At 49.9% G+C, this 70,078-nt stretch overlaps 3 protein-coding genes across 4 annotated transcripts; 1 reads left to right on the forward strand and 2 right to left on the reverse strand.

The window, feature by feature from the left end:
* Positions 1–10,003: 10,003 nt before the first annotated feature.
* Positions 10,004–22,885, reverse strand: LOC121459530 (histone RNA hairpin-binding protein). Its single transcript, XM_041669417.1, has 8 exons — positions 22,512–22,885; positions 22,281–22,397; positions 19,118–19,222; positions 15,677–15,736; positions 15,346–15,483; positions 14,032–14,181; positions 12,739–12,820; positions 10,004–10,858 (listed from the first exon to the last, which is right to left on the reverse strand). The coding sequence occupies exons 1-8, from the start codon at positions 22,568–22,570 to the stop codon at positions 10,778–10,780; spliced, it is 792 nt and encodes a 263-aa protein (XP_041525351.1). The 5' UTR covers positions 22,571–22,885; the 3' UTR covers positions 10,004–10,777.
* A 695-nt stretch (positions 22,886–23,580) lies between these two features.
* Positions 23,581–28,900, reverse strand: LOC121459525 (E3 ubiquitin-protein ligase TM129). 2 transcript variants are annotated; one of them, XM_041669404.1, is made up of 5 exons: positions 28,874–28,900; positions 28,111–28,412; positions 25,667–26,141; positions 25,070–25,229; positions 23,581–24,957 (listed from the first exon to the last, which is right to left on the reverse strand). In XM_041669404.1, exons 2-5 carry the CDS (start codon positions 28,313–28,315, stop codon positions 24,709–24,711), a joined length of 1,089 nt encoding a protein of 362 aa, XP_041525338.1. In that variant the 5' UTR covers positions 28,316–28,412; positions 28,874–28,900; the 3' UTR covers positions 23,581–24,708. The 2 variants fall into 2 exon arrangements, with proteins under 2 accessions (XP_041525338.1, XP_041525339.1); XM_041669405.1 differs by lacking the exons at positions 28,111–28,412; positions 28,874–28,900 and adding an exon at positions 27,730–28,070.
* Positions 28,305–42,515, forward strand: LOC121459524 (transforming acidic coiled-coil-containing protein 3-like). Its single transcript, XM_041669403.1, has 15 exons — positions 28,305–29,207; positions 31,038–31,200; positions 31,321–31,463; positions 35,072–35,153; positions 35,698–36,214; positions 37,196–37,248; positions 37,522–37,625; positions 38,425–38,512; positions 38,594–38,695; positions 39,347–39,423; positions 39,504–39,547; positions 40,204–40,364; positions 41,566–41,672; positions 41,760–41,880; positions 42,153–42,515. The coding sequence occupies exons 2-15, from the start codon at positions 31,039–31,041 to the stop codon at positions 42,216–42,218; spliced, it is 1,827 nt and encodes a 608-aa protein (XP_041525337.1). The 5' UTR covers positions 28,305–29,207; position 31,038; the 3' UTR covers positions 42,219–42,515.
* The last annotated feature ends 27,563 nt before the right edge of the window (positions 42,516–70,078 follow it).

Raw genomic sequence — 70,078 nt, forward strand, 5'->3', positions numbered from 1 at the left:
TCTGGCACCCCCACCCCTATACACACACACACACACACACACACACACACACACACATCTGGCAGGCACCTGTGCTTAAGAGGAACTCTGCCCAGAACAGTCCTCATCCCGACTCTGGACCCAGGGTGGCCTTCTCAAATCACCACGGTCACCTTGTGTTTCCCAAGCCCTGTGGCTGATTAAATTACATATGCTGTGCCACACAGCTCAGCCGTATTTGATTAATTACTCACTGCCTTCAGGGATTGAAAGTCTGTGCCCTTTCAGAGTAATGTTCATTGAGTTGATGAATTCACATAAAACCAAAAAGTACTTCAAACCCTCCTACAGGTCAGATTGCAGGGGATGGCTCACAGGCCTGCACAAGGGGCCACATTAGTGATACTGAGGACAGATGCCAGCATCGTGGTGTTTATCAAGTCCCAAAGGTGACCAGCCAAGGGACGGCACTAAAATCATCCTTGGTTCATAGATAAGGAAGCTGCTACTCCACCAAGGGACTGTGTCCCCTCCCGGGACACCAAGTAGCAAGGTCGTCAGCCTGTTTTCCTCAGTGCCTAACTTCAGCTCCCTTTGAGAATATTGCATGCAACAATCTGGAAGAAGCCAGGACCACTTGGTCATACTACCTAGGTTGAAGCCCTGCTGAGGTGAAAGACAGTGCTGGCCTAACCTCACACTTCCCACTCTCAGGGAAACTTTTCTAGAACATTGGAACAGCCCAGGCCATTTCAGTACATAGGTTTGCTGACACAGCTTCAAGGCAGGATGGGTGCCAGAAGAACACACCTGGATCATCATAACCCACCTTAGCTCACACCAACAAAACCCAGCTCACCTCAGGACACCTCAGCATCCCTAACACATTAGACACCTTAACATGCACATCAAACACATCCTGACATCTCAAATCCAGGACGTCTCAAATCACCCCATCAGACTCTAGCACGCCCCAGCATACTTAGGCACAGCATGGGGTCTAGATGCCACAGCACTTGGGATAAGGAGGGCAGTCTGAAGAAAGGTCTCAGGCTGCTGAGGATTGCCATCACTGGCTCCTATGCTATGCAAAACTAGTCAGACCAGAGAGCGCATTAGTGAGCTGACAGGTACCCAAAATGCATGACATCTCTGAGCCCAGCTGGCCAATAGCCACTCTACATAATGGCTGTCACCTGCTCCATCACAGACATGTCTGGGCTAATATACAGAGACCCATGCAGATTCCTGTCCAAAGATGCTAAATATTCTACATGATAATAACTTTATTGATGTGGGATTCCCCTCTGTATGCTGTGAATACCATTAATGAATAAAGAAAGCTGGCTTGAGCCTATAGCAAGGCAGAATTTAGCTAGGTGGGGAAAACTAAACTAAATACTAGAAGAAAGGAGGCAGAGGCAGAGAGAAGCCATGTAGCCCCGCCGGAGACAGATACTGGTTGGAATCTTGCCAATAAGCCACAGCCACGCACGCGGTGATACACAGATTACTAGAAATGGGTTAAATTATGATCTAAGAGTTAGCCAGCCAATAAGAAGTCAGAGCTAATGGGCCAAGCAGTGATTTAAATAATATGGTTTCTGTGTAATTGTTTCAGGTCTGAGTTGCCGGGCAGCCGGGAAACAAACAAGCAGCTTTCCTCCAACCCTTTATTATTTTTATGTATTTGGCACATAATCTGCTACAAGCAGGCATCTCTCAACACAACAGAAACAATCACTAAATGTGATGGTGCATGGACTCACTACATTCCAGAGGCTGAGGAAAGGTGTAAATTCAAGGCCAGCCTTAGCTATGGAATAAGATCCCAATCTCAAAAAATTAAAAACAACAAAACTTCCAGACACCTATTCTCCTGTACTTCTGAGGCCAGGATCGTGAAATGTAGGAGTCCCAGGTCTGTACCCCCTCCGAAGGTTCTGGGGAAGGTCCTTCTGTCTCTCTACAAGTCTGTACCCCCTCCGAAGGTTCTGGGAGGGTCTTTCTGCCTCTCCACAGGTCTGTACCACCTCCGAAGGTTCTGGGAGGGTCCTTCTGCCTCTTCAAGCTTCCTGTCCATGTCACACTCCGGTCGCAGGCTCCTCTCCTCTGTGGCTCTGTTTCTCTGGTATTCATTTTCTACTTTTGGGGTATTTTTTAATTTTTTAAATTTATTATTTTATGTGTATGAGTGTTTTGCCTACATGTATGTCAGCAGACCACATGAATACAATGCACTTGCAGAGATCAGAAGAGGGTGTCAGACTCTTTGCACTGGAGTTACACATGGTTGTAAGCCACCATTTGGGTGCTGAAAAATCTTACCATCTGAGTCCTCTGAAAGAGCAACAAGTACTCTTAACTGTTGAGCCAACTCTCCAGCCCCTTTGGTATTTTTTAAGTATAGTGGTTACTGGATTTAAGGACCATTTGAGTAACTCAAGCTCCTTAACTACACCTGCTAATTCCCCCTCCCCAAACACAATATGAATTTAAAAAACGATCCCTACAGGATTGTGCTTAGCATGTGGTCCCCAGCTGGTCATGCTTTTGGAGGCTGTGGGAACTTTAGAACATGTGACCTAGCTGGCATACATAGACAATACTTGAAGGCTATACAGCCCAGTTCTGACCTAGTGTCTACTTCAGGATCTGCAGAGATGTGAACAAGCTATTGACAAGTGCCACCTGACAAGGACAGTGCTCATCCAGCCACCATTCCTACCCTGCCATGAAAGATTACCCTCTGAATTGTGAGCCAAGATAATCTTTTTTTAAAGATTTATTTATGTATTTCATGGGTAGTGATGACAGTTCTTGGTTGTCAACTTGACCACATCTGGAACTAACTAAAACCTGAGCATCTGGGTTGTGAGGGATTTTTGTCCTTAATTAAATCATTTGAAGTGGGAAGACCCACTTTTAATCAAGATCTTTGGAGGTGGGAAGATCCACCATTAATCTGGGCCACACCTTCTGCCGGCAGCCTAAAGGACATGGAGGAAGGAAGCTTGTTCTCTCTTTGCCTGCTTGCTCTCGATGAAGTTCATCCCTTCACTAGCATTAGAGCTTACTTCTTTGGAATTCTGGTGTATACTGAAGACCAGCTGAAACATCCAGCCTTGTAGACTCAACTATTACTGAACTATTACTGGACTCTTGGACCTTTCATTGATAAACAGCCATTTTGAGTCTAGCTAGACCATAGCCTGTAAGCCATTCTAATAAACCCCAGATAGATGACAGGTAGATACATTCATTCATTCTATTAGTTCTATTCCACCAGAGGACCCTGACTAATACAACAGTTATAAACAGCTATGAACCGCCATGGAAGTGCTGGGAATTGAACTCCAGTCCTCTGGCTGAGCAGCCAGTGCTCTTACCCGTTGAGCCATCTCTTCTCTTTTAAATAGTTTCTGTCTGATATTTTGTCACAGTAACCAGAGAAGTAACACACCAAATAAGGCCTCAGTTACAAGATCAAAAGACTTTTGAATATCTTTCTTTTTTTTTTAATTTAGGTTGGGAGCTTTATTTATTTATTTATTTTAAATATTTATTACATATACAATATTCTGTCTGTGTGTATATCTGCAGGCCAGAAAAGGGCACCAGACCTCAATACAGATGGTTGTGAGCCACGATGTGGTTGCCGGGAATTGAACTCAGGACCTTTGGAAGAGCAGGCAATGCTCTTAACCACTGAGCCATCTCTCCAGCCCCTTTTGAATATCTTTTAGCATTTCACTAAAATTCTGGATATCCAAGAAAACCCAGGAGAGATAGGTCAGGCGGGGGTTATAAAGGTAGGTTCAGGGGATACATAGAGCCTTCAAGTCAGGGCAGTCACACAGCATTCTCAACTGCAGAACCACAGGAGAGGCCCTGCCTCAGCTCCAAAGGGACTGGAGGCTACCAGGCCCTGGTGAGAGACACGACCTCCACAGGAGGGCTTCCTCTCCTCCCTCCTTTAATATTCATTCCAGGTGTCTAGACCACTCAGGGACCAGAGACCCCTGATGTCGTCCCCGGGTTCAATAGAGGATGGACAGGGTGTAGCACAGACTCAGAGTAGTACATGAGGGACTACCACCTAGTATGGAGAGGGCAATAGATTCCCTGGAACTAGAGTTAAGATGGTTGTGAGCCCTCATGTAGATGCTGGTTTTCTTCAAGAACCTGGAGGCTGAAGAGATGGCTCAGCAGTTAAGAGCAAGGCTGCTCTTCCAGAGGACCAGGTTCAATTCCCATGGCCATGGCAGCACAAAACTGTAACTCCAGTTCCAGGGCTTGTGATACCCTCACAGACATACATGCAGGCAAAACACCAATGTACAGAGAATAAAATAATAAAGTACCTGGAGATTCAGAAATGACCACGTAGTCCTGATCCCTAGTTTGGATGAGAACGGATGGTAGGGGGCAGTGCAAGGTTTGTTTACCCTAACACCTAAGGTGCTGTCTGCTGGCAACAGACCCAGGAAAAGCTTGCATAGTGTTTATGTGGAATTCTTGTCTCCAGACTGGTGAGAAGTCAAACTGTTCCAGGGAGTACTAGAGACGCTCGTCCTCTCTCTAGGATGTCGTCAGTGGCAGGAAAGCCAGCTGCCTTCTAGATGTGATGGGAGATTTCCAGAAAGCTTAGGAATCTGCCAACCAGCCCAAGGGGATCTGGTGCAGGCTGACGTCTAAAGCACCTAACATCCTACCTCCTAGGTAGGACTGGAAATGGTTTGCTACTAACTACAGAGATGACAGGACACATGGCACTGTACATCTTTGGGACACAATCTCCCCCCTGCCTCTGTGAGGATTGGAGGGGACCTCAGGCTCAAATCTGGAGTTCTCACTTCAGACAAGAGCCTGCACACAACCCAAGAAGCTACCAGAGACTCCTGACACATGCCAAGGGGACCAATATTCCTGCAGGCCATTATGTATTATAATTTGCTACCCAAAAGTAGGTAGCTTATACTCCGGAATTCACACAGGACCCCTGGAGGTTCCAGTCTAGGTGACCAGGTTCTCTCTGTGCAGACTGAGGCACTCCCCAGCCTTGGCAAAGCAACAGAGATGGCACTACAATCAATTTGCTCTTACTTGTTGGTTGTTTTACTCTTTTGGGGTACCTGCCACCCAGCTCCCAAATAAATCACACACAGAAGCTACTACTTACTACTTATGAATGCCAGCCTCAGTTTGGCTTGTTTCTTGCCAGCTTTTCTTAAATTGTCCCATCTAAGGTGATCTCTGTGAGTGTGAGGCCAGCCTGGTCTATAGAGCAAGTCCCAAGACAGGCTCCAAAGCTGCAGAGAAACTCTGTCTTGAAAAGCCAGAGAAGAAAAGGAGAGGGGAGGGGAGGGGAGGGGAGGAGAGGAAAGGAAAGGAGAGGAGAGAAAAATTATCCATCTACCTTTTGCCTCTAGGCTTTTTCCTTTTCTTACTTGTGTGTATCTTACTTTCACTGACTCCATGGCTGACCCCTGGTATCCTCCTCTCCTTATTCTCTTCCTCCTCTTCTTCCCAGATTTCTCCTATTTATTCTGTCTGCCTGCCAGCCCCACCTATCCTTTCTCCTGCCTTACTATCGGCCGCGGCTTTTTATTAGACCAGAAAGGTATTTTAGCAAGGCATAGTATCGCAGCTTCACAGAGTTAAACAAATGCAACATAAAAGAATACAACACATATGCCAGGCAGTGGTGGCACATGCCTTTAATCCCAGCACTCGGGAGGCAGAGGCAAGCGGATCTCTGTGAGTTCGAGGCCAGCCTGGTCTACAAGAGCTAGTTCCAGGACAGGCTCCAATGCTAGAGAAACCTTGTCTTGAAAAACCTAAAAAAAAAAAAAAAGCAACACATCCACATCTTTGCCTCATTATAACAAATATTCCATAGCACAAACAAATGTAACACAACACAATTTCCACAACACTTACTCTTTGCTGTCACCCCTGGAGACCACCCTTACCCAGGTCTGTATGGGTGCTGGCTACCAGGGCATCCTGGACAAGACAGCAATGACATGGGTTCATAAATGGCACAGAGATAAACCATACCAGAGACAGGTTCAGGGAACAGGAGTCTGCTTTATTGCACATGAACAACCATGTATAGAATGAGATAAACCATACCAGAGACGGGTTCAGGGAACAGGAGTCTGCTTTATTGCACACGAACAACCACGTATACAAACACGGAAGCCCACTGACTGTGATTGGCTAGCACATTACCTCAGACTGGACAGTGAGCGCTCATACCACCAGGGTCTCTATGAGGAAGAAGCACATTAAAGATGTGGAGAATGCAGACACTAATGAGGGCCAGTGTTGGGCCCTCAGCTATCAGGTCCTTAGAGACGCGTATTTGAAGCTTTTCTTCCTGCACTCACTCCTACCCAAAGAAAGGATTTTTTTCCCCTGAAAATATCAAGGTATCTTTGTTGTTTTATTGAGCTAGGGTCTCATGTATCTGAAACTAACCTAGACCTCCTGATCTCCAGGTTCTCCTGCTTCCACCTCCCAAGAGCTCTGCTCTGCCCTAATGCATCTGCAAAGTATGACTTTTATAAAGTGGCTTACATCTAAAGTCAGCAAGTTAAAAACCAAACAGCAGGGGCTGGAAAGATGGCTCAACAGTTAAGAGCAGTGGCTGCTCTTGCAGAGGACCCACATGGCAGCTCACAACCATCTCTAACTCTAGTTCCAGGGGATCTGATGCCCTCCTGTCCTCCACATGGTACACATGCATGCACGCAAATACCCATACACATGAAGTAATAAAAGTTTAAAACAAAGAAAAAAGCCTCAGTATTCTTAAATATATTGAGTTATGCAGATTATACCAGGGCAGATTTAAAATAGACAAGCCCACATGCCAATTAACAAGGGATATCATTTGCCCAGTTATAATGATGGTCCCATAGACCAGTTAGATCTGCCATGATGGGGAGAGGATCCTGGGCCCATGAGCTCGGAAACTCCTTAGGTACCAGCAGAGAGCGGGTGACTCACTGAGGAGTCTCAACAGACAGCTTCCCAAAGACACAAAGAGGTTAGCAATTCAGCAGCTGCTAAAAAGGCAGGATCCTGACAGCAGCCAGAAACAAGGACAGCTTCACAATAAAAAAAGCCAGCCTGAGGCTGTGGGATGACAACCCCGATAAGCTGACCCGTCTACCCCGAGACACAGAGAGACAAGATAGCAATCAGCCTGGAATTGTGAAGAATTAATCATGCTGGGACCAACTTAATTTAGTTCTGACACTTCTTGGCTCTATGTTGAAGAGCCAGGACAACTAGGGCCAGGGAGATGGCTCAGCCTGTAATAGCACATGTTGCTCAGGCCTGATGACCTCAGTTCTGTCCCCCAGAATCCAGAAAGGAAGGAGAGAACCAACTCCTGAAAGCTTTTCTCTGACCTCCACATACACACAATAACGCATATTTTCGGAATACACACACACAAATAAATTAAAACATAACTCAGTCCCTAGCTAACTGGTTATTCAAATAAAAATTCATATAGAAAATATTAGACTATATTACCAGCATTGAGGGCAAGACCTGAAGTCAGAAGATGGATTTTCTTGCTGTGTTAAGAGCATTTGAAAAATTTAGAGCCAGATGTAGAGCCTTTATGGAGGTGGGAGGTGGACTGCTGTGAGTTTGAGGTCAACCTGATCTGTACAGTAAGATCCAGGCCAGTCGGAGCTATCTAGGAAAATCGTGTCTCAAAAAACAAAAGACACAGTTGCCAGGTGGTGGTGGCACACACCTTTAATTCCAGCACTTAGGAGGCAGAGGCAGATCTCTGAGTTCAAGGCCAGCCTGGTCTACAAGAGCTAGTTCCAGGACAGGTACCAAAGCTACACAGAGAAACCCTGTCTCGAAAAAAACAAAAAAATAAAAAAGGGCATTTTTAGAACTTATGGCAAGGTCTAGTAGTTTCAGGCACTGCTAAACCTGAGTCTGAATCATTTCCTGGGCTCCAGGCTTTCCTGGCTGCCCATCCCATTCAGCAAATCACACTGCTGAGGCTTGCTGGTCACCAGGTGGGAATGCAGCAAGTCACAGGTATGGACTGCTGTGATCCTGGACCAGGTAAAAACCCAGTTACTCACTTCCATCATCCACTGCTTGCATACTAGAAGAGAACATGCTCTCTGGTGGCCAGTTCACAGCAATGCTGCAGTCTTGAAATCCCATCAGCACATGCCACGTAAGCAGTCCCAAGTATATCTCATCTCTATCCCCAGGACCAGACTCTAGGCTCCTGGCTTTGTCCTCTAGGTTGCTGGGTCCACCCTCAAAATTATCCTTCTAGCCCATGGAGAATAACCTCTGTACTTTTAGATTTTTTTTTTTTTTTTTTGGTTTTCTTCAAGACAGGGTTTCTCTGTGTAGTGTAGTCCTGGCTGTCCTGAAACTCGATCTGTAGATCAGACTGGCCATGAACTCAGAGATCCACCTGCACCACGCACACCTTTAATCTCAGCACTTGGGAGGCTGAGGTAGGTGGATCTCTGTGAATTCAAGGCTAGCCTGGTCTATAGAGTGGGTTCAGGACAGCCAGGGCTACACAGAGAACCCATCTCGAAAACACCAAAAAAGTGTGTACCATCGCCGGGAGGTGGTGGCGCCTTTAATCCCAGCACTGGGAGGCAGAAGCAGGCGGATCTCTAGGAGTTCGAGGCCAGCCTAGTATATAAGAGCTAGTTCCAGGACGGGCACCAAAAGCTACAGAGAAACCCTGTCTCGAAAAACCAAAAAAAAAAAGTGTGTACCATCAACATGCCACTGGATTCTTGAGCCTGTTTCCTGTTCGCAAGATCCCAAGGGCCCAAAAGGCTAAATTTATTTCCACTGCCTGTTCAGCCGATCATATGTTTCTGCCAAACTTTCAAGAGTTTAGCTTTTGAGTACATGTATGTCCTCTTGAAAAGATGCCATCTTTTTTTGGCTCCTGTTGGGGAACAAACAGGTTTGTAAGATCAGCAGTATTATGGTTTAGAGAGCTCTCAACTTTCCTAGTCTTAAAGCCACTATCTACCTTTAAGAGAAAATCTGTATTCTAGAATGCCTTTAATTTTAGCAGTTTGCCATCATGAGAGGAAGTTACTCAGATCCCACTCTGTTCAACAAGCCTGTCCTGAGCATTTCAGTAACTATTCTATCCAGAGCAGAAGGCAGGAGTACTGCCCCCGACCCCCAACAAGACAGATAGTTCCTTATCTGTTTCACCCAGCACAAGGGAACAAGTGCATGAGCAGCTTTCACTAATTGTTCCAAGTCCTCCTAGCCTCCACATTTTAGGCTGGTCTGACTCAAATGCCACCTATCAGGCCATCTGAAAAGTGGCGATTCCCACATTCCCTACCTCACCCTACTCACTTACCTCAACCTGATCACTAAACAGATGGTCTCACACCCACTATAAAAAGAATATAGCCTTCAGGTCATCTACTGTGGCTGTCATAGAATGCTGGGAGAAAGAAGCTGAGTCAGGCAGTCGCCATGATTCTCACTCCCGACACAGCCACAGGTTAAGATCTTCCCTGGTAAGCCAGCTCGTGGAGCTACACAGATTATTAGAAATGGGTTAGATAGATATGTAAGAGCTAGCCAATAAGAAACTAAAACTAATGGGCCAGGCAGTGTTTAAAAGAATACAGTTTCCGTGTAATTATTTCGGGTAAAGCTAGCTGTGCGGGTGGCTGGGTGGTGGGAAGCACCCCGCCGCTCCTATTACAACAATAGAATCTACAGGTAGTCAGATGTCAAGTAGCTACACTGACATATAACCAGGTCCCATGCCAGAGCATCATACGAAGTCCCCTCACAGATGAAATGTGTAGGTACTTAACAGGTCAAGTGTCTGTACTTGGCACTACCCAGCAGATCTGAGCATGGTTCTCTCACCAAAGGGAGATGTCATTCCCATATGCCATGCAAGTGCTTCAGGGACAAAAGAAAAGCTTGCCCTGACCACCCCACCACACAGTATAGGGCAATGTTACAAATCAGTTAAAACATCTTTATTTTTGCAATTATCATTCCATACAAAAGCAATAGAAATGCAAATATTGACAAGTTTACAACTGAATACATGAACAGAGTATCTGTACACATTATCATTTACAGCAATATTACATGGTAAATTTACTGATCATAAAAAAAAATTCTTCCTCAACTCTCAGAGCACATGCTAAGATTCTACATCACACTAGTGCTTTTTAAAGTTCCAGATTAACACTATATAACTTACATAAAGCCCACTAATATAACAGCTTAACATTTATGTTCAGAGCACTACGAGGGAAAACTACATTCACATTGATAAAAGACCAGAAAATAAGTTTTTACAAAGTCACTGGACTGAGAGAATACTTCATCACTTACCTATAAAGACAGCTGACTCGAGATTGGTCCCATAAACACAAGGTTAAAATTTACTGTCAACCCATCAAAAAGTGGCAACTGAAGTCTCAAGTTCTTGTGGAAAACAAGTATCCCGTTGTCTAACTTGGGGACGGGGGAGATAATAGGGTTCAGTCTTCACCAAATTTAGCTTAATTTACAATTTAAAACATGTGTAACACTCACCATACATAAAAATAAGGCAATAAAAACAATTTATCATGAGAAAATAAACTCTTTAACAGAGAAAACAAATACAAATGCACAGAGTTCATGCTTAGCCAGTCTTCCAGATGGCCAGGCAGAGCCAAGTATTTCCAAGAGTTGCCACCAGGTGGCAGGTAACTCATGGCAGAGAAGTCTTTCAAGGGTTCAGTTAAGCAAGCATCCAATCAAACTCATCCTCCACTTGGCAGTCTACATGTCTGACTTTGGTGGGTGTGCCAGCATACATATCCTAGAAAACAGAGGCCATCACACCTATCAACTCATCACAAAGGTTTCCTCTTAAGTTTCCAAGCCCACTTGCGGCTTGCCCAGCAGCAAGATAAAGCAAAGAAAACCGGCATCATTTTGCCCCTTCTAGTGTATTTTATTGTATGTATTACTCCCAGCTCGCCACAACCACATTGTACAGCGTAAAAAAGAACAATAAACCCGAGTACCTGGAGTGGCACAGCTGGGAGTCAGGATAATGCAATCATCCTTGTATAAATATATTCAAGTACAGCATAGGAACAGCTTATGCCTGAGTCTTTCATGTTTTGCCACTTCAGATCTTAGATATTTACATATGTAAACAGTGAAAGGTCTCCATAAAAATAAAGAGATCTTTTTATTATAAATTATATAAATATAGACATATCTGAATGAATGTACCAGGTCATTAACTACTGAATCAGAGATAAGGCAATTCTGTATAGCTCAGTTTATTAGAGGTAGAGCAGGGGAACCCTCACTGCATAATCCTGGCAGCCTGGCAATTACTACAAAGACCAGGCTGGCCTCGAACTTAGAGATCTGCATGCCTCTGCCTCCTAAATGCTAGGATTGAAATAGTCTAACCCTTCATCCCATCCCCAGTCATAACCAATGGGTTTTGTGGTTTTGTTTTGTTTTATTTTTTCAAGACAGGGTTTCTCTAACAAATCTTGCTGTCCTGGAACTCACTCTATACACCAGGCTGGCCTCGAACTCACATCTCAAAATCCTGGGATTAAAGATGTATGCCACCACCACCTGGCTAACTCATGGTTTTTGAAATAGTCAAAAGCCCAACTGAGGTCAAATGCTCAGAACCCAATGTGATCAATTTGGTATTTCTTAATGGGAAAAAGTCCCCTTTTCATAAACATTATAATCAAACTTCAGTTATAACCTCAGTATGTAAAGTTGTATGTATTCTCAAGTGACTTAAAACACCCAAGCTGAGGGCTGGAGAGATGGCTCAGTGGTTAAGAGCATTGCCTGCTCTTCCAAAGGTCCTGAGTTCAATTCCCAGCAACCACATGGTGGCTCACAACCATCTGTAATGAGGTCTGGCGCCCTCTTCTGGCCTTCAGGCATACAGACAGAATATTGTATACATAATAAATAAATTTAAAAAACAAAACACCCAAGCTGAATGCCGAGCAGTGGTAGAGCATGCCTTTAATCCCAGCACTCAAGAAGCAGAGGCAGACTGTGAGTTCAAGGCCAGTCACCTCTCTAGCTCTTTTCTGGTTTTTTTTTTTTTTTTTTTTTGGTTTTTCAAGACAGGGTTTCTCTGTGGTTTTGGAGCCTGTCCTGGGACTAGCTCTTGTAAACCAGGCTGGTCTCGAACTCACAGAGATCCACCTGCCTCTGCCTCCCAAGTGCTGAGATTAAAGGCGTGCGCCACCACCGCCCGGCTTCTAGCTCTTTTCTGAATCCTGGTATTTGAAGGATAATGTTTGCTAATGTCATAAGAACCCGTTTCTGCCGGGCAGTGGTGGCACACACCTTTAATCCCAGAACTCAGGAGGCAGAGGCGGGTGAATCTCTGAGTTCGAGGCCAGCCTGGACTACAAAAGTTAGTTCCAGGACAGGCTCAAAGCTATAGAAAAACCCTATCTCAAAAACAAAACCAAAAAACTAAAACCAAAAACCACCCAAGCTGAAAAAGCCAGGTGGTGGAGGCACACACCTTTAATACCAGCACTCGGGACTTTGAGGCCAGCCTGGTCTACAAGAGCTAGTTCCCAGCACAGGCTCCAAAGTTAGGGACCCCATCTAAAAACTAGGGGAAAAAACAAAGGAAAAAAAAAAAGCCACAAAAAACCACCCAAGATGAGACACAAAACTGAAGGAAGTACTTACAAAGTTATCCTGTGAACTTGTCTGGGACTCAGAGCTGCTTTCTGTGAATTCTGTCTCCATTTCCCCAAGATCTACAGGTTGTCTGAGAAATGAAATTTAACAAGCATGTCAGTTACCTGCTACCAACAGAAAATGAGAATTCAAAGTTTGCTCACTAAAACCAAACGCCACCCACATCACAGTTGTACCCAAGGTCAACTTTCAGTCACATTTGCCAAAATTTAATTCCAGACCAATCAACCCAACATAGAAAGCTGACAGCAACATATGAAAGACCTGCCTGGCTCTCAGAAGACCAGAATCTGACAATCTGTGCTGTTATTCATACACACCTATAAATATCCTGTTTTATTTTTGAGACAAAGTTTTCTGTGTAGCTCTGGTTGTGCTGGAACTCACTCCTGGCCCTGTAAACATTCTTTTGTTTTGTTTTTTGAGACAGGGTTTCTTTTGTAGACCAGGCTGGCCTCGAACTCACTGGATCTGTTTGTCTGCCTCCCGAGTGCTAGGATTAAAGGCACGTGCCACCACCGCCCGGCCCTGTAAACATTCTTGCAAAGTAGCAAGACCAATTTTCTGGGATGAGCAGAAAGGAATGCTGCTGAGAATGGTAGTACCATACCTCAACACCTCAACCTTTTCAAGTTGAACCTGTGATACAGAGTTAAGACCCTGATCAAACCACCAAAAATGGTAGTGGCTCAGTATATAAAGTGCTTGCCCAGCATGCATGAGGGCCCTGGACTACCCAAGAACCTTTCAGAGTCAAATGGGGGCAGGCCATGGTGGTGCTCACCTTTAATCTCAACATTCAGAAGAATGGGAGTTCAAGGCCCACATGGTCTAACCTCAAGCTCCAGGACAGACAGGACCATACAGAGACACTATCTCAAAAATCCAACCAAAACCCCTCAAATAGAGTTGGGGAGATGGCTCAGTGGAAAGTGTTTATGTGGCATAAGGTCCTAATTGTGGATTCCCAAAATCCATATCAAAGAAAGCTCACAGGCCACCTGGCCCACACAGTAACAAACATAACAGAAGACCCTGTCTCAAACACAGCAAAAAGGACTGAAATCCACGGTTGTCCTCTGACTTGCACACACACAGCTAGTGTCCTAAACTGTTTTCTGGCTCCAAAAGACTAAATCCAGCACAAAGAATGAGCTCTTCCCTGGCATCCACAACTCCGTGCAATATAATGAAACCTGGACGCTAGTTTGTCCATTTTCTTGACAACTTCCATGATAATCTGCCACTGTGATAGAGAAAAAGAAAGCAACAAAAACATACATTTCTTGCAAATCACATCCTTCTTCAGCAGGAGGATCCCAAAAATGCAGAGCCACCTTCCAGAGTTTGATCTGCTGATCCCATGACCGCCGACTATACTTCTTAAATTTGTTAGGAGTCCTAGGATGGATTCCAGGTTGTCGCAGGTGTCTGTAGGGCATAAGATTGCCTTAATACAAGTCATTCGTATCTCTACAGTAGCTAAGACTAATCACACTTTGAGGTTAAAATTTAACAACTTGGATTCCTTTTTATTTATTCATTTATTTTTTAAGGGACATGATCTCTCTCTATGCACTCACTACATACAAACTGGTCTCAAACTCAGAGATCCTTGAGTCTCTGAGTTCTGAGATTAAAGGCTTGCATTACCACACCCACTAGTCACTGAGATTCTATTAAATGAGCAAAAAGGAAAAAAAAAAAAGCACTAGAAGCAGTATCAACCAGGCATGAACTGGTATTCCCAGAACTTAGGAGGCTGGGGTAGGAGTATGGTAAACGAGGTCCCTTAGAAAGACCTCTTTGAATCTTACTATTACTTTGGAACTCACGTTTTAGAAAAAAAATCGCGTTTTAATCCTAATGTTGCCCAAAAACCCAAAACCCACTATATCCCTTTGTGTGTCTGTTCAAGAGAACAATAAAAGCAAGAATGTGCTGTTTAAACAGTAATGGCAATTTTTTCTGTAATTATACACTAAAAAAGATGGCTCAGTAGTTAAGAGCACCTGTTACTCTTGCAGACAATCTTCTCAGTACCCTCATGGTGGCTCAAAAACATCTAAATACAGTTTTAGGGAATCTGACACCCTAACCTGGCTTCTGCAGGCACCAGGCATGCACATAGTATACTGTGCATACACACAGACAAAACATTTATACACATTAACTCCCCCCCCCCCCCGGGACAGGTTTCCTCTGTGTAGCCCTGGCTATCCTGGAACGCACTCTGTAGACCAGGCTGGCCTGGAACTCAGAGATCAGTCTACCTCTGCCTCTCAAGGACTGGGATTAAAAGCATAAGCCACCACAACACAGTTCCAAAAACATGTTAATTAAAACAAAAACAAAAAAATAAAAGTATCATCAGGCCCAGCTGTCCAATTAAATAAATATATAACTTGAATTTATCTTCCTATTGTGTATTTTAATATCTATGTACCTTAAAATGCTAAAATGATCTCATAGTCAAAGCTATGAAAATGATTTCTTAAGTTCTTATGAGTCGCCATTAAATACTTCCTAGAAGGTATGTCTAACAGGTACAATGTTATTGGGTAGGAACAAGACAGGTCTATGTGACAACAGTACCTGGGGACCTCTTTAATATATCGATCATAGGCAATAGTGTTCTTCCCATAGTTGATCTGCTTTTGTCTTCTCATCAAGACACTTTCATCTGTCTCCACATCAGCTGGTACTGAAGACACAGACTCCTTTGAATCAGAACTGAAAAGAATGAAAGCCTTGGTAAGATCACTGTGCCACAACAGTGATTTCAAATGATACGGCTCCTACGAAAACCAATCTATACTATAGGAATTTCCAGTACACAACAGCAAAGAAAAAATTACCAGTAAATGTTACTGGGACAAGCCCCTTAAAATTTTCACGGGCAAATTCAAAATGTTTCAGCACGTACCTTCCTGATGACGACTTTCTCTCTCTTCCAAAATCATTTATGAGTAGTTTTCTCTTGTATCTGAGAACAAAATAAAACACTGTTGTTTTTAAAAGGATAAAACACATAAACAAAAATTAGTGCTCTAGGGGCTGGAGAGAGGGCTCAGTGGTTAAGAGCACTGGCTGCTCTTCCAGAGGACCTGGGTTCAATTCCCTGCAACCACATGGTAGTTCACAGCTGTCTGTAACTCAAGTTCCAGTGGATCTGATTCCCTCAAACACCAATGAACAGAAAAGTTAAAAAAAGATAAATAAAATAGTGCCTCTAAAACAAGAACGAAGCCTTTTTCTTGCATAGCATAGTTTGGGAATGGGAGACTGTTAAGTCTGAGGTTAGCCTGGGCTTATTATTATTAGCCCCTGACTAAAAACTTTAGGAGGCTGGGTTAGATGGAACAGGAGATGAACTACTTTTTTTCTTTTTATTTCTAAAAAATGTTTTTTTTGGGGGGGCTGGAGACAATGCATGTCTCAGCAGTTAGGATCACTTGGCTGCTCTTCCAGAGGACTCAGGTTCTATTCCAGCACCCACATGGTGGCTAACTCCAGCACAAGGGAGATGGGATGCCCTCCTCTGCTTCTATGGACACTAAGCACACACATAGGGCACAGAGACATACACACAGGCAAAACATCCATATACAACAGAATTCTGAGCTACCATGTGAGTGTTAGAAACCAAACCTGGGTCCTCTGCAATAGCAATTTAAATGCTCTTAATCACTAAGCCATCATCACTTTAGACCAATTTAAAAACAAATTGTAAAAAGACTATGCGTTTGTGCATGCATGCCACAGCACACATGCAGAAGTCGGAGAACAACTTGAAACAACTCCTTTCATTATCTGAGCTGAGAGTCAAATTCATATCATCAGACTTACACACAAATTCTATTTACTGAACCATCTCACTGGCCCAGCATTATTTCTTTGAGTCTATTCCTTTGTAATTTATGTTTCAGGAAAAAAAAAATCCAAAAAAATAAATAATTAATCAATTAAAAAAAAAACAACAAGCAAAACAAAACACCTCCAAAACTGTCTGTCCTTTTCTGTGTTACATACAGTGCATGCTCATGGAGGCCATAAAATCTCAAGAGCCGGACTGGAGAGTTGGTTCAGAGGTTAAGAGCACTGGCCGCTCTTCCAGAGGTCCTGAGTTTAATTCCTAGCAACCCACATGGTGGCTCACAACCATCTGTAATGAGATCTGGTGTCCTCTTCTGGCCTGCATATCTACCTGCAAGCAGAACACTGCGTACATACTAAATAAATAATTAAAAAAACAAAAAACTCAAGAGCCATCCCACCCACTTTGTTTTTGGTACTAGGTCTCTCATGGGCCTTGGGCTTGTTAAATCAGCTAGACTGAGTGGCCAGCAACTTCAGAGATCCTCCTACCTTTGCCTGCCCAGTACAGGGATTACAAGCATGTACCACTTCACATGGCTTCTTTACAAGGGTTCTGGGGACCTAACTCATGCCCTGTATGGAAGGCAAACACTTTACTAAGCTCTAGCTTAGCCCTACCTTTCTTCTTCTTCTTCTTTTTTTTTAAAAAGGTAAAGTTTAAGTTGCCTAGTCTGGCTTTGATGCCAGCTAGTCTATTTCCATTTATACCATTTCAGAAGATATAATGAAACTGTCTTCAATAACAAGAGTTTGAGGTCAAACCATTAAAAAAAAAAAAAAAAAAACTAAGAAACTGGGATTAAGGTTTAAGTGCTACAACCTTTAGTAAACTCTCATCTTCTAGCTACTTTCTGGGATTTATTTTCTTTCTTTCTTTATGGGTGTGCGTGTGTGTGTGTGTGAGACAGAGCTTCTTAAAGGTAACCCTGGCTATGCTGGAACTTACTATAGACCAGACTGGCCTGAACTCAAGCTATCCACCTGCTTCCCCAATGCTGGGTTAAAGGTGTGTGCAACTACACCCAGCTAATTTCTGTAAATCTTATAAACAAGACTAAGCCGTAGAGTCTACCAGCTATCTTTCAGGCACTTTCTATTTTACTGACACAAGGTCTCTCCATGAACCCAGAGCTCAAGGTTCAGCTAGCGTCTATCACATTTTACTTGTGTTTGTGTGTGGGTTCTAGTGTGCTATCAACATAAGGGAGTGAGAGGACCTGTAGAAGCTAGCTCCCAGGAAATAAACTTGGGTCATTGGGAGGTCATTTGCTGGGCCTCCTCTGTTGCCACTGGGAATTTCATTTTCTGCTTCTCAAGTGTCCTAGGATTATAGGCAAGCCACTATGCCCACCCAGCTTTTAAGCAGGTGCTAGAGATTCCAACTCTAGGCCTCATTCTTATGCAAACATTCCATCCATTGAACCATCTCCCCCACCTCCCATTTAGTTTTACACAATCAATTGAAATTCTGTCAGGTATACCTCAGGAAACCCCACCCCACCCCACGATCTTTTAAATTCTTTAGCAATCCTTTGAAAATAATCCTAGGTCACCAAAATCCTATATGACTACCATAAAGACAACAAAGCATGACTCTATTGAAAAGCCCATATTCAAACTCTGGGATATTTACTTTCTTTTCCAGCATCTTTCTAGTAACCCTTGTACTTAAAATCTGTATTAGAAATATCTCTTAAGAACCTCAGACTCGGGCTGGAGAGGTGGCTCAGTGGTTAAGAGCATTGCCTGCTCTTCCAAAGGTACTGAGTTCAATTCCCGGCAACCACATGGTGGCTCACAACCATCTGTAATGGGGTCTGGTGCCCTCTTCTGACCTGCAGGCATCATACACACAGACAATTGTATACATAATAAATAAATATTTAAATAAAATTTAAAAAAAAAAGAAACCTTCTAGAATAGGGGAGGTAAATCCATGAATAAAGAGTTTTCATCACATAAATGTGAGAAGTAGAATTTGGGTCCACACCACCCGCATAAAATCCTGGGTGGATGTGGTGGTACACCCCTAATTCCAGTGCTTGAAAGGCAGACACATGGGATCCCCAGGCTAAACTGGCTAGGTAAAATAACCAAATTATCAAGTTCTGAGTTCAGTAAGAGCAGCTCTGTTAGAGAGCAATTTGAGGAAGACACATGACAGCAACCTCTGACTCAACATACGCTCACGTGCACACACTTGCACTCACTCACACAGCCACATATGAACACGAAGAGAAAGCACCCATCACCGCAATCCACAGCACCTCCCGTTTCCATGAAGACAGCGGTGGATCTCAAACTAGGAAGCACTCATTTAGAAGGGCATCTCACACACACAAAACAAACAGACAACCCTGGGCCCTACCCATCAGTAGGTCAAGAGCTAGTTCCAGGACAGGCTCCAAAACCACAGAGAAACCCTGTCTCGAAAAACCAAAAAAAAAAAAAAAAAAAAAAAAAAAAAAAAAAATACTAAAATGTGTACCTTGCAATCTCTTTGTTAACTCTGGTCCTCATTTCATCTTCTTCAACTGCACTTGCCCAGTCAGAACATCTAGAACGGGGCTTAGGGCCTTCAGGAGTTGTAAAGCTACAATGAAGGGAAAATGCATTTAAATAAGTACTTTATCTCAGTTTCTGAGGAAAGAGTATGACACTACTTTGGCAAGGAAACAGTGAGTTTAGGCAATTTCTCAGTCTTCTGGACATCAGACAGCTACCCACCCACTGAGTCAGTGATGGATTATGGGCCCCGTCTACTGAGAAACAGGAGAGGTAAATGGTCAGTACCAAGAAGAGTACCTGCTACAGAACTTGACTTTTTGTTCTGAAAACAGTGTCATCATATAGTCTTGAAAGCGCTCCTGTCTCAGCTATCTCGTAAGTGTTGGAAAGACAGGTGTTAGTGACGATATCTGGCTCCACTGTGCTAGCTGTAAAGGAGGTATTATAGAATTTTTTTTTTCTTTTTTGAGACAGAGTTTCTCTGCACAACAGTCCTGGAACTCACTCTATAGACCAGGCTGGCCTTGAACTTGCAGAGATCCACCTGCCTCTGCCACCTGAGTGTCAGGATTAAAAGCATGTATACCAAGTTCTGCCTGCAGGCCAGAAGAGGGCACCAGATCTCATTACAGATGGTTGTGAGCCACCATGTGGTTGCTGGGAATTGAACTCAGGACCTCAGGAAAAATAGCCTGAGCTCTTAACCTCTGAGCCCATTATTATGTATTTTTAAGATTCCAAATAACAAAATGCATAATGCTAAACACTGTGACCAATCCAGTGAGACTCCAACAAAACAGATGAGGCTTACCTTACAGATACACAAGACTCACAACACTTATAGATACCACAATTACAATGTGGAAAAGGTGAGAATGAGTCTTGTGGATATAATTTTTTTTTTTTTTTTTGAGACAGGATCACCAGGCTGGTCTTGAACTCAGCCTACTGCCTCTGTTTCTCAAGTGCTGGAGTTAAAGTCATGTGCCATCATGCCTGACAGCTCTAACTTTTATTTTACTAAGAATTAGCCTACCATGACAGGCAGTGGTGGTGCACACAGAGTTCTAGGACAGTCAAGGCTACACAGAGAAACACTGTCTCAAAAACAAACAAAAAATAAACCAAGGAGCTGGAGTGATGGTTTAAGTGGTTTAGAGCACTGGCTGCTCGTCCAGAGGTTCTGAGTTCAGTTTCCAGCAACCACATGGTGGCTCACAACCATCTATAGTAGGATGACTCTTTCTTCTGGTGCTCATGAAGAGCATTCATACACATAAAATACATGAATAAACAAATCTCTTTAAAAAAAAATACAAAGGCCAATGAGCAGAAGCATTCCTGCCACTGGTACAATGAAGTGGACAAGTGGTGACCTATGAACCAGGGGACTGATACCATGACCTAGAGAATTTAGGATTCTAACTTTTGGGGCTGTAGATGGCTCAGCAACTAAGAATGCTTATTGTTCTTTTGGAGGACATGGTTCAGCACACACACGACAACTCACAATCACCCATAAATCCCATTTCAGGGGATCCAATGCCTGGAGAAACCACAGGCACCAGGCACACGTTATATACTTTATATGACAAAACACTCATATACATAAATAAATCTAGTCTGGGATAGCAGCACTTGCCTTTAATCCTAACACTTGAGAGGCAGGTGGACCCAAACTCAAGGCCAGTCTGATCTACCTACTGAGTTCCAGGACAGACTTTTCTTTAATAAATAACCTAACATTTTGTCTTCAGATAACTGAGACCATGACAGGGCTCAAATCATCTCAATAAGACAAGATAGCCCAGGCTAGTCTCAAATTCACTATTCAACAAAGACAGACCTTGAACTTTTGATCCTCTTGCTTCTACTCCCTGAGCACTACTGGGATTAAGATAAGATAAGATTAAGAGTGTCAACTCCCCCTTTACCTACCTTAGGGCTGTCCTCTGCTATACTCCCAGAACTAATCCACAATCTTCAAGCATGTGCTGGTAACTCACATTACACCTGACAGCCTCCCCAAACTTAAGCAGATTCCCTCCCAAGAGAGATCTGCCCACCCACGGCTGAAGCTACCCTGGAGATTGACTGGAATCAGAGATGGTCAAGTGCTTCAAACAGTCTGACTCTTTTTCAAATAAATTATTTTTATTTCATAAGTACTCATGTCTTGCCTGCATGTATGTCTATGTGAAGATGCCAGATCCCCTGAAAACTGGAGTTATAGGCAGTTATGAGCTGCCATGTGGGTGCTGGGAACTGAACCCAGTTTCTCTGGAAGTGCAGCCAGTGTTCGTACCTGCTGAGCCATCTCTCCAGCCCCGGATCTGCCTTCTCTGTCCTCGATCAGCACTGCCTGTGTATTCAGAAGTCTGAATTCCACACCACCCTCACGTCCCTTCACTGGGCTCAGCAGCCCTGTCCTCATCTTCCCTTCTAGTCAGCTGGCTAGAGGGCATCTATCCCTACAGAAAAGCATGGTCCAAACTCTGAGATCACTTTCCTCTTCAGTCATCACACAAAGGTTCCCCCAGACAGCACTTCCCTGAGCAGCCCACATAAGCAGCTTACTCTTCAGACACTCCTGGTGTCTCTAAATTACTATTTGACTTGTTGGCACACCTCTGTGAGGCTACCGAGAGACCTCGTTGATTTCAGCAGGGCCTCACTTTAAAGACAAACAAAACACCAAAACCCCATGGCAAAAGCTTATCAGATGGAAGGGACCTAGGTACATCGCAAAGAATGAATGATCCCGGAATTCAACTTTGGTTTGCAGCTGGCTTTCACTCAGGTATTAAAACCTAATTTTTTTTCTGTCTCTGTCGCCCGTGTGTGTGTGTGTGTGCGCACACACACACGGCGGGTGTCGAAACATTTTAACAAGGTGTTCAAATAGTAGTGCCTGACACTATGCGCGAAGACTATAAAGGCTCCCCGACTCCGGATAAAACCAGTTTTGCTGCCACCTATCAGTTACTGCTAAGATGCTTCGAGAACTGAGTAAAAATGAAAAGAACCCAGAGGCACCTAAATTATCCCAACGTCTAAAAAGCGAGTGCAATGGGATGAAGGTCCCTTGGCCCTCCTCCAGACCCACCGAGTGACCAACCAGTTTCCACCCGGCCAGGGCTCACCTTTCAGGTCGACGGTCCGCAATCTGGCGCTCGCTTTCCTCGGAGTCCTCGGGCTTCCGGTCCCCTCCGTCCGCTCTGCGCTTCCGTCCGAGGCTCCATCTCGCAGGGGACCGCGGGCTGAGGACACAGACTGCAGTCAGTGGGCGGGGCCCCACAAGTCCGGGTGGTTCAGGGACCCCAGCCTCACAGACAACCCGATACGGAGGATTTGTAGACCGCACGCCCGCTTACCTTGCACCGCCGTCGCGGCGGCTTCCATATCGGGGTGGGCTTCGAGGTCTGCAGGCCATGGCGGCAGAGGGCCGGAGAGCGGCTCAGGAGCACTGACCTCCCTCGGCGACGGCGCTGACGAGGTCTGAGCTAGCCCTGCCCAACCGCCCTTAAGAGCGCAGCGGCCCCGCCCCTCGGCAACTCCCGCGCGCGCGCGGGGTCGGACGAAACCATCGGGCGTCCCCCTGTAGGGGAGTCCTTCTCGGCTCTGAGCGCCCCGCTGGCGGACCCGGCTCCGACCTAAGCCTCGAAACTGCAGGCAGTCGCCAAACTCCAACGCCTGATGCAGTCGCCCAGAAGGGCGGGAAAAATGCGACAGCCCGACTAAAGTGGAAAGGAGCTGGCGGCCCCCGACGGCCTTCCAGGAGGCTGGCGCTGTGGCTGCTGCGTCTCTGATTGGTTGCGTCTTCGCGGGCCCAAGGAGTATTGGCGGGAGATTGGGCAGTGCGCGCCACTGCCAGTCAAAGTGGGCAGGCGTGGCCAAGTCGCTGGTGTGGGCCGGAAGGCGGAAGACGTAGACCTGGTCCGGGACCGGCACCTCCTACCCGCCTCCACAATACTCCCGGGGCGCCCGCTTGTAATTTAAACCCATAACTTTGAAGGCAAGGCTTGCGAAAGCTCCCTTAGTAGCCAGCACACTCAGTGGTCTCTTTTTCCCCTCCAAGGTTATCTGGACTCTGATGCCGCCTTCTCTGCTTGAGTCACCAGCGCGAGGGCCGAGCCCCTGCAGACCCCACTATCCTAGTCGCAGATGGTGTAGGCAGCCGCGACTCTACCTTAAGGGTGGACCTGGCCCAGAGCGGCAAACTAGTTCATTGAAGGGCAGCGTGCCCAACCATTGAGCACTGTGTCTGGAATGCCAGCCCTGTTTTCCTTTCCGAACGCACTATAAACACTGACACTAATTTCTAATAATGGCTTTCTGGTCTATATTCATACTCATCTCACTCTCCCAACATCCCCCAGCCACTACCCCAAATGCTGCAAAAGTTTGGCTTCACTACCAGGTAAATAAAATAAAGTACATCACTTGGAAAGTAACACTTTATTAAATACTGTGTCATTTTGTGACATTTACATTTATCATTATAAAATTAACTTCTCTGTGGTTAAAAAATAAAATAACCTCAAACCATTTGGCCCCTGATAGGTGGCCCTTGAAACTGAGTGACTCCTAGCCATGCTTCAGGACAGGCAGAACTGGGCTTCCTCTGCTAGCAAATCCCTCGAATTAGGTGCAGTGTTGACTGGGTAAGAGGCTAGTTTGGTCTGTCACTACTGCTTGAAGCAGGCAAATGTAGGAGCTTCAGGGCCACAAGCTGAAGGAAAGTACTCCCTCCAGCAGTTTCTTGTGTCAGAGGTGGAGAGTAAAGGGCAGCCTCTCCGCTGCCCACCTGCACTACAGATAAGTGAATGGTATGTCCATCAGAACCTTGACCACTGAGGTACCCTCTCCTGATCCAAGCAACCCACAAGGGCTCTAGCTAACCCTGTACTGCATCCCTGGTGGGTTTCTTTCTGGATACTGTTGTGGCTTTCCGGTTCTTTCCTAGGGCCAGGAGTATGAGATCTTGGCCTCCCCTGGACTAAAGAAGCAAGAGAAGACACCAAAAGCACTGTGGGCCCTCTAAAGCATATGCAACCCTCATGAGTAACTGGCCTGGCCCTAGGTTGTTGCTCATGCCTCCCTACCCAGAAGTGGCCCCTCGGCTGGCTGTAGAAAAGGACTTCGCACTGGAGTGGCACCACTGGTAACCCTCTCAACTGTCAACATCTACCCAACATCATAGGCTCTGGGACAGATGTAGGTCTGGCTTATAACTCTCAGGGTTCTGAGGGGCAGATATGATCTGTGATAGAATTAAGGCAAACCGGCCAAATGAAAACTCTAGGCCAAATTCCAACATTTTGGGACTTTGGAGCAATCTATGTGAAATATCAGCCCCACCTGGAGGTGAGTAGGGCGAGAAGATGCTGAAGGTATGGGATAGGACATTTCCATGAGAACTTCTAAATCAAAATCCTCAACCTACCACAGATTTAAGGCAGAGAGTGGCTGTAGATACGTGTGTGCTTTGACTAGAACCTTTGCCAAGGTCAAGGAGCTTTAGCTGCTCCTCATAAGTAGCTAGTGAAGACACAGAATAGGCTGTGATGGTCAGCGTATACAACACACATCCAGGATGCAGAAGCGGGCACGACAAGTAGGGCAGGGCACACGGCTGGCCAGCCAAGTGTCAGGGCGCTGGGGATCCTGGCGGCTGGCAAACCACTTGCCCATGCAAGTGAGACACCACATGGGACGGCAGTAACACTGCTGGCACTCGCCCACCGCTGGCTCCTGGCAAGTCTTCACCAGCTTCACACTGGCCCGTGTCTGCATGCAGCCTATGCAGGCCTCGAGCTCCTACAGAGAGGTAGTTGAACAAAACGGGTTACAAAAAGACCTACAAGATGGTTCTAGGAGAAGAGAGGGGAACCCCCCACACACACACTTTCCCACTTGGGCCAGCCCCCACCTGGTTGCTGGGCACTGAATAGGCTGGGTTGACCTCCACCAGCGACGCAAACGTTTCTAGGAAGAGGTCACCCAGGCTCTGGCGGATAACCACATTGGCTGCACTTCGGATTGGTGCATGGAGCTTCTCACATAGTTCACCATATTCTGCTGAGTTCAGCCTGGAAGAGGCATGGCTTGATGAGCTGAGCCAATCTGCCCATGGATCCACAACCTAAAACCACTCATAACCAAAAATAGGCAAGGCCAGGGAAAACAACCATCTCAGTGAAGTAGCCACTAAAGATGGCCCTGTAGGCAGAGTCTCCTCATCCCCAATAGAGGATAGGAAGACGCTGGAGCTGAGGTACCACCAATCTTCATTCCTAGGTGATCTCAAGAAGCTGGAGGGACAGCTCAATGAAAGGCAGAAGGAACAGCAAAGAGAACACTGAAGGCAAGAGGGGTCTTGCAGGAAGACGGCTCTAAAGGGGTCAACTGACTGAAGTCATATAGGCCCAGGAGTAGCTCAGTCCAGCTCCACTCTCAGCACCTCATAAGAGGTTCATGAAGAGCAGACAGTGAAAGTCTTGGCCATCCAGAACCACCACACACTTACCGAATATCAAAGGGCTGCATAGCGGGGCTGGTGCTGGCCACACGTATGGTAAGAAGCTGTACAGGTAGGTTTGAGTCTGGTGAGAGATCATGCTGCCGAGACTCTGTCACAGTCAAGTGAACATCCTGTTGCTGAGCCACACGCACACGGTATGTTGTCACCTTCATTACCCATGTGTCTGTCACAATCACTCTAGCACCGGGTGCCCCAGTAGCAAACTTGTCAATCCGCCGGAACTCCGTGTTGATGGAAGAGGCAACCGCTTGCCAACCTGACTGTGGAAGGGCATAGAGGGCCAGGGTTTGGGCCAGTGGGTGTCGAGTCCACTTGTCCCAGGACCAGTAGTAGATCAGGGTACAGGAGACAAGGGGAAGGGTCACGGCCAGGAGAAGGAAGAGCTGCCAGGCCTCTGAGGCCTGACCAGGGGAGTAGAGCTGCTTTTCTGAAGCTGCAAAGCACATGCCCATGTAGTAGCCTGCAGAAGAAAAGACATCTCAGGGCAAGCCCAGGCTGTGGGGTGCTACCTTCCTCCCATGGTGACCCATTTGAAGATCACAGTGTTAGCTCTGCGCTTGGGGGAAGGGAGAAACTACCTCTTTTTTATCGCCAGCCCTGAGTCTTGCCCTGGAACCTAGAGCATGGTTAGCTCCCAGAACATATCACCCTGACTCCTGCACCTCCACAGCTGGCCTGCCTCAGCCTTAGTGACAGCAGTGGTACCACATTCTAGAGGAACATGCTTGCAATCTACTACTACTATTTCACAGGAACTGCCAAGTAGGAAAAGAAAATCAAAGTTGCTAGGCAGTAGGGGCACATGCCTTTAATCCAAATACTTGGGAGGCATGACACGCGGATCTCTGTGAGTTTGAGGCCAGCCTGGTCTAAAGTGCTTGTTCTGGAACAGCCAGAGCTACACAAAGAAACCCTATCTCATAAAACAAAAACAAAAGTCCTAGAAAAAAGGACTGTGAGTTCGAGGTTAGTGTGGTCTACAAAGGGAGTTCCAGGACAGCCAGAGTTGTTACACAGAGAAACCCAGTCGGCAGAACCCCACCCCCCACACACACACAACAAAATAAATAAAAACCAAAGGAAACACATGACTGTGTAGAACTGACCACAGGCCTATCTAAGGCAGTTCTTTGGCCTACATCGTAGTCTCTTAATTTTGCATCCTCTGAGGAGGCAGATCCAACATAGCCCATTTCAGAGCTGGGACACTGTACAAGAAAGTAAGCAAGAAGAAAAAAGTAAGCAAGTACTCAATGATTGGGCATTTGTAAGAACAAAGGAACCAGTTTTAGGGCCCTGTTGGCCCAACAGGGAACAACTCAAACATGGAAAAGAATTATAAAGTAGATGGTAAGGTACTATATGGGCAGGCTCCAATCTGCCATAACCAACAGTAAATGTTGACTCTGAGCCACCTCACTACATGTCAAACTAACTTGTTATGGTTATACAGCAACAAAAGCCAGCTCCACTGTCTGCCTGTTCTCAATATAACTGCCATGGGTGACTTGTGCTTGCTAACATCCGGATCCTTGTTGGGACATGGGAGTGCCTACGAGATGAGCATAGCTAGGGCGCGTCCAAAAATCCACGAGACAGCCCTTGGTCAGGGGTCCTGCCTCAGAGCCCCACCTTCTGTATCTGCCTTACAGGGCACTAGGTTCTCAAGCTAAACAACTACCCGGCCATGCCAGCTCCATCTCCAGTTCTCCAATGGGGTAACCTAACGCACCTTCCTCTCAAAACAAGCCCAAGTGCTTCTATTACCACACCTGCCTCCACCTCCCCAGAGCCCAGGCTGCTGTATCCTCACACCAATCATTCCTGTGCCCAGAGCCACAAATATGTCAGGCCATCAGACATCAGTTCTCCCAGACCTGCCTTTCCGTGTCCCTGTATCCTCCAGAGGTCTCCTTCATCTGGTTCCTAGCCTCCAATCCCTGCTCTATCCCAGCAGTTCCCCTAACGCATCCTCCAAACAGCTGACGGATGGGCCTCTCAGAGTTCCCACTAGCCTGGCAAAGATGACTGCAACCAGTGTTCCCAACCTTGACGGTCTTCATCTCTGCCCGCTCTCGCCACGCCCACCTTTCCCTGGCGGCCCTCCGACTCCTGTTGTAAGGAGTCAACAGGAGCCCTTTCCTAGAAACCGCCCAACATGGCAAACACGCTGAACGATTCTGCACTCCATTCACAACGACGTAAAAGACCGGGGTCCGGCCCTGCCCGAGCATCCCTCGCAGACCAACCAGCGCCTGGGCCGTCGCCTCCCAACCAGGAAGAGCGCTCGGCTTACAGCCTGGGCTGCAGGGACCCCGATCGCTTGCACCTCCGTTGACGCGCATCTGTGCCGCTTCCGGCGGAGAACCTCCTCACTCTAAGAGTGCCCGGCTAAGCGCCATCCACTGGCCGACGCTCAGGAGGCTCACCCAGCGGCAGCAGTGAGTGACACAGAAGCGTGGCGGAAGTGCGACGAAGGTGATAGGGCACGAAAGCGGCGTCCTCGCTGCCCAGCCAGCCCGACAACAGGTTCTGCACGGTGAGCCCGGCCGAGTAGAACTCGTTGGGCGTGAACACGAAGCACACGGCGAAGACCAGGTAGGCCAGAGTGAAGGTCACCTCTGGGCTGTCCATCGCGACACCGCTCACCGAGCCGGTAAGAGACAGGGGCGTCCAGTTCCGGACAGTTGGTAGGTTGTCGCCACCACCGCAAAGCCGCCCGCGAGGCACTCTGGGAGACGGAGTTCGAGTCAGGCCGCCCGAGGGGCATTCTGGGAGACTGAGACACGCCTGTCAAGGGGCCCGCAAAGCATTCTAGGAGATGGAGTCCCGCCTGAGTCTGCCCGTGAGGTCCTGTGGGGGACAGGTGACAATCTCCCCATAGAGTGACGCGAAGACCACTCTGGAAGACAGTTTCGTTAGGCCGCCCCGGGCACTCTGGGGAGACCCTCGGAACCCCGCGCCGACCCACAAATCGTGAGCCACCCAGAGACCCCCCGCATGGGTGCATCCTCTCCCTTATAAGCAGCTCGGAGAAGACACTGCAGCTGGTTCTATTTAATGGCTGAGAAAAGCCAAGCCAGGGCGAACTGCTGTCTGACCGCCTTCGCGGCCGACCCTGAGACTGTCGGGGCGATGATGGACACCACAATGTCCGGCTACCGACTAGCCGAATTGGCCTGCTGTGCTAACCTGTGGTTCCCACGCGCCCCGACGCTCCCACTGTGCCCTCAATCCCGGAAGCGGAACTGCCTGCGCGTGAAGGGCGGGACCAGGACGGCCTGATATTGGCCGCCCGCCTCTGTGGCGTTCTGGTCCTGCCGCGCGCTGATTGGCCGCGGAACGTCAACTCTCGGTATTTGAATCTGGGGCGGGCTCACTCAGCGGCCGTCGGTCACGGACTGCGAGAGTAGAGCCGGTTGGAATTCTTTCATCTCGGTTTCTCCAGCTCGGATTCCTAGCGTGGAGCAGGGACGCCGCTCCTCCCTTGCTGTGGGCGTCGGCGCGGGCCCTCAGCAGTACGCAGGTAAAGGGCGACTTCCCACGTCCCGCGGGCGAGGGGTGGGGATCAGCCCCGCGGATCTGGATTCCTACTGCCTGGGTTGTAGCTTTCTTCCGCAGCTTCGCACTCTCCTCTCTCTCTCTCTCTCTCGCTCTCTCTCTCTCTCTCTCGCTCTCTGTTGTTGTTGAGGGCCCACCCCGGCTCACCCCCAGCCCTCTTTTCTGGGCTAACGGATCCCTCAAGCTTCCTAGGCAGGACTGATGCCTGCGGGCTGCATTCCGGATTGGGTCTGCCAGTGATCTCGGTCTGACCCAGCTGACGTCCTCCAAAGAGGGCGCGCGTAACTATTTATCTCCTTAGGTTCCTGTTCTTGTCGAGTGTGTCGTGTATGAGACTTGCGTTTCGGAGCCAGGACATCGGCCCAGGTCTCTTTCTTCCACCTTTTCTGCAAAACTGTTCTATTGTCTGTCGTTCTGAACCCCCTGTCCCAGGGACAGTTTCTTGTTCCTCGGCCAGTGCCTTCGAGTCGGTCTGCTCCCTCTCCCACCCCACAATTACACCTGCACCAAGAAGACAGCAGAACCCAATTCTGACTTGTCAAGCTTTGTACCAAGAGCTCCCTCCAGGGGCTGGGGATATGACTCAGCCAGTAACACGCTTGTCAAACCTGAGTTGAGGTCCTCAGCACCCACCTAAAAATTGTGTGGCATGGCTGTACCTGCCTGTAATCCTAGCACTGGGCAGGCCGACTGGAGAATCTCTGAAGCTTACTGGCTAGACAGATAATCTTGCTGAATCAGTGAACTCCAGGTTCAGTTAGAGAATCCAATATGGTAGAGAGCAATTGAAGAAAACTCACGTCAACCTTTGGCCTCCTCTTTACACAACACTCCCCCCCAAAAAAAACAAATCCACAAAAATCCCATTCTAAGCAAAAACTGTACTTCCCACTTTCTCTTCTATAAGGTTCAGTGTGGCTGGCTTTATGTTGACCCATGTTTTCTAATAACCAGTTTTTCAGGCCAAAAATCCTGAACATTGCTCTTGATTTCGTTTCTCCTTACCCCATGTCCTATGCACCTTGCTGAGCAACCTAGACTACCTCTCTTTGACTCCAGGGACCTCTGGTTCTGTCCTTTTCCCTCCCATCTTTTCTCATGGGCTCCTAAAGCAGAGTCAGCAGCAACTTATCTTGGTGATGACCTCCCTCCCCAGGACCCCTCCTCACACTTCAACCAGAGAGCTCCCAGGGTTTCACCCCCAAGACCCTATACTCCTCTGCCTCTCCCTCCGCTTCCCAAGTGTTGGGATTAAACGCATGCACCACTACTGCTCGGCTTCTCTGGTTTTCTTAGAGCCAGGATTATATCCCCTAGTTCTTGCCCTACAGTGTAATACGTTAATGGAAGTCATTTTGAACACCTGGATCTCTTTCTTTCTCAACCTGAACTCTATTAGTAATTGACTCAGGAGATGCAGTATACCTGATACAAGGGACTCAGGCTTTCTCTGGCAGGTGACACCTACTTGAAGTACTAACTGTACCTGTGAAGGGTCTAGCTCTACCTGTTCAGGAAGGGGTACCTCCCTGATGTATTTATGGGGCATTTCTGTACATGTACTGCAGCATTATTGATTTCCTAAGGACTAAAATACATTCTGTTTAGCCAGGCCATGGTGGTGCACACCTTTATTCCCAGCTCTTGGGGGGCAGAAGCAGGCTGATCTCAGTGAGTTCGAGGCCAGTTTGGTCTACAAGAGCTAGTTGCAAGGACAGCCAGGACTGTTACACAGAGTAACTCTGTCTCAAAAAAACCAAAAATAAATAAATAAACTTTTTTTTTTCTTTTTCAGAATGAGTCTGCATATCTTAAATGACGAAAATGTCCCCAGTGAAAAAAGTTCAGAAAGCTGTGACTTCCTGTTTTCACAACCAGAACTTACCGGAAGATCCTCTGTTCTTTGTCTGTCACAGAAAGAAAATGTGCCACCCAAAAACCAGGCTAAAGCTGCCAAGGTAAATGGGGACTGTAAAGTAAGTACTTCAGGTGCTCTGGGGTTGGCTTTCTGAGCACCTTGGCTTGCATGGGAGGGCTTGTATCATGGAACATGTACACTCTCCTCAACCTTTCACTAGGTGACTTTTCAGACACCTCTTCGGGATCCACAGACGCGCAGGATCTTAAGTCCTAATGTGACCAACAAACTCGAGACTTGTTTTGCTCTGGATGGCGCTGTTGAATTAGAAAAGAATCAGTGTGTCTGCTTACAGGAAGAGAAGTAAGTGTTGACGCCATTAATGTCCTGTGAGTCTGTCCTCTCTGGGGTTCTTGCAGAAGCCTTCAGTCCTGTCGTAGCTAGACTTTTTCTCTGATCATGGCCCTAAGTGCAGAATCTGGCATAGTTAGTGGAGAACCAATGATCAGATGGTTGGACTGTTTTCATTCCATGCTGGAATCTCTATTTCTAGAACTAGATGGAATGACTAAATCTCATTTCCAGAAAAGTTTATAGTTTCCTTCCTATGGCGTTCTGCTCATCTCTCCCTTCTACTTGAAATCAGCACTTCCCTCCCACACTCAACAAACACTTGGAGAGAGCAGATAGAGCTCATAGACAGAGAAATTACTGTATGATCAACTAATTGAAGCTTGTGAGATGACTCCCTTGGTACTGTTTGCTACACAAGCATGAGGGCCCGAGTTCAGTCCTCAGTACCTACATTTTTAAAAGCCAGAACATGGGCTGGAAAGATGGCTCATTGGTTAAGAGCACTAGCTACTCTTCTAGAGGTCTTAGAGTTTAATTCCCAGCAACCACATAGTAGCTCGCAACCATCTGTAACGAGATCTGATGCCCTCTTCTGTTGTATGTGAAGACAGGATTCATGTATATAAAATACATAGATAAATAGATAAGTCTTTAAAAAAAAGCCCAGAACTATACACCTTTAACTCTAGCCCTAGTGAGGTGGACATAGGAGAATCTTTGGGGCTCTCTGGCCAAATCAGTGACCTCCAAGATATAAAGTGGAGAATGGTTGAGAAAGATACATCAAGTGTTGACTTCTGGCTGCTTAGGCACACGTACATACATATGTATAAATGTACATACACCACGCATGCACAATGTGCACACACATCAGCACGTAAACATTCACAAAAGAGGAACTAGTAAGAACAGATGTGGCTGAAAGGATGGGGAGAAGTTTTATCCATAGGTGCATTAGGCATTTTCCTGGCAGGAATCCTACTAAAATGACAAGCAGCTACTAAGGCTTTGCCTAGAAAGAAGGGTCTTGGAATTAGCACTTCGCCAATCTGGTACCAAGGACACGTTTTATCCAGGACAGGAGAGGTCTCTGGTATGATTTTGTTCTGTTTTTCTGATTCCCCTGTTTAAAATTTGTGTGTGTGTGTGTAAGCATGAGGAATAAAATGTCACTCCTGTGCTCTTTAGTGTCACGACCTTTCTCTGGGGTTGTATACATTTCAGTCCTATTAAATCACCCCTTATTCTGTTGTTTAAGTGTCTTTGTTAATTTACAGTTTCATTTTGTATTTTTCTGAAGTTCAGTCAGATGAGGTTGGTGTTTAAGTCAAACACTGTTGGTCTATAACAGCCTGAGAAACACAGAGCCGGCAGTTGGCACTTGGCTGCTATGAATGTAGCCTACTTTGAGGCCAAGGAAGTTTTTGTCTCTACCTATACTGCTGGGAGGGTAGCTCTGAGTAGCACCAGTTATGAGTGTCACTTATGAGCTTATTCTTGGTAGCCTAGGCATGCATGAATCATGTTGCCATTCATTAATTTTAAGATACTCTGGGGGAGGCCTGGCAGTGGTGGCGCACGCCTTTAATCCCAGCACTTGGGAGGCAGAGGCAGGTGGATCTCTGTGAGTTCGAGACCAGCCTGGTCTACAAGAGCTAGTTCCAGGACAGGCTCCAAAACCACAGAGAAACCCTGTCTCGAAAAACCAAAAAAAAAAAAAAAAAAAAAAAAGTTACTCTGGGGGGCTAGAGAGATGGCTTAGAGGTTAAGAGCACTGACTGTTCTTCCAGAGGTCCTGAGTTCAATTCCCAGCAACCACATGGTGGCTCACAACCATCTGTAATGAGATCTGGTGCCCTCTTCTGGCCTGCAGGGATACATGCAGGCAGGTGCTGTATACATAATTAATAAATAAATCTTTAAAAAAAATAAAAGAGGGCCGGGCGGTGGTGGCGCACGCCTTTAATCCCAGCACTTGGGAGGCAGAGGCAGGCGGATCTCTGTGAGTTCGAGACCAGCCTGGTCTACAGAGCTAGTTCCAGGACAGGCTCCAAAACCACAGAGAAACCCTGTCTCGAAAAACCAAAAAAAAAATAAAAATAAAAATAAAAGAGGGACAGAGGCAGTTTAAGTAGGAGTTTATTTAGCACAGAACAGTTCAGTTAGTAAAGCTAAGCAGGACACTCCAGACCTGATTTATACGGCCTCAGCCTGCCCCAGGAGTGTAGACAGCCGTGAGCCAGCAGCACGCACCCAGACCCTTTCCATTTGTGTTCATCTAGTTCTAAGAACTCAGTCCCACTGGCCCTCTTAGGCAGATGGGGCCACAGACCCAAGTCCTCAAGAAGAACCCACTGGCCAAATGTCATCCATTCAAGTCATGACTCCATAAGGCTAGAATTTGACTTCTCTGATGATACCACCAACACAAAGGTGTCTTCACCAAGGAGACTGGCAGAGAGACCTGGCCTCCAGCCTCTCCTGAAGAAATCAGAGTCCAGCCAGGAGCAGGCCCCCAAAGAAGCAGAAGAAAGAGATGGTGGGACTAGAGAGAGAGAGATGAATGTCCCCAGCCTGCTTTCTGGGGCTCTTACCACCTTAACTGGGAAAAATTGGATGACTCCAAGTATAATGACAAAAAGGCTAAGCTCCCAGAAAGTCCCAAGAACAGGTTGGCCTTGCCTGTGGCTGAGCAGCTGAGTGCTGGGCCTACAAACGTGGAGAACTCTCCAGGCCAGTATATCTGTGTGAGGGGTGTCAGAAGCCCTGGAACTGGAGTTACAGTCAGGTGTGAGCTGCCATGTGGGTGCAGGAATTGAACCTATGTCCTCTGGAAGAGCAGCCAGTGCTCTTAACCACTGAACCGTCTCTCTATCCCTGATGCTACTTCTTTATGTAGCCACCATACTACTTCCTTCATAGTCTCAAGACAAACAGGTTTCAGGTTTATCCAAAGCTGAAGCGGAACAGCTTCTTCCTTTCGCAAGACCATGGGAGAGGTGCTCCACAGTTGTCTTCCTGGAAGCACAACACATATTACAGCGTAACAAGCAGTGCAGGTAGTTCACCTCTAATCCTAGCACTGTAGCTGAGGAAGTCAGGTCGAGTTTGAACCAGACTCTTGTCTATGTGGTAAAACCATCTCGCCACAAAAAAAAAAAAAAGAAAGAAAAAGGGGGCTGGAGAGATGGCTCAGAGGTTAAGAGCACTGACTACTCTTCTGGAGGTCCTGAGTTCAATTCCCAGCAACCATGTGGTGCTCACAACCATCTGTAATGAGATCTGGTGCCCTCTTCTGGTCTGCAGCATATATGTAGGGAAAGCGCTGTATACATAATTAATAAATAAATCTTTAAAAAGAAAAAAGAAAAAGCATGGGCTACCACTCAGATGGAAGCTGATTGGTACCACAGCAAGCCGCTGGCCTTAGGTACTCCAGGAGGTAGCTATGACACCAGCAGCCAATGTTACTTCCAGAGAAACCTCATAACTTTTATGTATCTTTTAGCATAAGCAGCTTTTTAAGTGAACCAGCATAAGAGGGAAGTAAATAATAATTTAATACCAGAATAAGGAACATGAAGAAGACCAAGCTCTGATAACTCTTGTCTCTCCAGTCAGCTGCCGTTAGCCCCAGTGGATGATACACCTGTGGTTCAGTTGGCAGCCGAGATCCTAAAAGCAGAAGGTGAGGTCCAGGTATGTATGTGTGCACAGATAGATACTATCACCATTGTTACATACTGTGTAGAAAAAAATAACAGGGCATCAAGGTGTAGTGGCACATACTTTTAATCCCCGCACTTGGGAGGCAGAGGCAGGCAGAACTCTTGAGTTCTAGGCCAGCCTTGTCTACACAGTCTCTAGGACAGCCAGGTATACAGAGTGAGACCTTGTCTCAAAGAAAAAGGGGCTGGAGAGATGGCTCAGAGGTCCTGAGTTCAATTCCTAGCAACTACATGGTAGCTCACAATCATCTGTAATAAGATCCGGTGCCCTCTTCTAGTCTGTAGGCACACATACAGACAGAACACTGTATACATAATAAATCTTTAAAACAAAAACAAAATATCATGGCAGAGAAACCACTAGCAATCTTCTGGTGACAGGATGGGATACAACACTACTATTTCCCTTCCACTAGAGCTGCCTCCCCATCTGGGTTTATTATAAGGAGATTGGGTAAGGCAGAGCCTCCCACTCAGGACCTCACTGTACAAGGTGATGCTGACTTTCCCTCTAGGTGGGAATCTTGAATTCTTCAAGTACTTCAGCTTCCACAAGTTTTCTGGACAGTGAATTGGTAGCGCCTCCTGCTGAGCCAGTTCTGGAGCCTTCTCATCAGGGACCAGAGCCTACCATGGATGGCAAACTGTTGGCGCCTCCTGCTGAGCCAGTTCCGGAGCCTTCTCATCAGGGACCAGAGCCTATCTTGGACAGTGAGCTGGTGGCGCCTCCTGCTGAGCCAGTTCTGGAGCCTTCTCATCAGGGACCAGAGCCTACCATGGATGGCAAATTGATGGCGCCTCCTGCTGAGCCAGTTCCGGAGCCTTCTCATCAGGGACCAGAGCCTATCTTGGATGGCAAACTGTTGGCGCCTCCTGCTGAGCCAGTCCCGGAGCCTTCTCATCAGGGACCAGAGCCTATCTTGGACAGTGAGCTGGTGGCGCCTCCTGCTGAGCCAGTTCTGGAGCCTTCTCATCAGGGACCAGAACCTATCTTGGACCTAAAGGAAGAGAGCTTCAGAGACCCAGCAGAAGGTATGCAACCCTAAGGTGTCACCCAGTTTCCCATAAATCCTGTGGATATTTAACATTCCTGTAGTTTGCAGGTAGTTATTCCACAGGCTGTTTCTCTGACTAGTTCACATGCAAAGTTTTGTTCCTTCAAAAGATGAGATGTTGCTTTAGGGTTACTATTGCTGTGATGATACACTATGACCAGCCAGGCAGTGGTCAGTCATAATAACTTTAGTCCTAACACTTAGGAGGCAGAAGCAGGCAGAGTTCTGTGAGTTCAAGGCCAGCCTAGTCTACAGAGAAAGTTCCAAGACAGCCAGGGCTACGCAGAAGCCCTGCCTCATAAAAACAAAAACAAAACAAAACAAAAGAACACTTACTACTTTTCTTATAGAAGATCTGGGTTTGGTTCCCAGCACCCACGTGGTAGCTCACAACCACCTGAAACTCTAGTTCCAGGGAATCCAGTGTCCTCTTCTGACCTCCACAGGATCCTTTTTGTTTGTTTTGTTTTGATTTTTCCAGACAAAGTTCTCTGTAGCTTTGGATGTCCTGGAACTCACTCTGTAGACCAGGCTGGCCTCGAACTCTCAGAGTGCTGGGATTAAAGGCATACATCACCACTGCCTGGCATTTTTACTGAATTGTTTTGTTTTGTTTTTCTTTTGGTTTTCTCCATAGGCTTCTTTATGCATGATATTTACATAGCTCACGCAAGCAAACACATACACATAAAGTTAATCTAAAAAAAAAAAATTCACCAGGTGGTAGTGGCACATGCCTCTAATTCCAGCATTCAGGAGGCAGAGGCAGGCCAGTCTGCTTTACAAAGCAAGTTCCAGGATAGCCAGAGCTGTTATACAGAGAAACCTGTCTTGGAACCTGCCCCATCCCACCCCGCCAAAAAAAGAAGAGTGATCACACTCTGTTGAGTACTCGGGTGCACAGCCCTCGGTACCTGCAGTACTTGAGGGAAATGTCTACCATTATTTACCATTTCAGTTCTAGGTACTGGCGCTGAAGTAGATTACCTGGAGCAGTTTGGGACATCTTCGGTAGGTGCTTAGCACTTGATGGCAGCCCCAACTGAAACCTGTGACCCAGTCAGCTGAGGCCATTTATGCTTGGTGCCTGGAGCATCCTGCAGTTCCTTTATAGTGTCTGGTCATAGAGTCCTAACCCATGTGTCTCCCTCACTCCCAAATAATCCTAGACCCATGAGTGTGTGTTGTGGTTTCCTAGCCCCCTTTGCTGGCTCCTGGGGTTGTGTCTGTTAAAGCAATGGTGAATCTTGATGATTGTTCGTGTTCTTTCTCTCCTCCTCTCAGTTTAAGGAGTCAGCCTGGAGGAAGCAGTCTTTGTACTTGAAATTTGATCCCCTCCTGAAAGAAAGCCCTCAGCGGCCAATGCCAGTGGTCCCAGTGACAAATAGGTATGTCCCTCCTTTGAAGATGTTCATACAAGCTAGGCAGACTAGTGGCTGTTACTAAGTATATAACTGATTCAAAAATTCTAGAAAAGGGTTAACTGAACTAGAATAAGTAATGGGGGTGGACAAAGAGGACATAGATCAGATAATCCATGTTTTTTAATAAGGAGGGAGCTCTCCCATGCTCTCTTCACACAGGCCACCCAGAAGACACAAGCAAAACACAGTAGGGTACCAGAATGGGCCAGGTCCGATAGTATTTGTTTTTATGAGTGGAATTCTTGTTCCACAGTCATGCCTGTTCTTTGATGAATCCCCCATGACAGCTTGTACTATAAAAGCAGGTCTGAATGGTTGTGACAGAAGCCATAGGGCCTCTAAGTCTGACATTTATGGGAAAAATCCAGGCTAGTGTCTGCTACTTTGGAAAAAAATATAGTCAAAGTCATATTGAGAATTACCTGCTAAATCTAACACAAGACCCTTGAAACCAGAGAAGAAAAGATTTGCCACTTCTAACTAGGTATTCGCCCTGTGTGCTCTGAAGACATCCCAGTAAGGTATCTACCATGGCTGTGCAGCTTGCTATGAGAAATGAATCATGGCTCATAGGAAGAGTGAGGAGACAAGCAGGGGAAGGGGACATGAGCCAGTAACTCCAGGCCCGGTGCTACCTTCTAGCCTGTGTGTGCTTGTTTTTAGAGTAAGACCCAAACACAAAGCATGTTAAGACAGCACAACTGACTTTTATGCCCTATTCAATACTCATCATGAGGTGATCTTGCTGCCTGTTTGGTTTCAGTGAACAGGATGCAGATGAGCCTGGCTTGGGAAATCCAATAGAAGGCAAGCTTGTGGACTTAGATTTCTCAGGAGCTCCGGATGTTCCAGTAAGCACTTTATCATCATTGCAAATTTTGTGGTCTCAAAAGATGAATGAGATCTTGAGAGCCTATGTTTTACCCACACAGGTGCCAGGCCCACCCTTGTGTGTCCTTGAGCCTAAAGGCCTCCTTCTGACTGAGCCTTTTGAAGATGTGCTACAATACAGCCAGAAAGACCTAGACGCACTGGTAAGAAAAAGCTGATTACCGGGTAGTGGTGGTGCACGTCTTTAATCCCAGCACTTGGGAAGCAGAGGCAGATGGATCTCTGAGTTCGAGGCCAGCCTGGTCTACAAAGTGAGTTCCAGGGCAGCCAGAGCTAAACAGTGAAACCCTCTCTCTTAACTTAAGAAGAACAAGAAGAAGAAGAAAAAAAATTGGAGGCTGTTTTGGAGGAGTAGCTGAGAGCTAGGTACAGGTTATTCTAAGTGCAGTTTGTACTCTGACCAGATGCAGCTGCTTACAGGGATCTCCTACATCTTCTGTGTCTCAGAAATCAATGAATAGCCCCAGGACAGGCCTGAGGGTTCCACACTGAATTTAAGGTCTTTGATACCTGCTGAATACAGCCTAGTGGAATGTGGTTTTGGCGCCCTCTTGTGGCTATTTGGCTAACACACTAAGAGATACTCCCTGGGTACCTGTTGGGTTCCACCGCAGCAGGTTGCCTTCATTAACATGGCCAGCAGCCCTACTTCTTGGCTTTATGAATGGAGTTCCCATAGCTCAGTGGCATGACTCCAGAGACCTTGGATGTGAAGGAAACAATCCCTAGTAAGAAAGACACCCCACAGACTTGTGATTGTGGTCCACCTGCCAACCCAGGTATGTGGCTTCTAGGTGAATGCAACACAACAGGAGAACTTGGAGCTGAGGAGCAAGTATGAGGACCTCAACAGGAAGTACTTGGAGATGGGGTAAGACTGCGGCACCAGTGCTATGACTTAGTTCCACTTGCGTGATGAGCCACAGATACTCATCTTCTCTCCTTCTATAGGAAGATCATGGATGGGTTTGAGAAGATTGTGTACAAATCAATGGGTGAGTGCTAGCTGCATCCCTCCCTTTGTGTTCTGAGATAACAATATACCGCCCATTTCTTCTCCTAACCTGTGCTCTGGAGCCACTGAGGGTGAGGTTCAGTGAAGAGAGGACCCCATGTGAATGACGTTCACTGAACAGCTGGCAGCCAGAGCTCTAGTGAGGTGAGGAACAGACACAGTGCAGCTTGTCACACCATGCCCTGTCCTGCCTTCCCCTCCCCAGAGATGACTGCAAGTATCAGAGTGGAGATGGAGGTGTCCTGGTAGGGGTCTACGAAGCCGACAGTGGCCAGGACAGGTCTTCCTGTTCTCCTTCCCCTGAGACCCATAAAGCACATGAACCCTAAGTCTACCACACTGGCACCTGCTTCTTCCAGTCTTGCTAAACATCTTACCTTAAGCATCTCATTGCTAGGTCCTGGGCCAAGCTCCTCATGAGGCTGACATGGAAGAAGCAGACATGTTCTAGACCTGTCACATCCCAGAGAACATGAAAGGGGAAGGGGGACTGTTGTGTTATGGGACACGTAGTAGTGCTGCACCCTGCTCCTGGCTCCCCATCTCTCCTGCTGTTCTCTCACCCCTTGTTTTGGGGCTGTTTCTGGCATCCAGTATAGTAGCTGCTTCCTAATCCCAAATACTTAACTTTTTAAGAGGAGGCTGAGAAACAGAAGGAACTCGCAGAAGACAAAATCAAAAAGGTTCAAAAAGAGAGAGACCAACTTATTGCAGACCTGAACTCCATGGAAAAGTCTTTCTCTGACCTTTTCAAGAGGTTTGAGAAGCAGAAAGAAGTGATTGAAGGCTACCAGAAGGTGCGTTGTATCCCCTTTGATCCTTGTTTTACAGGGCATAGCCCATAAGAGTGGGGCCACGCCTTTAATCCCAGCACTAGAAAGACAGAGACAGGTGGATCTCTGTGAGTTCGAGTGCAAGGCACACTACACACGGCAGCAGCACAATCAGGTGGGATGTATGCAGCCTTGCTCCCCACTCACTCTCTGGGCTTCTCATACTCACAGTGAAAGCTGACTACTGAGGATCATGTAGCAAGTTCCAGGACAGCCAGAACTGCTACACAGAGAAACCCTGTCTTGAAAAACCAAAAACAAAAGGAGTGGGGCCATGAGCTGTGCTATTGTCCCTGATCCTGGCACCAGGCCAACGAAAAGTAGTTGATGTTCTATCAACAAGACAAACTGTATCCAGTAGGTTCTGGTGGAGAAGCACAGCCAGATCTGTGAAACACAGGTTTTGGCTGTTATGGAGCCTCAGAGGAGACTGAGGGTATCCCCCATTCAGTGGTAGTATGCCTGGAATACATGAGGCCCTTGGCTCAATCTCCAGCAGCACCACATGCATGCATGCTCACAACACACACACAACCTTGCAAGAAAAGGCAAACTGGGCCAGGGCAGTGGTGACACATGGCCTTTAATCCTAGCACTCAGGAAGCAAAGGCAGGCAGATCTCTTGAGTTCAAGACTTGCGTGGTCTACAGAGTGAGTTCTAAGACAGCCAAGACTACACAGAGAAACCCTGTCTCAAAAAACAAACAAAAATGTCAGGTGGTGGGCAAACTGGACTTTCCCCGTGGTGTCTATGGAGGAAACAAGTCATTTTGGGAGCCAGCTAACTCCTGCTACATGATCCTCAGTAGTCAGCTTTCACTGTGAGTATAAGAAGCCCGGAGAGTGAGTGGGGAGCAAGGCTGCATACATCCCACCTGATTGTGCTGCTGCCGTGTGTAGTGTGCCTTGCACTCCTAAGTAGAAACTGATGCCAGGTACTACTCTAGGGGTCAGACCCAGATGTTTGCACCTTGAAGATGGGATAGACGTAAACATACATCAAGAGGGTTTTTCTAAAGGGAAAATGCCAAGTTCTGTATCACTAATGTCCCCAAAAGCCTTAAGTCTGCCCCTTCCCCTGGGACTCCCTATATGCCCAGACTGGATAGGCCTGGCTCTTGATGGGACAGTGTACCATTAATGCTCTTGTCTGCTCATTCTCAAGAATGAAGACTCTCTGAAGAAATGTGTTGAGGAATACATAGCAAAGATTGAAAAGGAGGGCCAGAGGTACCAAGCACTGAAGGCCCATGCAGAAGAGAAGCTCAACCTGTGAGTACCAGATGCCCGTCTTGGGAGGGAGGCCTAGCTAACTTGTTACAGGGTCAGGCCTAACCTGTGTGTCTGTTTCTGCCCAAGGGCTAATGAGGAGATTGCCCAAGTGCATAGCAAGGCCCAAGCAGAGGCACTGGCCTTCCAGGCAAGCCTAAGAAAGGCACAGATGCAAATCCACTCACTGGAGAAGACTGTGGAACAGAAGGTAGGGCACAAACTCCAGGCCCTGCTCCGGAGTTGACTTTGATACAAGGATTGCCTGGCCATATCTTTTGTTTTGTTTTTTGTTTTTTTTATTTGTTTGTTTTTTGTTGTTGTTGTTTAATTATATCCCTACTAGCCATTTCTTTCAGTAAGTCCAGAGCCAGCCTTTTCCTTTCTAGTCTCTTTTCCTACTTGAGATGGGTGGGACCTTCCTAGCCAGGTGCCACTCCCTCTGAGACCCTACAGAAATCAGCCTTATCTTTTCTCCTTCAGACTAAAGAAAATGATGAACTGACCAGGATCTGTGATGACCTCATCTCTAAGATGGAGAAGATCTGACTGCAACCAGCCATCACCAACCCTCTGTCTGCCCATTTCTTTGTCTATCTGATTTGTCTTTTGTGTGTGGTCTTTAACCCCTATTCATTCCTAAGTTATATTACCTTGAAGAATAAAGTTTCTTAATTTCAAACTCAAAATCAACCCAGGTCCTGTTGTTTATAACAAGCTCACTTGCCTCTGTTTTTCCAGGTAGTTCAGCTTGGCTGAAAGTTTCTTTCTTTTCTTTTTTTTTTTTAATTATTTATTTATTTATTTATTATGTATACAATATTCTGTCTGTATGCCTGAAGGCCAGAAGGGGGCACCAGACCTCCCTGAAAGTATCTTTCTGCAGTCCTTATATAACATTGGTTCTCAACTTTGCTAATGCTGCAACCCTTTAATACAGTTCCTCATATTGTGGTGATCCCAAACTATAAAATTATTTTCATTGCTGCTACTTCTTTTTTTTTTATAAATAAATGTAAACTTTTTTTTTTTTGGTTTTTCAAGACAGGGTTTCTCTGTGGCTTTGGAGCCTGTCCTGGAACTAACTCGTGTAGACCAGGCTGGTCTCGAACTCACAGACATCCACCTGCCTCTGCCTCCCGAGTGCTGGGATTAAAGGCGTGCGCCACCACCGCCTGGCATAATGTAAACATTTTTTAAGGATTTATTTATTATGATTACAGTATATGTCTGTGTGCCAGAAGAGGGCACCAGATCTCATTACAGATGGTTGTGAGCCACCATGTGGTTGCTGGGAATTGCACTCAGAACCTCTGAGCCATCTCTCCAGCCCTCATTGCTACTTCATAACTGTAATTTTTGCTACTATTATGAATTGTATTGTAAATACTGTGTTTTCCGAGGGTCTTAGGTGGCCCCTGGGAAAGGGTCATCTGACCCCCAGGTTGAGAACCTCTGTTATGGAATCCTGGGGAGGGAGGTGGGGTTTAGTGAATCTGGTTAGTTCAGAGACTTCCTAAAGCTGTTGAGTTACTACCTGGAGATTCCCTGAAGAATAGAATGTTTTGCCTCCCTTTAGAACATTCTGTATCTTAAGAAGTTTCCCTCCAAGATGGAAAGTTACCTCTTGGGATAACTGGCTACACAAAGCCCAGTTCTGGCCTTAGACTAAAGAAAGCCATTACCTTACCTGTCAGCTATCCTGTTTCCCTGGCTGTGAGAAAACACCTCTTGAGCATGCTTATCAAGCATGGTGAGAAGCATGGCAGCATGCAGGCAGCCTTGGTGCTGGAGAAGGAGCATCCTGATCCTCAGATGGCAGGAGACTGTGCACCACACTGAGCGTAGCTTGAACATATGAGATCTCAAGCCCTCCATAGTGACACACTTCCTCCAAGTCCACACCTCCTAATAAAGTGCCACTGGGCCTTTCCTATTCAAACCTAAACCTCACACACCCTATCCTTGAGACCTTGGGAACAAAAGCCAAATAGACCTAAGTTTCTATATAAAACCAAAAGCTAAGCAGCCAGGGCTTGATGAGTTCACTGCTGAAGTGGCACAAGCGTATAGAAACACCAACATCTACATCTGTGCTGCTAAGGCAAACAGTCAAGACTCCATGGAGCAAGGAGCTCAAGCAGATGTCTCTGAAAAAGAATTGCTGTCTCAAGAGGGCAGTAGTAGCTCCCACTGGTTTCTAGCTTTCCACTACCCTGCAGATGAAGGAAGCTGTGGATCGTGCTACATCCGGACAGACACTTAAAAGCGCAGTGTCTAGAGCAGGGCAGTGGTGGTGGCACACACCTTTAATCCCAGCACTTGGGAGGTAGAGGCAGGTGGGTCTCTGAGTTCTAGGACAGGCTCCAAAGTGGACCATTTCAAATCAAGCAGCAACCAGGGTTAGCGCCTCAGACCCCTGTGTAGTGCAGGAGTGGGGCTGGGCACACAGCATGTGTTCAGCTTTAGAAAGCACAGGAATTCTGAACAGGCATTGGCCCAGCCTCTGGTCCTAAACACAGCTGTGACCTAGTCAGCCCCCAGAACCATCAAGTAGGCTGAGGGGATCTGGGTCCGACTGAGACTCAGTACTGTTCATGCTGTAGGGGCTAGTATACAGTATACTGGGATATGCCCACGCCTGTGGCTCATGCTGTAGGGGCTAGTATACAGTATACTGGGATATGCCCACGCCTGTGGCTCATGCTGTAGGGGCTAGTATACAGTATACTGGGATATGCCATGGCTCATGCTGTAGGGGCTAGTATACAGTATACTGGGATATGCCCACGCCTGTGGCTAAGCCTGAGGCAAAATGTTTCCTCTCAAAATGGAATGTGGGTCCCACCCAAAGAGAGACCCAGACCGAAGTGTCAGTCACTCCGGAAGTACACACCCCTCAACCAGGACCTGCTGTGGGGACTGCCTGCTAATCTGCAACTGGAGGCTGGAAGTCCTCAGGTAGCTACCACCAGGAGTTAAAGCCATCTGGGTGTGTTACCATAGAGATAAGTGGGGGCCTTTATGGAAAACAGACTCAAAAGCTCAGTAGCCTAGGCCTCCCAGAAAACCTAAGCTGAACCTATTTGGAGGCTAGTGTCTTGCTAAGGCAAAAGGTCAATAGAGCTAGATAGGCATTCCTGGGACAGACACCTGGCCAGCGTTGTGGGGCAGATATCCCTGGATCTTAGGCCTCTATGCTCAGCCCAATCTCTGAAATTCACTACCATGTTCTCCCAGATCCGTGACCTTCTGACGTCTCCTAGGACCATGCCACTACTCCTTGCCAAAGACCCATCCCATAGCAGCCCTACACAGATGGGACAAATACACTTTCACCTAGGGGTTCTTTATTTTTGTTGGTTTTCTGAGATGGGTTCTCCATAGCCCTGGCTGTCCTGGAACTAGCTCTTATAGACCAGGCTGGCCTCGAACTCACAGAAGTCTGCCTGCCTCTGCCACCCAAGTGCTGGGATTAAAGGCATGTGCCATCACTGCCCGGCCTTTTATTATCATTATTATTGTTATTATTAACATTTTTTCCCATTTATTTTACATACCAACTAGTTTCCCTTCCCTCCTCTCCTCCCCCGCCACACACACACCTAGGGGGTTCTTAATTGCTGAGCATGGCAGAACCTGCTCACTTCACAGACAAGGATGCTGAGGCCCAGAGAAACGGCACTTGCCAGCTGAAAAAGGCTAGCCAGATGCAGGACATGGCAGCACCTCTCTCACTTGACCAGCTACCCACAAGGAGGGCAGCAATATGGTGGCAAAGTTTTCCTGCTGCTTGGGGTACTGTTAAACGCCTCGAGAGGTAGAAGGCTGTAGCCAGGCCTTCTCACTGGCTCTGTCTGCCTGGCCTCTCCAGTCCTACTGAAAACTGCCCTATCTCCTGCTGGGGCCTCTTCCAGCCAAGCCAGAGTCTGTCCAGAGAAAGTCCTGTAGGGCAGCTGGAAGCATCAGGGTAGCCAGCCTGGCCTGGGGCCATGCTGAGGACACCGGCAGCCCAGCAGCAGCCTGGGCCGAGCCACTTTAGGACAAAGAAGCCTTGTATGGCTGAATGGGCATTTATCCTGGGGGTTGAAGGGAGCCCTGGCACTGGTCCTCCATGAGTAAACATGACCCTAGCTGGGCATACAGCAGCAAGGCCAGACTTCCGTAGCCCTGAGTCCCTTGACATTACACAGTGGGTGTTTGTGGGCCTCCTGCCAGGGCAGAACATGGGAACAGGGAATGCCCTAGAGGCAACTGGAAGGCAGCAGTGCACAGAAGTAAAACATCACAGAAACCCTTCCCACAGTGCCACAGCTCCCCCAGCGAGAAGTCCAACTCCACTGCTGAAGATGACATGTGAGTCTCCCTACACATGTATGTGCTGAAGCCCAAGTCCCTGACAGGATGGTATGGAACCCTAGTGATCTGTGAGGTCAGATCATGAGAGGAGAAAAGCCTGACAAGAGGAGTGTTAGCCTACCTGTGGCAGTGGCACATCTTTAATCCCAGCACTCGGGAGGCAGAGGCAGGCGGGTCTCTGTGAATTCGAGACCAGTCTGATCTACCGAGTAAATTTCCAGACAGCCAGAGCTAAAAAACGAGAACTTTTCTCAAACCACCTCCACTCTGCCTCCCCCCCACCAAAATAGTTGAGCTCTGCCATATGACCGTGGATAGCACAGGCCCAGGCAATTGCTTCCCCAGACGGTGAATGGGCTGTACCTAGCCTCTAGCCTGAGGGATCACTGTCCTATTTAAGTCCCCAACCCAACCCACGATGACTTTACTTTCACAGGCCTGGCAAAATAAGCCCATTCCTTTAATCGGTGGTCACAGGACAGGGTGGTGCTCTTGGAAGACTGAACCTCACCAGAAGAAGCCTAGTCACCTCTGGATTCCAAGACCACACAGTGAGTGGGCCCAAAATGCCTCCCTGGGTCAGACAAGATAGTTTAGAGAGGGTTAAGTGACCTCTGCAAGTGGATCTCCAAGCTGAGGATCATACCCACAGGATGGTGCCCTGCTCATCCACAACCCCAGCTCCCTTCAGCCTAGGATGAACCCCAAACACTCTGGACCCCTCACTAGTAAAGTCTCAGCTTCTAGAAGGCCCTTGGTCGTGTTTGTGCGCGACACCTACACCTAAATCCTGAACTCTCTCTTCTGAATCCATCTCTGCCTGAAGTGGGATAAATCTATGTCTCTTGTCTCTCTGGAGAAGGCCTCATAGAGGCAGAGCTTATAAGGTGGCCTCCCAGGAAATAGAAACACACTGGAATGGGTAGACTCACCTGTACATCTAAAATGGGCCCCGCCTTTCTGGGGTGTGCTCAAGGATAGATCACAAAATTGAGGTATGTCAACCCCCACGGTGGCCCTATGTATGTAGGGACAGGCACATCTGTGCTGATACTACTTAGTGGCCTCGTTCCCTGACCCCAGGGATCCCAAGCCTTGCTTGCATTTATCAGCCATCAAGCCAGGCAGCCTGCAGGGGGCACCATTGGACAGGCCTGAGTCCCTTATGTGGCCCATGGGTGCTTTCTCCACCAAGCCAGCCCCATACTTCCAGGCTCCTGCACCTGGGCCTCTAGCTGCATACCTTGAGGTGCTGAGGACCCTTCTGGCCCTCTCATCATACCTTGACCAGCCAGCTATAGCTCTGATCATGAATGCCCTCGCCAACTCACTCCTCTCCTCTATCGGGAGGAACCCCCTGCGAAGCCACAGCCAAGAGGTTCCAGGCCCTCAAGGGTAGGAACTAGTCATTGCATGCTGCAGGACAAGAGTCCACAGCAAAATGAAACTTTGCCCAGGACTCAGTGGTGAGCAGATGTGACTACTGCATGCCAAGCTCCCACTCACCATCATCCATGCAGGGTCTCCTACCCTGTACCCCTTTACATCCCAAAGGAGGAGGCCAGAACCCCCAGAAAACCCGGCATCAGAACCCCCCAGAAAATCTGGCACCAAGCTTCAAACTGAAAGGTCCCAAGTATATGTGCAATGAATGGATTAATTACATGCACTAGGGCACTCACACACACTCGTCTCTTCTACTCGGGCCAGCAAGGAGTAGATGAGAGCCTCATGCCCCAGCAAGGCCGGAGTCCTGAAGGCAGTCCCTTGAAGGCCATTATCACTTACGGGCCCTCTGTGTTGGCAGCATGGAGGTCCTGGCATTCACAGACACCCAAGGAAACCAGAAATATTAATCATGCAAGGGTTCCTCAGTAGGGGAGATACATACAATACCTATGTTCCATGCGGAAAGCTGAGAGTGGATATGGCTAACTACCAGGTGAGCTTTTTGCTATCTGTGCGGGAAGACCTTACCACCTTTTGCTGTAGAGACAAACCTCGCTCAAATTCCCCAGAATGTGTTTATTCCAGACTCTTCCTCCCTAGCTCCCAGTTAACAGAATCCACCCTTAGGGGAGACGTCACGTGTACTGCTGATCTTCTGCTATCTGTCAGAGACCACACTAGACTTTTAGTCATAGAACCCATCCTCATGGTCGTGTGTCCTCACACCGTAAGCTTCACTGTGCACCTGGGATGGGAACGATTGCTGCCTGGAAACTTTCCCCCAAACTGTACTGTGTTTTAAATATACCTACAGTCGACTACCTGGCATTAGACTCCTGAAATCTGATCCAGGCTGACGAACTCAATCTGAACCTGGTTTTCATTCTCATCTCTTTGAAAGCCACTTCCTTGCTGTGACCACCTGCAGGGTGCCCCACACCTTCTGCCCACCCCTTAAACCCCCTTGGTGCCAACAGCACAGCCCCAATCTGGGCTAGGCTTACAGGGGCCATGGAACTGCCTTCACAAGAAGAGGTGGCGGGGGTGCAGCCAAAACCGTGGGAGAAAGGATAAATTCATGGGGCAAGGGTGAGTCCATAGCAAGTTAACAAGAGCAAGAAGAGCTGTCTGAGAGTCACCAGGGCCTTCCAGAGAGGAAAGGACCCCCAGATGGTAGACAAGCCACCTGCGGGCGGCCTCTGCTGATGTGGTGCGGAAGCCAGGCCCCTCATCAGGCTCCTAGTTCTCCAAGGCATGTCACTCCTGGAGGACTGGGGGAATGTGCAGGAAATCACAGAGGGTTACACCTGAAGGGCTATTGTGGAAAGAACTGCAGGGCAGGTAGAACCCCAGGCCTTCTACTCAGTGCTTCCTAAGGCATCCTGGAATCCTCTGGGTTGAGCAGGAAGAACTGGGGCAGAGCTGGGCCACAGATTAGCTAGAGAAAGCTCTTTGGGCATTGTCTGGTACTGATACACCCTCTACCAGGGCAATTCCAGAGCTGAGCCCATGAGGCCAGCACGTCATATTCTCCAGGTGGGGACCCAAGGCCTGGTCAACGGGCTCTGAAGCCTGGCACAGCGGGCCCTCCTGCCTGGGGTATCTGTCTGATGACCTTGGAACTGCCCTCCCACAGAAGGCCAGCAGTGTCTCCCACCCAGCCCTTAAATAACTTACCCACAGTCACATAAAGGTGGGGTCCAATGAGTCTCCCGGTGCCTGTCCATCAGGGACACAGTAGCCCATCGACCATTTAGCTAGTCTTACTAGCTGCCCTGGCCTAGAGGACTTGAACCTGGAGTCTTCAAGAAGTCTTCCCACCCTCCCTAAGCTCCATAGTGAAGGTCCAGACAGCAGGGGTGACTTGGTATCAGAGAGTGGCACTCCATGTCCAGGGCTGGAGTCAGGCACAGATCCCCACTGGAAACTCAATGTCCCCATCAAATAATGAGGGCTTGGAGCCCAAGACTCTAAGAGTTCTGGCACCTTTGACTTTTCATTCCCATGACCTGTGTGAGCCCCTCCTCTGGTCTGGGACAGCACAGTGTGAAAGGGGAAGAAGAGGAAAGCGGACACATCCAGGACATGTTAACAGGACACATCACAAGGACCAGGGTAGGAAGAGAAGGCTGGGTGGCCACTAGTGCCCCCAGTGTTCTCATTGTGACCTCTGACCCCACACTCCCCTTTGGAGGCTCATCACTTTTCCACTCTTGAGCTCTGTTAATGGCTCCCCACCTAGGCCAGCCAGCACAGGCCCCAAAGTCCCTGTGTATTCAAGCCAGAACAACCCCAGGCATAGGAGAGACCTTTCCCCAACCAGCGAGAGGCTAGCTGGGGAGCTTAACAAGACCCAGCTTCCCACAGCATTCAAGGAGATACCAGCTCCAACTAGCTCATGGCTCAACCAGTAAACGGGTAGACATGGTGGCTATTGTCCATCTGGGAGGTCAGCTGGATAGAATCTGTCCACTTCATACTCAACCCTGGGCCCTGTGACACCTAGGTCCCCCCTACTCCCCATCCCAGGTAGGTAGAGGCCTCTGGGTGCTTCTCATCTTGTACCAGAGCAGGCAGCCAAAAGCAACCCAGCACTGGATAGGCACAAGACAGAGTACCACTTACTCATGGGCTTCACTGAGGAGGCACCAGAAATCAGAAACAGATGGCCAGCCGTGTCTCCCACCCAGCCCTTGGGCAACTTACCCACAGTCACATAAGGGTGGGACCCCATGTGACAGGGACTGCCGGTCCCTGTCTGCCAGGGATATAACAGCCATTTAGCAGTCTTACTAGCTGCCCAGGCCTAGAGGACCCGTGCTTGGAGTCTTCAAGAAGTCTTCCCACCCCTCTAAGTTAAGGGACCCTTGCTGCTCTATGCTAGAGATGAGGCACCAACAGCAGAGACCAGGCCTGTTCCCTGTCCCCCTCCACAGGGGGCACTATGAGCCAGACTAGTGTGTGTAGGGCTGGGGTTGTGCCCTTTTACCACCTCGGGGCTTCCCAGAGCAGCGGGAATGAGGCCTGCAAGACTAGGGTCTTTCTTCTAGAAAAGGCTTCAAATGCTGGTTAAGGCGTCATTTGTCCAACCTCCGAGTCTCCAAGAGATCTACTGGGAGGCCCTGCCTGGCCCCACGACTGCCCAAGGCAGGAGGGCTGGGCCAGATCTGTGCTGCCCCAACGTGCCTGCTTGCTCCCTCAGGAGGCCTGATGCGCCAGGTGCCGCTCCTCTGCCAGGAACATGAGCTCACGTCGACCCTGGGGCAGGATGGGAGAGGCGTCCCCACCCCACAGGCAACGTGACTTGCCCGAGGTCACAAAGCCATCTCTTTGGTTCCCCACCCTGTCCTAACTGCCCACCCTCACCACTTCCTGGAACACTCCAGGGGGCACCCCCACCCCCGTGAGTTTCTCATAGAAGTCCAGCCCCCACATGTGGTGATATTGCCAGTCGGCTCTGATAGGGAGCCAGGGAGCAGAGGGAGGGTCCTACAGGCTAACTAGATGGGTTCTGTGTTCAGTAAACCAAGCCCTAGCAACTGGCTCAAGACACCAAAAGACGTGAAAGCAGGATGTCCCATCGGAGGCAGGGAATGCCAGCGCTCTTTGGACCAGGCTTCAGGATGTCAGAGCCCCTTGGATCAAGGGGGGCCCAGGCCCCAGCAGAACCACTCCAGGCCGAGGGCAGAGGGTCTCTGGACAAGCAGAAGCTGGCTGGCAGTTACGGTTGTTGTTGTTGTTGACATGTTTTGCCTCTGCTCCTGCTAGCCAAGCAGGAAGTGCCAGGGGCTCTCCCTGCGGGCTGACAGCCAGGCCTCCTTAGTGTTTCTGGGAACCCCCCTCCCCACACACCCAGAAAACAGGAATGTACCCTTGCCCTGAGCCTAGGCTTGTCTGGCTCCCAGTGCCCCACCAGGCCCCGCTGCAGTGTCCCCCTCCTTCATCTGGGGGTAACTGGGTGAGGCCATGGCAGCCAGCAGAAAAGCTTTCCTGTAGTTGGAAGAATCTTGGGCCTCAAAAGGACTAGGACTCAGGCCAAGGAGAGGTGTGGGCTGGGCTGGTAAAGGATGCTTGAGGGAGGAGGGGTTCATCTCAAGGAAAGGCGTGGAAGCCAAAGAAATGGACCAGGTGGTAGTAGGTCTGAGGTCTAGGCTGGGGCATTACTTACTTTCCCTGGCGGGTCCTCTTGTATAGCCATGTTCTGGACCCCGTCTTCTTAAAGGCGCCAAGCCTGGACCTCAAAACCCAGCTCCTTGCCGGGCGGTGGTGGCACACGCCTTTAATCCCAGCACTCGGGAGGCAGAGGCAGGCGGATCTCTGTGAGTTTGAGACCAGCCTGGTCTACAAGAGCTAGTTCCAGGACAGGCTGCAAAGCTACAGAGAAACCCTGTCTCGAAAAACTAAAACAAACAAACAAACAAAAAAAACAAAACCCAGCCCCTAACCTAATTCACAAAGAGAACATGCAGCCTCTTTAGACCAACAGCAGGAGATGGAGAGAAGAGTCATGCTAGGTGGCCTGTGTCATGTGGGAGGCAGAAACCACATATCTCTGGGCGTTTGAGGCCAGCCTGGTCTACAGTGCGAATTCCAGGACAGCCAGGACTATACAGAGAAACCCTGCCGTGGGGTGGGGGACACAGAGAGAGGGTGGGAGGAAGGGAGGAAGCAGTAGAGTGACCATCACAGTAGGCTGGACCCCCCTCTGGCCACCAGCTGTCATGAGGAAGTGAATGAGCCCTCTCTGCCTGCTCATCCAGCACAGTGAGAGGCCTCAAGCCCCTCGTTGTCCAGTCCTGCAACTCCCTGTGGAGTAGGAGGCCCTTGGAGGAGCCTGAGGCCATAAATTCCTCCCTGACAGAGTTCAGAGCTTCAGACCCTGCACTCTGAGAGCTTCCTGCTCAGGAACCCAGGGTGTCCATTGAGTCATGGACAGGCACTTTTACACAGAGGGACCAGAAACTGAGACAGGCTCAGGAATAGCCCACACCTGGAACTTGAACTTGAGGGTAAAAGAGGGTGGTCAGATTTCTGGCTGCAGGTCAGAGATACTGGGATCATGGAATGTTCAAACTGGGAACCTCAAGTCCAGAGAAGTGGCAGGTCCCAGGGAGCTCCAAGGTTGGGGTAAAGATGTGCTGGGGGCCATGTGCCATGGCTGCATGGTCTCTGAGCCTTGGACTGTTTGGTGCTGGGACGGGGGTTCCTTTGGGCCCTCTTGTTTGTTTTTTTTCCAGATAGGTTTTCTCTGTATAACAGCTCTGGCTGTCCTGGAACTCACTCTGTAGACTAGGCTGGCCTGGAGCTCACAGAGATCCGTCTGCCTCTGCCTCTGCCTCTGCAATGCTGGGATTAAAGGCGTGTGCCATCATGCCTGGCCCTTTGCGCCCCCTTAAAGGATTCACAGTGGGAGTCCTAGAGCAGCAGCTGCCAAGACCTGGGGTTATAATTGCCAAGCTCTGAATCTCAAACACTAGATGGAGCCCCTCTCCTGGCCACACCAAGTAGTCACTCCAGCCCTGTGGGGAGGTTGGTCCTCACCTCAGTTCTTGCTGAGAGGACTGCTCAGTACTGTGTCATTCAAGGACTTCTTCCTGTCGGGAAAAACCAGGCCTCTGTTGCTGGGAGGTTAGAGAGGGAACATGGCCAGTGAGGGTTTGTCAGTTCTCTGGTTTGAAAGACAGTGGGAAAGGGATGAGAGAGTCACACTGGGGACCTGTTTCTGAGCCAGGTGACTGTGGAGGAGGGCTGGGGGGGGGGAGGGCGTTTCAGCTGGACACACAGCAGGCAATTAGCAGGGTACACATAGTAGGTACCCAGGCCCACAGTAGTATCCACATGATAGGTGCCTGGGTACACGGGAGGCATTCAGCAGGGGTAACTTTCTCTTTGCGTCTCTGGAATTGAACAATGTAGTATGTCTGTCGCAGCTGGCTTAGGAACACATGTCCGAGGGGACAAGGCTGTGTGTGGGGGGGGACATCTTGGCAAAGACTAAACTGGAAAGCTGCCTCCAGCAAGAATGGTGATCTCCTCGTGGTCATTCCCTTGTAACCCTGAGTTGAGGGCCAGAGGTAGCCACTGCTTGAGGCTGTAAGGTCCTAGGGAACACTGAAAGCTGGGCTGAGGGTGGCATGGAGAGGCTGTAGGTTTGGGAGGAGACAGGAAGATAAAGCATCTTCAAGCAGAGGAGGGTCTGGTGAGATACAGGCCAGGTGTCCTCTCCTACCAAGTGCACATTCCTTGGGTTCCACTAGCAGGTACTTTTTTTTTTTTCAAGGCAGAGTTTCTCTGTATCACTTTGGAGCCTGTCCTGGAACTCACTCTGTAGACCAGACTAGCCTCGAACTCACAGAGATCCACCTGTCTGTGCCTCCTGAGTGCTGGGATTAAAGGTGTGTGCCACCACAGCCCGACTGGCAGCAGGTACTTCTAATAGTTAGGAAAAACCTACAAAAGGAACCAGCAGAGGTAGTAGCCCAGCAAAGGGCAGGGATAGATGCCCCTCCTGCTACTGCTCCCACGAGGAACATGGTGGTTGCCTTTGTGGATGTCCCAGGCATGAATCCTTGCCCAAGTCTCTGACCGTGAACATTAGTTTGCTGAGGCGGCAGGGACTTTTGTCACCAAGAAGCTGTGGCCCTATTCTCCCCGGGGACACCATAATAGAAGAAAGCCATGAAGCCAGCTGAGCCAGAAAAGCTCTCTATGTCCGTGTGCCCCCAAGCTCGATGTCAGCATGATCTGATTTCATAACTAGTCTGGATTCTGCCCCAGTGGAGAACGGAGCATACAACTCGATATATTTTAATTATATCTTTGAACACCACCAGTGCAATTGTTTCCAGATGGGGATCCTGAATGGGCACTCTTCCCAGCAAACTAGTGTGGAGGAGGGGACATAGACCACAGACCAACCCCGTGCTGACCATGGCCCCCTGGCACAGGGCTTGCCCCAGTGTTTGCCAAGAAGGTTGTGCTGGCTAGGAGTGTCTGTTACTCTCCAACATACTTTGCATTTGACAGATGGGAAAACTGAGGTTCAGGGAATCAAGTTTGGAGGAGCTGACCTGTCTGAGCAACAGATGGTGTCCTCACCTTAGGCTGGGAGATTTCTGGGGTGAACAAAGCCAAACCCCAGAACAGAGATGAGCAGAGTCCAAGACGCCATCTCATGCAGCCTGCATAGAAAGACTAACCCAGGACGAACACATGGGATGCAGGGCTCTGATTCTCAGCTGTGCTGCAAGGAGGAAGAGCACCAGGCAAGCAGTGATGGAGACCTCAGAAGTCTGCCAGCTACGAAGAGTTGCCCACTTTGACTTCCTGTCATTTCACATGGAGGGGCTGCCTGGACAGTAAGTTAGAGACACCTCACTCTGCCTGGCTGCGCCCCACTCCAGCTTGGCAGGTCTGAGACTGAGCATGAACCCAGTTCTATGCACAGGGGATGGATGCAAGGGACCAGAAGGGCTTTCAGCAGATCCCATCCGCACCCCATTCTCACCCTGCCCAATAGAGGCTGGCCAGCTAGGCTAGGAGGACAGACAGCTTTGAAGAGTAGAGTGGGCAGGGCGGTGGTGGCGCACGCCTTTAATCCCAGCACTCAGGAGGCAGAGGCAAGCGGATCTCTGTGAGTTCGAGGCCAGCCTGGTCTACAAAGGGAGTTCCAGGACAGGCTCCAAAGCTACAGAGAAACCCTGTCTCGAAAAACCAAAAAAAAAAAGAGTAGAGTGGAAGCCAGGCAGCAGTGGTGCACACCTTTAATGCCAGAACTCGGGAGGCAGAGATCTCTGGGAGTTTGAGGCCAGTCTTATCTACAGAGCAAGTTCCAGGACAGTTAGGGATACACAGAGAAACCCTATCTTCAAAAACCAAAGCCAAAACAAACAAACAAAAACTAGAAAAGAACTGGAGCTACAAGGCTTTGGAGGTAGAACTGACCTAGTCTCCAGGTATGACTACCGTGCACCTGGGTCGTGGAAGAGCCCTGCACTTAGCCTTGGCCCTGTCCTAGTGATGCTTACCCGGATAGGGTAGAGCAGGTCAGGGTTCAGAGAAGAGCTGCAGACAGTTCTGCCTCCAAACACCTCACTGAGAGATCCTGTGGTAGAAGAGAAAGTGCAAGTGACCCAGTGGTACCCTTAGGTTAAACACACATGAGTCACCAACAATAACATCTAGGTTACGGCCTTGCTCATGGGGCAAGCTCCGCTGCCCACGTTTAACCAAAGTCAGTAATATGGAAGTAACCCCAGCCCCAGCCTGGCTCCTTACAGGTCTCTACCAGGAGAGACACTAGGCAGGACAGCCTAGTACTGGATGTGAGGAGCTGAGAAGAGCCTAGAGCCCACAAAGGGGCTTCCAGCCTGAAGGTCACTGGTTGGCTTGTTGTGTGTGTGTGGGGGGGTAGACACTATTCTGTCTCCTTCACAATGCCTTTCCTTCCTGTGACCCCCAAATGACCTGAGTGAAGATAGGCTTCCAGGGTCAAGGTACAGGCACATGGTGCCCTGGGCTCCAGGCCAGTTCACTTTCTTGCCACCAGGCCTGGGGCACCCACAGCAGACATGACTTCATCCTCCTTTAGCCTCATGCCTGCTGGGTGCAGAAGAGGTGGGGGCACCCACTGGGCCCACCAAGGCAAGCGTGGGTGCTTGTTCACATGGACTTTTGGAGGCAATGACTCATCTCTCTCCACCCACTGGAGGCCCCCAGCTCTCTGTTCTAGGCTGGGGGAGACAGAAGCAATCATGTCTGTGCCAGGTCCTCCAGGTCAGACCCCCACTTTCTCGGAGTCATCTGCTCTGTGTAGCTCCGCTGGGGCCCTACCCTACTGAGACCAACGGCACAGGTGAGGGCTGCTCCTGGACTGATGGGCCTGCCTGCCTGTCCTTAGAGATTCACTATCTCCATGGCGGGCAGCTCAGAAACTACATACACCTGCAAGTGCCAGCATCGCTAGAGATGCCGATTCAATTTTCACTCTCCATACTCCACACCCCAGTCTCCTTACTCCTTTCAGATCTGTGGGTATTAGCTCCCAAGATGCCCCCAAATACCAACTCCATCCCCACACTGTCCTCACACCTCCATCATTCCTGACCATATGACCCCTCTCTCCACATATCATTCTTAGCAGGTGCTCACCCCCTCTGCTCCCTAGATCATCTCTCCCCACATTTGACCCCTGCCATGAATTCACCCCACCACTTCCTTTCCTTCTCCCTAGAGCCCACACTTAGAGACAATGAAGCTGTCTGCAGACTATGCCTCCTCCAGATCTCTGGCCACCACTATGCAGCCTCCAAGCCCACTATGGAGCCTACCCACAGCCTCCGCTTGTCCCCAGAGTCCCAGTCAGTCTTGTGCATGTCCATCCTGTTCACCCCGCCCCCAGATCACTCTGTCCATCTGCTGGTGGTCCGTTCATTTATCTGCTAGCAAACATTTACCAACTGTGTGTATTGTCCCTGCGTTATTGGGGAGAAGCCAAGTTCTCATGGAGCTTGCCCCCTGCCTGGGTGATGTTGTCAATAAATAAGCCAAATGGAGTGGCCACCAGCTGGCACTGATGGGTGTCCTGGTGATCATTATGGGTGGGTATGGTGGGAGAATTAGAGAGGACAGCAGGTGTCAGGGGAGAGAATCCACGAAGGTAAGTAAGCACTTGGAGAGAGTCCCAGGCCAGAACTCCTGAGCATCCACTGTATACCTCAAGTTAGAGCTCTCTCGGGAAGGAAGCTGAGGGCCCATTTGAAAGCTTCTGGAGCTATAGGAGAAACACTGAACAGAACTCAGGGGACCTTGCACCATAGACCAGCCTGAGTGTTGGGGCTGTCTTGGAGGCTTCACTGAGGTAGAGGAACACAGGAGCCCTTTGCCCCGGACTCTGCAGGTGGAGTGGCAGGTCACATCCACACACTGCCATCTGCCTTGGCCTTCAGAGCTGGGTGATGGCTGCTCACGCCTTTAATGCCAGTGACCAGAAGGCAGACCAGAGGCAGGTCACTGTGAGTTCAAGACCAGTCTGGTCTACAGAGCAAGTTCCAGGACAGCCAGGGCTACACAGAGACCCTGTCTCAGGGGTCTGTTAAGGAGCTGCTGGGCTTTGGCCTCAGTTTCACTACTATGAGGGAAGAAAGGCTAGCTCAGTCCCACAGAGAGGCTGGAGGTCCTAGAGACCCATCCATACTCCTGCCCACCCTACTCCCTTCCCCAGCTCCCAAGACTCTTGCCAGAAGTCAGGCTCAGAGATAAGGTCTGAGGGAGAAAAAACAAAATACAACCGGTGTCCCGCCCCGGGCCTGATTAGTTGCAAATCCCAGGAAGTTTCCTCCCCATCCTGAAACCCCATCTCTTGAGCTCACTGCCATAATTCCATTGTCACCTTCCCTATTGCCGCCCTTCAGCCTCTAGCTCCCACCTCCTCTCCAGGGGCTCACAGCCTTACTTTTGAGCTGACCCAAATGAAGCAAGAGCTCACCTGCCACACTGGCCTTCAAATACCCTAGAAGTCTCCTCCATTACAACTCTGGTCAGCCCTGCATGGCTGACGCCCAAGGAGCCCGTGGCCCAGCAAGATGACACCGTCACAGTGTCTTTCCCTCCGTGCCAGAAGCCTCGCGCGAGGCCTGGCCTGCAGGGGAAGAATCTGTGTGACCAGACTGGGGAAACTGGAGCTCCCCCAGATCCCAGAGGTGGACAGGCAGGACTACGAAAAGACAGATGGGGCCAGATACCTGAACAAAGTGGCTATGTGCCCACCAGATGCCCTATTCAGCCGTCCAGCTTTGGGAGCTGACAGCTGTTGAGGCAGCAGGCTGCAGACACTTTAGACTGGGAATGGCCAGATACTTCCCCATCCCAGGGCATGCGGAAGCCCGAGGGCATGGGCCTGGTCACCTACCCACCAATAGCAGTGCTGAAGGGCAGGAGAATGACGGGCACTGGAGCAAAGATGCTACATGGGCATTGGGCAGGCAGATACCCCAGAGAAGGGGATAGAACTGAGCACTGAGGAGGCAGATACCCCAGAGAATTGAGGACCCAGCCCAAGGCAGGAGGCTACACCGGCCACAGGGTGTAGGCAGGCCCAGCCCTCAGTTGGCTGCACCGTGTGCACGGTGCCGTCCGGCAGATGACTTAATCACAGGCGGGCTTTGTCCCTGGGCACCAGCCCCCCTACCCGGATCCTTTGCTTGGCCTGGCGGCAGGCCGCACCCCCCCACCCCCCATCCGGCTCCTAGCAACCTGCAGCCAAGCATGGGCAAATTCAGAAGGGCTGGGGGCTCTCAACAGGCCTGGGAAAGACGCGGAGGTGGCCATAGGGTGCGGCCAGGGTGGATCCATCCAGGGCTGGACTCTGGGGACTCCCTCCCAGCTTGGCCCGTGCCAGCCCCTGAGGAGGGCATCCTGGGAGTGGCTATAGCTGGCATTTTGGCAGACAAGACGCCAGGGCCAGGGGCCGGGGGCTTTGTATGCTGCGGCCCCCTTCTCTTCCTGGGGCCCCCACCCGCCTAATCCTGTCAGAGCCTTAGAAAGAGAGACAAAGGCCCTGGGAGGCCCTGGGCGGGCTGGGACAGAGGCAGGAGATGGAGTTTTAATGACCATGCTATAATGGTGGGAGCAGAGGCAGCCCATTAACCCTGTCGGGGCTCTCCTAGTGGGCCCACCTGATGCTGGTCAGGACCCAACCCAGCCCTTCTGCTGTACCCATCACTCAGCAAATGAGCCTCAGGAAACAAGGTGCATATTCCATCTCCAGAAGCAGGGCCAGGGTCCCACCCTTTACTACCCAGCACTGCCCAGAACAGAGCAGGCTGTGAAGTGGGTGGGTCATGGCTGGACCCAGGCCCAGAACACCGCACGCCCATCCGCCATCATTTCCTTCTACACTTGAGACTTTCCCGTTTCCTGACCCTGGAACTCAAGTCCAGCCTGGGTGTCTCCTGTATGTGGGAACTTGCCCTCCTCCAGACTGAAAGCCCTGGCAGAGCCGGCCTGGGTGGGACTCTGAATGCTGCTCCCCTCCCCCATGCCTGGAAGCTCTCACTCTGGAAGGTAGAAGAAATTCAGAGTCAGTTGGGAGCTGGATTCAAGAAAGGACCAGTGCCAGTCACCAGTTCAGGCCCCTAGAAGGACTTCAGGCCCTGCCTCCCTTTCCCGACTCTGATAGGGATGAGTGGCCAGGGAACAGGCAGATAGGTGTCGCAGGGAATGAATGAGAATAGTTCACTTCAAGTGCAGGGTTGGTGGCACAGTAGACAGGGCGAGGTCTTAGGTACAAGAAGCATTGGTGACTCCAAAGCCCTGGCTGAGCAAGGGAGAAGCAGCCAGAAGGTTGCATCGGGGTACAAGGTAGTATAGGATATGAAGAACACTTAGGGACTGGAGGCTAAAAGGGAGTAGCCTTTCCCTAGAGACAAGTGGGTACGCTGGCAGTACGGGGAGCATTCTGGGAAAGGGAGTACAAACTGATCAGTGGATAAAAGCCTTCAGGGGTGCTGGTCTCCTCATTCCCAGGACTGCACCCGAGCAGCCTTAAAATCAATACCAGACAAGAAGATGAAAGCCTAGACAGGGCTCTATGTCCCTTGGTAGTCTGCACTTGCTCCAGGCACTGGACCCGGTTCAGGAGGCCCTGCTACTTCTGCCTGCTCTCTCTAGGCATGTGTTCCCACAGACCCAGAAAACAGGGAGAGCTTTGACTCCTTATCCTTCTGGTCAGCAGCCTCTCTAGAGCCTACAACAATGAGGCCTGAGCAGAAAGTAGAAGGTTGAACTATGGCAAGCTAGAAGGGTGCCGACCATAGGGGGGATAAGCCCATCTAGGTCTAGGAGGGGACCAGAACATGGGCAGTCAAGGTGGACAGATAAGTGGAGGACACCTTTAATGGTCTACAGGGTGGAGGAGACCAGCCAGAGGAGGGAGACCTGGAAATCTGGGTGGGCAGGACCAGAGGGCTCCTAAAGATGGAACCTGAACAGCTGGAAGAACAGACCTATGAGTGGCAGATTTGGGACGGGTACAGAAGTGTGCGTGGCCCTGTCTCCGTAGAGTTTCAGGGGCAGAGTCAAGATGCCCGTTAGGGACTGGAGAGATGGCTCAATGGCTAAGAGCACTGGTTACTCTTGCGAAGGATCCAGGTTCAGTTCCCAGAGCCTACCTGGCAGCCCACAACCATCTGTAACTCCAGTTCCAGGGGATCATGCCTTCTCTCGACCTCTGTGGGCAACGCACACACATATGGTGCACATGCATACATGTAGGCAAGACACATGGAGTAAAATAAATAAATCTAAAGGAAGTGGGTCCAAGGGCAGAAATTGCATAAACAGGTTTGTCTGCATCAAAGTGGGAGTCTGCATGTGTCTGTTAAACCACAGTTACATGCCCAAGTGACATACGTGGTTCTGAGTCTTCATATGTGCTACCAGGATAGGATTGATGGCAACGACAATATCCAGCCATGCCTTCTGTGTACTTATGAGGTGAACAGCTGCCACCAAGGGATCACAATGCTGGTTTTCCTCAGAGCGTCCCCAAGTTCTACATACTACTGCACCCCATTTCCAGGTTTCCCTCTCTGAAAGAAGGCCTGGTCCTAAGACAGGCACTTCACCCCTTCCTCTTTGGGGTGGGAGGTCATGAAATAGGGTGTGGCCCCCCAGGGGACGCAGCCTGCATTAACCACTATGGGATATGCCACTGTCGGAAGTAGTATTAAAGCGGGGTCTTCTCACCTGCAGAACAAGCCAGGGGCATCCACGTCATGGGGAGAGGGGTAACATTGAGCCCGTAGGCTCAGGGGTGTGGCTGACTGCTGCCAAGGCACAAACAGCCAGGTTTGTTTTCACCCACGGGGTTCCGAGGGGTTTCCAAAGGCCTGAATAAGGAACGTGGCCCAGGAGGGAGTGTGCTAGTGTGAATGGAGCCTGTGAGGCATCCTGGGGCTGGCTGGGGGGCCAGGATAAAGGGCCCCAGTCATGCTGCCGGCCTGGCCCAGCGCGAGTGTGCTAAGTTGAAGCTATAAATTACCCACGGCCTCAGCCAGCGCCACCGCAGGGCGGGCGGGGCAGCCGGGAGGGGGCTCAGGCTCTGTAAATCGGCCCTTTCACCGCTGGAGGCCTCGCACGAAAGAAAAACTTTGTTTTATTAAAGCAACATCAGGGTTGTGGCCGCCAGGCCGAGAGGCGCCGACAGTAAGACTGGGCACCAGGCAGGCGGGGGCTCCTGCCGCACCGGGGCCTCACAGAAAGGCCCCTTCAGGAGTGGCAGGCTTCGAAAGAGGGCCAATGGGGGGCTCCCTGTTGCACCACAGCCCCACAAGCCCACGGCCTCACCCTTGCCCCAACAGGGGAGACCTTTTTTGAGTATTTCAGGCCAACTTATGTTTGGCCAGGCCATCAGGGCCCAGAGCTGGGGTCCCAGGACAGCCACATCACCCATGGAGGCTGCTGCATCTTTGCTTCTGTCTTCAATAAACGCTAGAAAGAATGAAGAGAGACATGGGGGTGGGGAGCTTAGCGCTCAGCCTGGTGGGCTCAGGCCCTGCTGGGTAGAGTTTGCCTGTCCCAGCATCTGGAGGGACCGAAGGGGGCAGGGGAGAGTGAGGGTTGGTCCCTTAGACTATTGAGACAATTTAAGTGGAAATGAATGAAAACTAGATTTATCCCCACTCCTGTGGTGACCAGTGAGGGCCCTAGGGTCTTGCAGACCCAGGTAAGCACATGGGTCAGGGCTGTGAGAAGATGCTTCCTGTCTGAACCCCAGCACTCTCCGCAGGAGCTCTCTCTTCTGCCTCTTCTGTCCTCAGCCTTCCTGGCCTACAAGCTCCAGTGGGGTTACTGCCTTAGGTGATGCACTGCCCCCCATCCCCTGCTTCTGCTCCTGCAGGAGCAGGCGCCCAAGCCTAGTCAGTCTCCTGACCTAGCAAATGACACAAACTTGGCCCAGAGAGGGACCAGGACACCAGGCCTCTCTGTCAAGGAAGATGCTGCTGGTTTTGTGTCCAGTACTCTAAGTGTGACTTTTGGCTTACTCCCCTGTAGCTCAGAGTTCACAGTTCACCCCTCCAGAGCCCCCCAATGATTGTATCTCCATCCAGGCTGCAGGGTGTCTTTGCAGAGCACTGACCCTGCGCTTTGCGCCCCTCTCCTAAGGACAGCAAACTATAATAAGCTGCTACTTTAACTCAGGTGGGAAGAGTATGGAGCCAGGGAGGGCTTCTGGGAAGAGGAGGCTCTTGGCGAGTGATGAGAAGAATTGAGGCCTGGGTGGCCTCAGGTCCACAGCACTGAGGTATTCCAGCTCTGGTGAGGAGATGAGAGAAGTTGGTCCATGACAGGCACAGGCACAGAGTTGTAGTGGAAAGGGCACTCCTGTCACTGAGGGCCTTTATGGCACAGATCAGGATACAGCCAGAGGGGAGCAAGTTCTTCTGCAGAGCCGGTTTAGGGTCCCTCACTAGGAGGTGAGGAATCTCAGGCCTTAGCAGGCTAATCCTGGACTACAGTCTCCTACCCTGTTTTAAGGCCCAGTTCTAATAGGGTAGGCAGAACCCAGGTGGGCTTCAGGGCTGGGGGCAGGTCCTACCAGGACACTAAAGGGTAGGGCCTGAGAGAGGGCTGTGCCCATGGGGATCTTCCAGCCCCAGCTGCCACCCAGGAGATGAAAGTCTCTGTCCCACAGTGCCCTTTGAAGGCTGTGGGAATGCCCACAGGGCAGACCGTGCTGGGCACGGGGGTGGGGGCAGTGACCCATCTGAGACGCCAGCAGGCAGTGGAGTGCAGAGAATGTCATCTGTCTTGACTCAGCTACAAAGGCAAACCCCATAACCAATGCTTCTGTCTCCAAATTCCATAGGCTGGTAGAGACCTTAGGAGTGTGTCAGGAGATGGTTGGTCCCCTCCATGGGCTTAAAGCTCAGCCAAAACCACAGGGCTCAGAAGGCTAAGTTCTAGAGGTCTCACCCTATTTACAGATCCAGGGCGCAGTCCCTACCTACCCACTGGCCAGGCTGTAGGTATAGGGATGTCCTGGCCTGGGAACCATTGCCCTGCTTCTAGCTTTACCCTGGCTCTGGGCCCAGTGAGGGCTTGAACCCTGGATGCCTCTAGGGATGGGGTGGGAGCGGGCTCCCCAGGACCTGAGGACAGGGGCGGGGCCTGTCGTTCCTGGGGTGGGGCTGGTATTGGAATGTTTGCGCTCAATGTTTGTCCTGGGGGAGGTGAGTGCGAGGGGTGAGGATACGGCGTTGTTCAGGGCACGGAGGTCCAGCTGGGTCTACAGCTTGGTCAGTCAGAGTTAGACAGAGGGACCCTCAACTGGGATGGGGAATTCCAGGGCCAAAGACCTGGACACAAAAGGGTTCTTCCTGCCTCCACCCGACCACTTGTGGGCCTGGGCTGGGAGGCCCGCACACAGCCCACACGGACGTGCCCAGCCCGCTCCGCCCCTGTCAGTCGCCCCCTCCCGGGGCTTCCCAGCCCGGCGCGGAGATTATGCAAATCCCTGGCGGCTCCTTAATTAAATCCCTAACGAGGCGCTGGGGCCGGGCCAGGGGCGGCGCTGAAAGCTGGGGTCACGCTCCGGAGGGGCCGCCGTCTGTGCCGCGAGGGGCCAGCGCCGAGCCAGGCCTGAGCGCAGCGCGCGGAGGGGCGGTCCAGTCCCGGTCCCGCGGCCTCCCCGGCCTCGTGTGCGCGCCGCTCCGCGCCGAGTCCCCGCGCGTCGCGCCGAGGTCGGTCCCCGGCAGGGAGGCCGTGGGCGGAGCGGTCGTAGGGGCCGGGGGCCCCCCGCGCCCTGCGCTCCCCTTTCAGCCGCCTGTTGTTGGGCCAACAGCTCGGGCCGCGGCCGCCTGAAAGGCCGGGATTAGCGAACATTAGCGGCCTTTGAGCGGCGCCCGGGGCGCCCCTTCCCGGCCACGCCCCACGCGGCCTAGCCCGCGCCCCCTGGGACTCAGTGCGCTCGTGGCCTCTGGGGCGTGGCAAGCATGGAGCTGCGGCCAACTCCGCGACCTGGCAGCCTACCGGGCAGAGTAACCTTTAGGAGTACGCTATACCTTGATCATCCATGACTGCAGGGCGAGGTCGCAGTCTCTTGGCCTCCAGGTTGGGGGAGATGTGTGCTCCCCACCATGCCTCTGGCTTCAGATCTTTATCACCTTGCGAAGCACTGTTTCCTCCAGGCAGCCTGCTGGATTTTCCCAAGCTCAGCTCCAGACACTGTCCTTCGTCCTTTTTTCCTCCCAGCTAGCCTGGACTCAGGGGTACGTGGGCAGATTAGCCCATCTTCCTCTGTCCGTCTGGTCTGGACCCTTTGTCTGGGTCCCCACGGGGCTCTGAGGCAGTGGTTTCTAATGGGAGCACACTTCCCCTGCCAGAATTCAGGGGTGATTCCCTTTTCCTTAGTGCTGCCTGTATCCTGGCCACAGGTCTTGGATTCAAGTAGGGAATAGAGGTGTTCAGTCATTATTACTCACTTTTACAAACGGGAGTGCTCAGCTGGGGTAGGGGTTGAACATGAATGGACACATGGGAGCCTCTGTTTCTAACCTCACCTGAGCCAGCTCCCTCCAACCGCCCATCTTTTGCGGAGTAGGGATCTGGGCCTGGATTGACCTCACAGTGGTCCTGCAACTCCCTCCCCAGGTTCTGCTCAGTGCCGGGAGTGCGGACAGCTTGAAGGCCCACCTTCCTTTTGGGACCTGTTGAGCCACCCAGACTCATAGGCCTGGGCACACATGCCCCCACATGCACCCCACACACCTGCAGCTCCAAGTGCCCCCGCCCCAGGAGAGTAAACATCTTCACCTGAGGAAGCGGTAGGCTCCAAGAGAAAAAATGTGGCCAAACCTGACCCAGACAGGCCTGTAGAGAGCTGGCAGCCCCCACTTTTATACCAACAGGGAGTTATGCTGGCTTCTCAAGTTTGGTTGTAAGCCATTGACAGCCCTTCCACCTTCCCCCATGGACTGGCACAATGGTACTAGGGCCTGTTCAGGGTAGGACTTGGGGTTGGTGTGCACACACAAAAGTGGGTTGCTTCTTGTCCTGGAGATTTTCTCTTGGTGCAGGGATGGTCCCAAGGCCACCTCATTTGCCCTGCAGTTTTCTGAAGAGAACTCAGGTTTGTCCTACCTGTACTCAATGTAAAATTTGTCACCTCTGTTGCCTTGTGTCTCTACAGACAGTCATATAGGACTTGACTGGGGCTTAGAGAAACCTGGCTATGGCACCCAGCACAGGACCTACTGATGCCTCAGCAGAAATTTGCTGGGACCTTCTGTCCTGGGCCCCACCAAGGCGACCCTGAGCCAAGAAGCTTGCCTTTGCCAACAGGCAAGAATCTGTGAGTAACTGTGACCCCTTTGGTTTTTGGACAGGCAGAGTGTGAGGAAAGCTAGGTCCCCATGGGCCCCCACTACTTTAGCTATGACAAGAACAGGCCTGGCCAGATCCTATGGCTCTGGGGAAACCACAGGAGCCTGGGGTTTCTTCTGGAAACCTGATCAAGTAATGATAGGGTTGGTGTGGGGCAGCTGACTAAGGGGAGCCACCCACCCGACAATGGGCCCATCAGCAGCTGAGGACCCTCATATCCCTGCTCTTCTAGGCTTCCTGCCTAGATCCCCTTCACCCCCAAATTCTCATCTTCAGTCTGACAGGCTGGCCTCTCTTGTGACCGGTCCAGTTTGTTCTCCAGACAGAACTTTCTGAAGCTCCTGGGTCAGTAGAGACTGCTCTTGCGAGTCTTCTGAGGAAGGGTGTCTGGCAAAAGAGGCTGTACCCTAGGCATGGCCAGCCTGTAGACCTGACCGAGACCTTCTTGCATGGTTTAGGTGAGGGCCAGGAATAGCAGCAGATCAGCTGAGGGGGAAAGAACAGCAGGCCCAAGAGCCCTAGTGCAGAAGGGCTGCTGGCTCCTCTTGGAGATCCAGGATCTCACGCTCTGGGCCTGGTATGGACCTCCTTGTCAGTCAGTTCAACGGTCCCAGGAGACCCAGCACAGAGGTGTCCTGGGGGGGTGGGCTCTGGAGTGGCTGCCCATATCCTATCAGTCACCATGAACCAAGACCTGTTTCTGTACACTGTTACCCCCACTACCGCCAAACACCCGGAGGCAGGGCCCTGTGAACCCAGCTTTCAAAATGGAACACTGAGGAAGGCACCAGTATGCACAGATAGTCTATCTGCCACCTTGGCATAGAGCATGGAGGAGGCAGATGTGGCCACATAGGACTCCAAGGTACCAGGGCACACACCATGCCAGCAACAGAGCCCCCCCCCCCTTCAACTGCTTCAGCCCGGGCGGGCAGTTTTAATTACCCTTCTCGCTGGGCCCATTGAGCTCTTGCTAATCTGGGGCCTCCTCTGTGGGCAGCTCAGGCGGGCGCCCCCTCCCCCTGCGGGCCGGGCACAGGGTCCCCGGGTTCTCACGTCCAGCCAGCCCCAATTAAAGCGAGCTCGGCAGGGCTGCTGCTGCGCTAATGAGCTCTGTGGGCTGCTGGGCTCAGCGCCAGGGGGCGCAGGGCGGGGGTGGGGTGGGGGTTGGAGTCGGCCCTGGAAGGGTGACTTGGGTCCATTCCCAGGGAGAGGCTCAAAAGACACCCCCCACTTAGCCCACCTGGCAGGATGGGCAAACAGGATGAGCTTTTTGCCGCTCCCCAAGGGAAAGGCCTGTCTGGGTGAGGCCTTGGGAACTGCTCTAGAGAGTCAGAGTGCACCCAGGCAAAGTAGGAGCCGAGCTTCCTGAAGGCCATGTGCCCAGCAAGGGGAAGTAGAGCACAGGGAGAGGCTGGACTCTAGGGTCCAAGACCCTGCTCTGAGCCCCTTTAACAGTTATAGAGGGAGGGGCAAGACCAGGGATTTGTCAAAGGCTTTTAGGCCCACCTGTGGTGCCCATCTTGAGACTGGGAGGCTCCTGCCTGAGGGCCCTTTAGTCCAAGATCTCTGGTCACTTGGGTGCTGTGGTCTGGGCAAGGGACCAGGCCTGGGCTTGAGCCCCCATGGTAAGGCCCAGCATTCATGGCTCATACAGGGAAGAGGACACTGGAGGGTCTCTGGATGGTCCCTGGCCACATTGGGCTAGGATAGATGGCTGATGGTGGCCGGCTGTATGTACATGAATGGGGACTGCCACTACTAGGAGCCTAGGAGCGTTCCGCATCCCATCACACTTTCCTGGCCTGCTGGACTGTGTGGTCTTGGAACGCCACCTTTTCTGGGGTGACATCTAGAGGCTGAGCCCTGAGGAGCCAGCACTGTGACCAGAGACTCTTCTCCTTCTCTTCGTCCTGTCTAGGGCCCCTTGGGTTCATTAGGGCCTCCAAGTCTAATAAACTATGATGCATCCTGATAAGCCCCTCCACTTATGCACTGCCATTTTGGGACTCTAGACTTTGAAAGAGTGAGCCAGAGCCTTGGCAAGCAGATGAGCAGGAGACAGCCTTTGGGGCCTCCAGGCAGGCTAGGTTATGGCCGAAAACACAAACCTCATCTTTTAGGGGCCAGCAACATATATCAAAGTCCTGACCCTGCTAACCTAGAAAATGCTTGGGGCCCACTATCTGATTGATGGGGAACTGGTGAAGACTGTGGACATGGAAGCACATGAACACGTAGCCCCTTGGAAAGCACAGGCCTCATGCCTCTGGCAGAGGGGGGGTGTCTTGGCCCAGGCCTGGTTGGGTTGGGGCTCAGTAAATAACTGTGGTGTGTGGCAGTGGAGACCAAATTTGTGTGCTGGGATTTGGAGGCCGCAGGATGACCCAGTTTACTGAGAAAGCTAGAGCAATACAGGCAAAGGCAGGGGATTGGCAGGAGCCAGCACCAGGCCACACAGAGTTGTAGGAGCTTGTCACACATGCCCAACACCCAGAGGTAACAGGGACCAAGGGAAGACCACTGAGAAACATCCCAGACTAGTCTCTGGCCTGTTCATTTTCCTCCCTCCTGCTCCATCAAAGGATATAAGACCAAGGCCACAAAGTGTTAGGTCAGCACAAGATGCTCACAGTCCCCTTCTCTTGGGTACAGAACAATGGCTGGAAGCTATGGCGGTGCAGGGAGTTGATATAGCTCTCAGTGTATCTATATAGGCTCCTCCCTGGACATCCATGTCCGTAGACGAAGGCCAGTGGGTACAGGGCATTTTGTGTTCTAGAGTACAAGGGGTGCCTTTACCCTTAAGTCGGCACCCTCCTATGGGTCCCCTGGGGCCACCAGGCTCTGTTGAGCTGAGAGCAAGCAAAGGGAGGTGCCTGGGACCTACACGAGACAGGATCAGTTTGAGTCCTGCTGAAAAGCTGATGGGACACAGGAAGAGGAATAAGCTTCTGGCTTCCAGCCGTTCTCCCTTGGGCCTTGGTGCCTCTGCTTGGCCTGCCTGGAGCCTGGTGCCAGCCCTTGTTCCCCGGACAGCCGGTGAGCGCTAGAGGTGTTATCTGTGACAGCAACAGAATGGACGCGTCGCGCCGAAGGAGGTGTCGGCGGCGCCTGGGAAGAGGCCAACTAGAAATCCAACCTCACTGGCTGCAAAACTGAAGGGCTGTCCCAGGAGACACAAAGATAAGCATGACCCTTGTCCCTGCCCCTCCCAAAACTGATCAGTCCCAGATAGTGACAGGGGCCTGCAGCACTTTCCAGAACAAGCCCTGGAGAGGAAGGCTCTGGGGTGGGGCAGGGGACCACAAGGACAAACTATAGACCCTGGGATTGATCTCATTGTGGCCCACATCCCCAGAACCCAGGGGGGGAAGCTTCCTGATCAGATGGCAGTAGATCTGGGACAGGGCTGGGACACAGGGGACGGAGATGGCTCCTGGTGTTGGCTTACTTGGCTGTTCTCACACCGCTGCTCTCTGGGTATCCTAGATGCAGACTGTCCCCAGGGGTTAGCCACAGTAGGTCGCTCACAGATGGGCTGCCAGGTTCCTGCTCATCAGTGCCCTCCATCTGCGTCCTGCACCCCTTTTACTAACCATATGGATTTCATCACTCAGACCCCGACTCAGATGTGGACGGCCTGGGAAGATCACACCTGTAACTGACCTCTGGTCCTCACCTTGCCAAAGTAGTCCTGCTGGCCCAGCTTGAGTTCATAGGGAAGGCATTGTGGCGCTGGTTTTGTGTGTGTGTGGGGGGGGGTATGGGCAGTTATCTAGGTGGAGTACCAGAATGCCCCCCCATCCCAAAGCTGGCCCTGGGGATAGTGGGTGAGGGAGGTACCACGGCTCACCTCTGTGTCCACGTCTCTGTAGGTAGCTACTGGGCAATACCTGGCTGATTCCCATCCAGCCTCCCTCTTCCTCCTCCTTGTCCTTTTCTCTTTGAGATGAGGTATCAGTAGTTGTCCAAGTTGGTCTTGAACCCCCAGACACACATGATGCTCTGGCCTGATTCTCCTGAGTGGAATTACAGGCTCACCACCATGTCTAGCCTCTGTCCTCTATACCTGACTAGCTCCCCACTCTCGTCCACAATGGGGCTGATCCTCTGGGACAGCGCATTCGGGGAGCTGTATCCCAGCCACCTCATCAGAATTTGTGTGCACATGCCCTGTACTCAGTGGCCATTCCCATTTCAATCTGAGCTGATAT

The sequence above is a fragment of the Microtus oregoni genome, unplaced genomic scaffold (assembly GCF_018167655.1).
Source record: "Microtus oregoni isolate MIOR12 unplaced genomic scaffold, Mior012 000019F_ref0000042, whole genome shotgun sequence".
NCBI lineage: Eukaryota > Metazoa > Chordata > Mammalia > Rodentia > Cricetidae > Microtus > Microtus oregoni.

Bases quoted from the DNA above. Each gene is read 5' to 3' on its own strand.
- LOC121459530 (XM_041669417.1), bottom strand. From the start codon at position 22,570: ATGGCCTGCAGACCTCGAAGCCCACCCCGATATGGAAGCCGCCGCGAC. The intron at 15,484-15,676 runs GTACGTGCTGAA...CATTCTTTTCAG, and splicing joins AGAAAGTCGTCATCAGGAAG to TTCTGATTCAAAGGAGTCTG. The intron at 14,182-15,345 runs GTACTGTTGTCA...TATGCCCTACAG, and splicing joins TATATTAAAGAGGTCCCCAG to ACACCTGCGACAACCTGGAA.
- LOC121459525 (XM_041669404.1), bottom strand. From the start codon at position 28,315: ATGGACAGCCCAGAGGTGACCTTCACTCTGGCCTACCTGGTCTTCGCC. The intron at 25,230-25,666 runs GTAAGTGTGTGG...TGCCTCTTCCAG, and splicing joins ATGCAGCCCTTTGATATTCG to GCTGAACTCAGCAGAATATG. The intron at 24,958-25,069 runs GTGGGGGCTGGC...ACCTCTCTGTAG, and splicing joins ATTCAGTGCCCAGCAACCAG to GAGCTCGAGGCCTGCATAGG.
- LOC121459524 (XM_041669403.1), top strand. From the start codon at position 31,039: ATGAGTCTGCATATCTTAAATGACGAAAATGTCCCCAGTGAAAAAAGT. The intron at 37,626-38,424 runs GTATGTCCCTCC...GTTTGGTTTCAG, and splicing joins GTGGTCCCAGTGACAAATAG to TGAACAGGATGCAGATGAGC. The intron at 39,548-40,203 runs GTGAGTGCTAGC...TAACTTTTTAAG, and splicing joins GATTGTGTACAAATCAATGG to AGGAGGCTGAGAAACAGAAG.